At 45.5% G+C, this 67,315-nt stretch overlaps 1 protein-coding gene across 1 annotated transcript; it reads right to left on the bottom strand.

Annotated features, from left to right (window-relative positions):
- Nucleotides 1-10,130: 10,130 nt before the first annotated feature.
- Nucleotides 10,131-35,829, bottom strand: CEP57L1 (centrosomal protein 57 like 1). The gene is made up of 11 exons (XM_044290736.1): nt 35,754-35,829; nt 22,863-23,043; nt 22,544-22,720; nt 21,381-21,502; nt 20,996-21,094; nt 18,078-18,155; nt 16,026-16,118; nt 14,416-14,496; nt 14,094-14,329; nt 11,824-11,968; nt 10,131-10,505 (listed from the first exon to the last, which is right to left on the bottom strand). Exons 2-11 carry the CDS (start codon nt 23,035-23,037, stop codon nt 10,251-10,253), a joined length of 1,461 nt encoding a protein of 486 aa, XP_044146671.1. The 5' UTR covers nt 23,038-23,043; nt 35,754-35,829; the 3' UTR covers nt 10,131-10,250.
- Between the last annotated feature and the right edge of the window lie 31,486 nt (nt 35,830-67,315).

Here is a 67,315-nt window from a genome sequence, read left to right as displayed (position 1 = left end):
CTAATCATCTGCAAAAATGGACTCTCTGCTTTATATTCTCCAGACCAGAGGATCTGACTCGGTTCTTGGAAACTACCACTCTCTCTCTGCCGAACTGGCTGGATGTCCCTATTCTCATGCCTCCGACAGCTGTCCCTCCCATGCGCCCCATTGACAGGTCTCCACGCAGACTCTCTCCAGGAATACAGTCCTCTGACTAGGAGTTACACATGGAGATTGCATCGGCAACCGTGGACTGTGGCTGATTATTTTCGTTTTAAATCAAGATGTCCCCTCTAGAAAAGATCCCAGTTAAACTGGGAACTTCATCACTCACAATCAGAGTGGGGAATTATCTGCCTCCCCTCTCGTCTTAATGGAATCTATCCTCATAGGTCTTGACATCCCCCAGGGGTCTCATACTGTTACGTTATATCTGGCCCAGGAAATGGATAGCAACTTTATATGCTCTTCCACTCAGTGGTGTACACACAATCCATGGGGCCCCGGTGCAAAACTCATCCATGGGGCCCCCTCCCCGTGAACCCCCCCAACCCACCGCCACCCCCTTCCCCACTACCTCCCCTACCATTCACCCAACATGCCTCCCAACAGTACCGCTTTGTGCGGGACAGGCCGATTTTGGATGGCAATCCTACTGTCCTGCCAAGCTCTACCTCTGCGTGATTTGCCAGGGGCAAGAGTTGTGAGGTATGTACATTATATGTCATTATAAGCACGCAGAATGGTATAAGTTATACATCTTCTTGTATGTAGTAATATGGACCAGGCTGGTATAACCTTGGTATCTCCTGTATATAATTATATATGTACAGCTAGTATAAGTTATATATCTTGTATATAGTGATATGGACCATGCTGGTATAACCTGGGTATCTCCTGTAAATAATTATATATGTACAGCTGGTATAAGTTATACATCTTCTTGTATATAGGGATATGGAGCATGCTGGTATAACCTAGGTATCTCCTTATATGATTATATACCGTATGTACAGCTGGTATAAGTTATACATCTTAATATACCAGAAGATGTATAACTTATACCAGGCCAGCTCACATATAATAATATACATAACATACCAAGGCCAAAGAGTAACTATTACCTGGGCTGGCTCAGGCTGAAAGCTGCTGAATTGACCTGCTGAAAGTCAGTGGCAACTGGCAAGGCTGAATGCTGGAGGCTGGCTGGGCTCAGTGTGGGCTCTGGCTGGCTGAATGAGTGCTGCTCCTGGGCCTGGCTCAGGCTGTCAGTCAGTGAGAGAGAGAGAGAACAAGGCGAGGTGGGGTGAGTGACTGTAGTATAGAGTCAGACTACTGGGCAAGTGGGCAGTTGCAGACTAGCAGTGACTCCCGCGCTCCTCTGTTCCCAACTTCCTGCCGGACATGCTGCGCTGACATCACGTAAGCACGCAGTGTGATCCGGATATGCTGCCAGGCCATGCCGCCTGCCATTGGTACTTAAAGTGACCATGCCTGAGCCGGACCGCAGTCCCATCATCCATAACAACAAAAAAGGGGGACTTCTGGCCGGCCGTCCTGGCCTTGCGCCGGACCAGGAGTCTAAAAACCGGACGTCTGGCCACCCTAAGAGCAGCAGTGGCAGAGAGACTGAGGCCAGCAGAAGCCATTTCAGTCAGATTAGAGCCAAAGCTGCAGAGTGGCTGTAATCTGACTAAAATGGCTGCTGCTGGCCTCGGTGAGTCTCTCTGCCACTGCAGAGAGACCTCATATCAGCCAACTCAGTCCCCATCAGACCTCAGATCAGCCCACTCAGCCCCCCATCAGACCCTCAATCATCCCACTCAGCCCCCATCAGACTTCAGATCAGCCCCCCAATTAGCCCACTCAGCCCCCCATCAGACCCCCAATCAGCCCGCTCAACCCCCATCAGACTTCAGATCAGCCCACTCAGCCCCCCAATCATCCCGCTCAGCCCCCATCAGACCTCAGATCAGGCCACTCAGCCCCCATCAGACCTCAGATCAGCCCAAAGACCCCCACTCATCTCTCATCAGACCTCATATCAGCCCAAAGACCCCCACTCAGCCCCCATCAGACCTTAGATCAGCCCAAAAAACCCCACTCAGCCCCAATCAGACCTCAGATCAGCCCAAAGACCCCCAGTTAGCCCCCATCAGACCTCAGATCAGCCCAAAGACCCCCACTCAGCCCCCATCAGACCTCAGATCAGCCCAAAAACCCCTAGTCAGCCCCATCAGACGTCAGATCAGCCCAAAGACCCCCATCAGACCCCCACTCAGCCCCCATAAGACCTCAGATCAGCTCAAAGACCCCCATCACCATCAGATCCCCAGTCAGCCCCCATCAGAACTCAGATCAGCCCAAAGACCCCCAGTCAGCCCCCATCAGACCTCAGATCAGCCCAAAGACCCCCATCATCCGCCCACTCAGCCCCCACCGGCTCAGATCAATCAGCGGAAGCCCACAGAGTGATCCCCTTCCCCAGGCCCCAACATACTTACCTGTTCTGCGCCACGGCTACTCTTCCTCCGGCAGAAGTCGCGCTCCTCTGTCTTCCCAGCCGCACTACGTCCTGACACTGTACGCGCTCAGGACAGTGAAGCGCCGGCCGGGGAGGGTAAGTATATTAAAGGGACGGGCCGCACGGAAACGAGGAGCACTGGGCCCCGGGTACAGCACTACTGCAGGGCAGAGTCAGGGGTCCACAGGCGGCCAGGCCCCCTGGAGTGCCGGGCCCGGTCGCAACTGCGACCCCTGTATGTACGCCAGTGCTTCCACTCCCCACATAGCAACGCAACTCTTGGTCGGCTCGTCTGTGGGCTCGCCGAGATTTGCTAAGTGGTGTTTATTCCACAAGTTTTGGTTACTGTTATTTTACCTGCTCTGGATTAGCTGGATTGGGTATTTGGCTTACAAAGCTACCCTATAGTGTTCTTCTAAGTTTACTTTTGTGTGTCATCTTCCCCGTTCTCTCTTTTTTTTTTTCCTTTACCCCCTTTCCCTCTTTTTTTTTTTTTAGAAGCATGTCTGCCATCAACTTGCATCTATCAACACCAATGGGCTGAACACACCAGAGAAAAGGTCCTCCATTCTCCGGCTTCTTTGGAGTAAGAAGGTACAAATTGCATTTGTACAGGAAACACACTTCCGCAAGGGAGCGTTACCCCTTTTCAGATCACCCAGGTACCCAGACTCCTACCATAGTTGCTACTCAGTATAGCAGTCAAGGGGAGTAAGCATACTAATCTCTAGAACCACTCCCTGGGAATTGGTAGATACCCAGACAGATGACAATGGTAGATATCTATTCACAAAGGGCCGTCTAGCGGGACAACTACCTACTCGAGCCAATGTATGCCTTCCCAATACCAATCAATACAAGGCTCTAGCAGGAATCCTATCAAGACTAGACGGTTTTGCAGAGGGGGTTCTCTTGGTCAGGGGAGACTTAAACGTTGCTATGGACCCTTTGGTGGATGTTTCTAGAGGGGCCTCGCACCTGGCCTACTCTTATCTCCATCATGTCAAACATTTATTACACTCCCACCAGTTGGTAGATGTATGGAGGGTGGTCAACCCGTATGTTCGAGACTACAGGGAGTGCAGAATTATTAGGCAAATGAGTATTTTGACCACATCATCCTCTTTATGGATGTTGTCTTACTCCAAGCTGTATAGGCTCGAAAGCCTACTACCAATTAAGCATATTAGGTGATGTGCATCTCTGTAATGAGAAGGGGTGTGGTCTAATGACATCAAAACCCTATATCAGGTGTGCATAATTATTAGGCAACTTCCTTTCCTTTGGCAAAATGGGTCAAAAGAAGGACTTGACAGGCTCAGAAAAGTCAAAAATAGTGAGATATCTTGCAGAGGGATTCAGCACTCTTAAAATTGCAAAGCTTCTGAAGCGTGATCATCGAACAATCAAGCGTTTCATTCAAAATAGTCAACAGGGTCGCAAGAAGCGTGTGGAAAAACCAAGGTGCAAAATAACTGCCCATGAACTGAGAAAAGTCAAGCGTGCAGCTGCCAAGATGCCACTTGCCACCAGTTTGGCCATATTTCAGAGGTGCAACATCACTGGAGTGCCCAAAAGCACAAGGTGTGCAATACTCAGAGACATGGCCAAGGTAAGAAAGGCTGAAAGACGACCACCACTGAACAAGACACACAAGCTGAAACGTCAAGACTGGGCCAAGAAATATCTCAAGACTGATTTTTCTAAGGTTTTATGGACTGATGAAATGAGAGTGAGTCTTGATGGGCCAGATGGATGGGCCCGTGGCTGGATTGGTAAAGGGCAGAGAGCTCCAGTCCGACTCAGACGCCAGCAAGGTGGAGGTGTAGTACTGGTTTGGGCTGGTATCATCAAAGATGAGTTTGTGGGGCCTTTTCGGGTTGAGGATGGAGTCAAGCTCAACTCCCAGTCCTACTGCCAGTTTCTGGAAGACACCTTCTTCAAGCAGTGGTACAGGAAGAAGTCTGCATCCTTCAAGAAAAACATGATTTTCATGCAGGACAATGCTCCATCACACGCGTCCAAGTACTCCACAGCGTGGCTGGCAAGAAAGGGTATAAAAGAAGAAAATCTAATGACATGGCCTCCTTGTTCACCTGATCTGAACCCCATTGAGAACCTGTGGTCCATCATCAAATGTGAGATTTACAAGGAGGGAAAACAGTACACCTCTCTGAACAGTGTCTGGGAGGCTGTGGTTGCTGCTGCACGCAATGTTGATGGTGAACAGATCAAAACACTGACAGAATCCATGGATGGCAGGCTTTTGAGTGTCCTTGCAAAGAAAGGTGGCTATATTGGTCACTGATTTGTTTTTGTTTTGTTTTTGAATGTCAGAAATGTATATTTGTGAATGTTGAGATGTTATATTGGTTTCACTGGTAAAAATAAATAATTGAAATGGGTATATATTTGTTTTTTGTTAAGTTGCCTAATAATTATGCACAGTAATAGTCACCTGCACACACAGATATCCCCCTAAAATAGCTAAAACTAAAAACAAACTAAAAACTACTTCCAAAAATATTCAGCTTTGATATTAATGAGTTTTTTGGGTTCATTGAGAACATGGTTGTTGTTCAATAATACAATTAATCCTCAAAAATACAACTTGCCTAATAATTCTGCACTCCCTGTATACTCATTATTCTACTGCAAGAGAAGTATACTCTAGGTTAGACTATTTCCTGATATGGCATTCAGCGGTGTCCCTCCTTGCTTTCTCCCCAATCGATTCTATGACATTCTCTGATCACTCTATGCTCCATGCTTCTCTGAGATTCCCCCTGCCAGGACCTAAGTCCTGGCAATTGAATGAGTCCTTGATACAGGACTTTGTAGTCTTTCAGGATATCCATAAAGTTCTCTCTTGTTACTTTGAGGAAAACCGGGTGGATAACGCATCTCCCTATTCAGTTTGGGCTGCTCACAAATGTGTGGTCAGCATCAAGCATGGAGCCAGGCAAAGAAAAGAGAGAGCAGAGGAAATTTCTCAACTTTTGGCAGAGGTCTCTCGTCTAGAGCTAAATAATCTCATGCCCAGACCATCTAGCAGCCTTCTTGATAGCTCGAGGGAAGCTTAAGAAAAAAATTTGATATACGCACCAAAACTCTACTAATCAGGGGTAGATGACATTTTTTCGAATACGGTAACATGTAGTAGGACTCTTGCTCGGTCATTGCGGAAACAGAGAGCTAGAAACTACGTCCCACTGATTAAAATTTGATGTTCACAATCACTAGGCCTCTGACCTCTTTCCAGAACCTGATCACTGAATTTAATACATACCAGACTATGACCAATCTAAATTAAAAAAATCTGAGGCTTTAAATATTTCGCTGACTAGCTCGCTGGAATCTCATCTAGCGACCTCTTTCCCATTCCGATGGACAGCTGGAGCGGTCAAATATTTGGGAACATGGATTCCAAGAGACCTGAGAGAAATCTACAGAAATCTAATTACACCCCTCTGTTAGGTCGGATACGGGGAGACCTTAATAAATGGGAAACGGCATGTACACATGGTTTGGCCGTCTGTTAGAATTATTTCAGACACTCCCAATAAAACTACCCCCAGCTTGTTTGTTACAATACATCGTGACCTCTTTAAATTTATCTAGGCAGGTAGGAGCCCGAGGCTGGCCCCCTCTCTGCTTCATGTCCCGAAGGAGCGAGGGGGCCTAGGGATTCCAGATCTCCGAAAATACCATGCCGCTACCATGCTTCAGCGTGTAATGGACTGGTGTCGCCATGCTCCTTTTAAGCAATGGGTAACCATCGAACAGCGGTGTTCCCGGACCCCTCTCGCGCTCTTGCATTGGGCAATAGTGCGGACTCCGACCGCACTCTCTGCCCACCCCACCATATGCCCTACCCTACTCCAATTCCACAAATACACTGATGTGAGCACGTTATCACCCACACCTTCATTATTTCCTGTCCTTGGTCACCCAGAATTCCTAGTCAGTTGCTCTTCAGGACCGTTCATGCAATGGCGTTTGAGTGGTAAATGTCGGGCTCCCTTCTTTAGAACTACAGGGAGATGGCTCACATACTCCGAACTACAGAATCTGTCAGATCCTTGTGCCCTGGGACAATGGATAGCTAGACAAATATCTAATTTCCTCTCCTCGGTCCCTTTGTCCCCGGGTTTCAACAGGCCTCTTACTCCTTTTGAAAAGGTGTGCGTCGGCTCAGGTGTATACCAACACTCTTTGTCCAAGGTCTATAAGGCGTTGGTAATGCCCCATCCGGACTTCTGCCCTCCATATATTGACAAATAGAGCTCTGATCTTGGAGTAGACATTACCTCTGACCAATGGCCAAAACTATATCATTTTACGCATAAATCATCCATTGCCAGTAAACGCCAGGAAGCAAGTTACAAAATACTGTCCAGATGGTACTATGTTCCGACTCGTCTTCAGAAAATGTTTCCCTCAGTATCTCCATTGTGAGATGTGAGTCGGCGCAGGGCACCTTAATCCATATATTTTGCCACTGCAGTAAAATCAGACAATTCTGGGAGTCAGTACATAAGACCATAGCCTCAATCTTCTCCTTTCTAATACCAAAGACCCCGGGCTTCTTTTTGTTACTCCTCTCGGACCTACCCAGCCGCTTGCTTAATAAATCAATCTTACGTCACCAAGTCAGAGCAGCTAGAGCCTGCATCCCATGGAAATCACCATCCCCACTCTCCATGGACCTTAGGATCAACAAGGTGGAAGATATCCGGAGAATGGAGGAACTGACTGCTCTCCTGAAAAACTCCCACGAGGCATGTGTCTCGTCATGGACCTCATGGTTTGTGTTCCAGAACAATACCTAGCTCTTTTAGCCTAATGGAGACCTCCTTTATCATAAAAAAATATATATATTTTCTGTTTTCGTGTTACAGTCCGTATCTCCCCTAATGATACTCTGATTTTCCTTTGTTTATGATGTGTTGCACTTAAAATATATGTGTTTTTATAATGATTGTTCTTATTCGGTCTCGCATGAACATCCTTAGGATCTTTTCGCTTAGGACCCTTTCACACGGGCGAGTATTCCGTGCGGGTGCAATGCGCGAGTTGAACTCATTGCAGCCGCACTGAATCCTGACCCATTCATTTCTATGGGGCTGTGCACACGAGCGGTAATTTTCACGCATCACTTGTGCGTTGCGTGAAAATCGCAGCATGCTCCTCTTTGTGCGTTTTTCACGTAACGCAGGCCCCATAGAAATGAATGGGGTTGCGTGAAAATCGCAAGCATCCGCAAGCAAGTGCGGATGCGGTGCGATTTTCACGCACAGTTGCTAGGTGACGATCGGGATGGGGACCCGATCATTATTATTTCCCCTTATAACATGGTTATAAGGGAAAATAATAGCATTCTGAATACAGAATGCATAGTAAAATAGGGCTGGAGGGGTTAATTTTTTTTTTTAACTCAACTTAATCCACTTGTTCGCGCAGCCAGCATCTCTTCTGTCTTCATCTGTGAGCAATAGGACCTTTGATGACGTCACTACGCTCATCACATGATCCATCACCATGGTGATGGATCATGTGATGGACCATGTGATGAACGCAGTGTCATCAAAGGTCCTATTGCTCACAGATGAAGACAGAAGAGAAGCTGGGCTGCGCGAACAAGTGGATTAAGGTGAGTTATAAAATTATTATTATTTTTTTAACCCCTCCAGCCCTATTTTACTATGCATTCTGTATTCAGAATGCTATTATTTTCCCTTATAACCATGTTATAAGGGGAAATAATACAATCTACACTACAACTAACCCAAACCTGAACTTCTGTGAAGAAGTTCGGGTCTGGGTACCACAGTCGGTTTTTTATCACGTGCGTGCAAAACACATTGCACCCGCGCAATAAAAAACTGAACATCGGAACGCAATCGCAGTCAAAACTGACTGCAATTGCGTTCCTACACGCGCGGGTTTTCCGCAATTCACCGGGACGCATCCGGACCTAATCCGGACACGCCCATGTGAAAAAGGCCTTAGACTTCCTTGGAATTGCTATGCTTTATTGTACTGACCTACACAGTCAGGCCTTGTCTTGTAGACCGAGCATAATTGCGCTATTTTTGATATGCCAAAGACTGCACTCCACACATTTCTGTGATTGACATGTTTTATTATGATGTTGCTTGTACTTGCCTTTTCCAAGTTCTCTTAAATAAAGAATTAAAAAAAAAAAAAAAAAAAAAAAAACAACAATAGCCACTATGTGCTAGAATTGCATTGATCTTTGTTAGCATGCCGGTATATCCATGCAAGAGCAGGAGGTTTCATATAGCAGCCAGGATTTGACAGTTTACAGGAACTCCATGGCAAAATGGGATTTGAAAAATCGGCTGTAAATGTAAGGCGCTATGTAGGCTCAGGAGCCGAGCTGGTACCACTCACAGAGGGTGTCAGCAGTATATTACTTAAAGATGTTTTCCAAGTGTTTTATAATGATGACCTATCCTCAATATGTGATGGTTGTGGGTCTGACTCCTGTAACCCTCGTACGACAACATCTGGAGTGTTGGAAATGTTCCCGAGTGGTAAGATTATCACAGCCTTTTTGATAGTCACTCCTTACGCTTGTCTATTTCGCCTCCCTTGAAAGGTGCCATTGTCACAATATAATCAAAATTATTCACTTCTCCTGTCAATGGTTTACATGTTATGGCTGATCAGTGTAGACTGAAAAAGTGCAACAAGCTGGGAGGTAGCCTCAGTGAGGACTCATGTAGGGGGCTGGAAGTTTAGAAAAACTGTGACAGGAGGTCCGGTGACGGTTAGAATATAACAATAGAAAGGGGGAGGGAGCAATATGTAGGAAAGAGAAGGCGTTTTATAAGATGGGTAGTGTATGTCAATGTTACCTAAGGAGATGAGTTTCACACTCTCTCATTCTTGTATTTTCCAGGATGATGTTGGGTTTAGAATGTGGGATTGAGAACCTTATCACACTCGAGTTGAAGGTTCATCAGTGACAGTCAGCATACCATTGGCCTAATGAGTTTGTGACTCATCATAAATTAAGCACATCTACGGCAGTCTGTGCACTTGGCCTAAGGCTGGGTTCACACTTGAGCGTTGCGCAAACGCGCGTTTTACGCGCGTTTTTGACGCGCATTTTTATGCGCGTTTTTGTAATAGTAAACGCGCGTTTGACGCGCGTTTGTGTGATTCACTACAGTGTCCTATGGCCACAAACGCCCCAAAAGTCGCTCATGTACTTTTTGGAGCGTCGGGCGTTTTACAGCGCGATCGTACGCGCTGTAAAACGCCCAAGTGTGAACCATTCCCATAGGGAATCATTGGTTTCTCCTTGTTGAGCGTTTTACAGCGCGTAGGAACGCGCTGTAAAACGCTCAGGTGTGAACCCAGCCTAAAAAACGACTCCAGCCCCTGTTAGGCCTGTGTCAGGATGTAAATGTTTCCCAGTGGCACGGCTGGTCAAAAATGGGACTTGCAACCATTTTCATCAATAAAAATGATCACAAGTCCCATAATAAATGACCCCCACTAAGTAATTTAACCAGAAAAAAACCTCATTATAAAAAAGAAGAAAAAAAACATGCGGGCTTGAAATTATCAGCGAGACTGATTTACACAAAATTACAAATCTTTATTTAAAATATTAAAATTACATAGACATCCAAAATCACTTGGAATAAATATACGTAAGAATGTAAACCTTATATAAACACACACAGAAAGCCGTGAAAACGTAAAGAAGTCATTTCTCCCACATGATGTCATCTTTCTTTAGCGTCATCTGAATCTTCTGCACATTTTTCAACAGTTGGAGGGCAGCCTTGCTGTTAGGAGCGCTGTTTGACACAGTTTCTTCCCTTTTCCTTGGAGTGGCTGGAATTTCTTTTCTTCTGGGGGTAGCTGGCATATCTGCTCTGCCAGCCTCTTCTGCAACTGCTCGTCTGGCGTTAGAAGAGAGTTTCTTCATTGACCGAGCTGCTTTCTTAAGTCTTACAACCTGAAAGAACAAAGGGATTTTTATTAAAGAGAAAGCAATAGTGATGACACCAATGGTAGTTTCCTACATAAGTGATGGAAAACTGTGCAACTGCAATGAGGGATTTGTGTTTTGCCTTCCTCTAGGTCCAACAGCTAGACCAGAGAAAAGTTAAACACGTAGGACATGTGTCTCTTTGTAACAAAAGTAAGTATGAATATGTAAAGGGTTTTTCTGGGTTCACAATAAATGATGTTCCACATAAATGGGACAAGCAGCTATAAGTTGTACACCAGTTCTTAAGAAGATGGCATGCAGTATACACATACAGGAGGGCTTTTCAAACAGCTGACTGGCAGGGGTGCAAGGAGTCAGACCTCTACTGATCCAATATTGCTGGCCCATTCAAAGGAGGGGGTCATCAATATTGTAAACCTAGAAAACCCTTTTATAAATTAATAAATTTAATATTCACGATGGGACTTTCTGTACCTTTAAATTATATAAAAAGAGATTCCAATAAGTTTCCATCAAGGAAGAATTTCCAATAAGGCTTGTACCTACGGGCAGCTCTGCTTCAAGACTACAAACAGAAGTGGGCTATAACTGCTCCTGGTGGGAGAGACCACATAGCAGCATCAAGGCAGTGGAGTATACAATAGCATATATCCATGCAAGAGCAGCATGTTTCATATAGCAGCCAGGATTTGACGGCTCACAGGAACTCCATGGCAAAAAGGGATTTGAAAAATCTGCTGTAGATGTTAGGAGCTGTGTAGGCTCAGGAGCCAAGCTCGTAGCACGCACAGAGGGTATCAGCTGTATATTACTTAAAGATTTCCGAGTGTTTTATACTGATGACCTATCCTCAGTATGTGATGGGTCCGACTCCTGGCACCCTTGCCGATCAGCTGTTTGATGAGGCCGCAGTGCTTCGGTGAGCACTGCGGCCTCATCACTGCTTACTAAGCACAGTGCTTAGTACTGCGGCTTGGGCCCTTTCACTTGAATGGGACTGAGCTGCATGTAGGCTATGTGACCAATCAATGTGATGTCACTGGCCTAGGAAGAGGCCTCAGCCCTTACCAGAGTGCCGAAACCTCTTCAAACAGTTGAATGGCAGGATTTCCGGGAGTTAGACTTCCACATACTAATGACCTATGATGAGGACAGGTCATCAAAATAAAACTATCGGAAATCCCCTTTAGGACACACTGCTGCTACGGCTATAATGGGAAATGGCTGGATCAGAGTTAACCCCTTAGATGCCACAATCAATAGGTTTCGTGGCAGCTAAGTGCTAAGACGCCCCCCAGGCGCTATATAGTTTATTGCTCACATTTGCTTGATGTCTTTTTAGCTTGAGTATTTGGTCACTTTTAGTTTCCATTTGTTTGACAAGGCAATCCATTTCACGCTCTAAGTCTTCACGTAAATCATTGTCCTTCGTGTCATTTATCTGTTTCAGCAGATCTTGATGGTCCCTTAAGAAAAACATACAAAGACAGAATTTATCTTCCCACTGTGACACATTACATTTCAGATTTTATTAAAGGGGTTTTCCGAGATTTTAATACTGATGACCTATCCTTGGGATAGGTCATCAGTCTCTGATAGGTGGTGGCTGGACCCCCAATGATCAGATGTTTGAGCGGAACGGCCTTCTCTCAGTTTTCCCTAGGGCAGTGACAATACATTCACCGGTCACATGGCCAGACGCAGCACAGCCCCAATACCGAATGGCGAACATTTTACAGACTAAGTGCCCAACCTGCAACCCAAAACCCACTTATTTATCGCAAAGTGCCAACACGGCAATTTAACCCGAATACTACAGTCCGATATAGTATATCTTTCATGTACTTTATCATTTCGCTATAATAGCCTGCCTACATTCAATGTGCTGCCTGTGCTGTTCATAGTGCTCCCTGCACTGATGAATGATAGGAAAAGTCTAAGGTATATTGGTACACCATAGACTTTTTCTAGGGTGCGGGTGCCTACAGAGGGCCCTGAGTGCCGCCTCTGACACACTGTGCCATAGGTTCGCCACCAGTGCCCTATACAATGTACGGCGCTGCGTTTGGTAAGCAGAAAGAAGGCCGAGGCGCTCAATGGAGCACTGGTGCCTTCTCAAACAGCTGATTGGCAGGGATCCCAGGTGTCGGTCCCCCCTGTTCCCCGATCAGATACTGATGACCTATCCTGAGGCTAGGTCTTCAGTATTAAAATATTGGAAAACCCTTTTAACTATTCTACCATCATTAATTGCAAACACTGTATTATTTAGGATAGCACTTAAGCACAATTTACCCAGGGCTTTGTAGTTCATAAAACCTACTGAGTCAGGCAAAATAATAGGAGACAGGGAACACTGAAAAATAAGAGAAAAATCAGATGTCACCTGTTGAAAGCTGTGTGACAACAAGCACTGTAATGGCTGCCATCAGTGGTTGACTCTTAGTATCTGTTCTCTGTATAGATGAATATAACATTACAAGATTTTGGACAAAATTTATATATTTATTTTAAGGAAATACTCTGCTCCTTTAGTCACCAAGGACTTATGTAATACGTCATGGCTTTAAATGCTTGCTGAAGCTAGAATATTAGGGCTAGTGCTTTGTAAAGCCAATATAGCTTTCAACTGATGCTAGTATTCTAGGTGCACCATTTGATGGCGCAGCACTAGTTTAAGGTCGGGGAGCAGGATGAGACATGTTACTTCCCAGCTCTTTGTGTCAAAGGGAGGTGAAGCTGCAAGTGACAAAGAAGAAAGATAATGGCTTGCTATGGTCATCTCTCCTCTTTTACTGTACAAAGAAGATATGACCTTCCCGATTGCGACACTGGGGGAGCAGATTATTTTTTTTTTACTTAAAGGGGTTATCCAAGAGTAAGACAGACCTCCCAGAGTGGCCAACCAGCAGTGGAGATCACACACTTACCTGTCCCCCTCCGCCAGGTACAGTGTCTGGCGCTCCTGGGCCAGCTCTTTCTCTCACTGCCGGGCTGAAATCACCATCCATCGACCGACACGTGACTGCTGCAGCCAGTCACAGGCTGCAGCGGTGACATGCTCCCGTTGTGTCACGTGACCATTCGTTGTGTTTGATGACCAAAAGAACCCCAATATGGAAACATTTGTACGAAAATTCCAAAAATGATTTTTAGCTACAAATACATACATTAGGTGGGAAAAAAGTTCCCAAGAGGTGTCAATAGCCTTTTCCCATAAATTCCTTTCAAATAAAGGGGTTCTCAGGGATTTAATAAGTGATGACCATCCTTAGATAAGTCCACAATATCAGATTGGCAGGGGTCGGATATGCTGCTGATCAGCTGTTTGGGAGAAGCTCTGGTGCTAGAAACAGGTGCCAGAACTAGCTCTGTGCACTGTGTAATGGACGGACCTGGTTACTACATCGCTGCTCCTAGTCATTTCAGTGAGCTCTGTCTACTACACCATGGACTTAGCAGTGTAGTTCTGGTGCACAAGCTAATCCCGAACAGCTGATCAGGGGACTGCAGGGTGTCAAGACTCCTGATGATCTGATATTGATGACCTATTCTATGGAGAACCCTTTTAACAGTCCGGTGGGTACTCACAAACTCATTTGTTCTAGCTCTCCTTGAAGATCCAGCAGTAAATCAGTCAGACTGTCTCCAGTAGAGTGTAGAGCATAATTTATTGAAGTTCTGGTGGCTCCTAGACTTCTAGAACATGGCTTCCGTCCTACAGACCTTGAGCGTTGATGGGCAACTGCTGGGCTCTCACTTCGATGCTTCATCATGTGAAGAACACTCTGAACATTTGCACTGAGAGAATGGCTTGTACTGGTAGACTTTAAAAGAGAACGAGTTATATGTTATAAACAGAAAGCAAAAAATCTACTTGGTTAAACCAAAAAACACCAGTTCATACACTCACTTTTCCAGCTACAAATGGTAAGGCTCCTGCCTTCACAGAAATCTTCGGTTCAGAAGTACCATTTTGCCTTGCAGCAGGTTTCTTCAACACAAAATAAGAATTTCATATGTAACAGTGGATTCATTCAGTGAGTTCTGGCAGTTCTGGCATGTCTGCAACACCCACAATTTTTCTTACAACTCACTGTTGTGCTGTTCTTCTGTTTTTCCTCATAGAAATTAACAAATAAATTGATAATGCATTTCTAGTTGCCAGTGTGTCCCTACACATTCGGAGATCGACCAATCAGCGCTGACAGCGTCAGAATGTGTAAGGACACGTCCCTTTCTAATCTGTCAATTTACAGTACTAGTAATAATCCAGGAGTAATAACAAAAGAACGGCACCACGGAGAACTCTAAGGAAGGATGCTGCACGTGTGGAATGCAACTATTTACTAAAGCAACCATGCCAGGGATGATGGTCCTTTTTTAATTCAAAGTAATTTTAGGTGAAAACTGTCAAATGGTGTTCAAAGGAAGACCTAAGATCACATGATATATGTGATCTTAGTACGCAGGATGCCACAGGAAATCCGATAAGAAGGGTGAACATTTAATATACAGGATGCACACCTTGGGGAGGCAGCCCAGGAGGTATCCTAGGACAATGCTTCACGAAAAACTAAGTAATACACAGTACAAAATGAATTCCACAGGAACCATATAAGCAGGAGTGCACAGCCTACGTCCCAGGGGCCACATGCAATGAAACTATCAGCAATACCATTTAGTTGAGCCCCAATTACCTGGTAACAGACTGCTCACATGCTTCCCCCCCATCATGAGGGACAGATATTTACTTATGTGCTGGGTGGCCATCTCTGGGAACCCCATAAATTGGAAGAGTAGGGGTCTACTTACTCCTGTGTGTCACTCCAAAAAAAAGGACATGAGGTGATCATGAATGTGCCTATCTTCATTGTAGTTTATGTTTCAGTAAACCACAATGAACAAAGCCATATGTATGCGTGGCCTACTCCATTCTGGAGTGTGCAAAAGACAATTAAACACCTTGGGCATATCATCTGAATAGGGTGTGGGATGGCGCAAAATGCAAGCGACTAGATGCTCACCTTCCATGGTTGTGCTAACAATCAGAATCCCAGCTGCTGTGTAACCCCCTGGATAAAGATTTACATGAACAAGATGAGGTAAGTGGGGACCACGCCACTGGTACTGAGAGGTCCTCAAATGAAGTTCACCCAGATTGGAAGCTTTATTAGTACTATGTGTTTCAGCACTCAACCAGTGTCTCATGAGGCCAAGTCATTAGGATTATGGCCTGATGGAAGATACTGTTTCATGGGAATTATGTAGTGTGAAAAGCGGACAAGGGGACCCAACAGATGGGAGTTCTGGAGGCTGATCAGCACCTTTCACTTAAGGCATATACTTTTGATACACCATAGATATCTTATATGGTAATACCGTTTAAAATTTTATTGCTGCCCTTGGGATTTGATCGAGTTGGACAATGCAGCCCTGGGACCAGAAAAGGTTGTGCATAACTGATGTAAAGACACCTCTGGCAGCGCTTCCTAATATAAGGCATGCTGAAAACGTACTTACCTGCAATGGTTTCTTTTTTTTAACATTCCTTTGGGCAGTATTTTCAGCAGATGCTGATAGAGGTAGTGTGCTTACTTCAGAGCCAGTCTCCAGCTATAAAATAGGAAATTCTTGTTATACCATGAAAAGAAAAAATCAATCATTCAAAAAAAATAATACAATTCCCACGATTCATACTGGACATTCAGTTTGTTTGTCTTGCCCATAGCTTGCAATTCCTTGCTACAGCATCACCTGAACACTGCATTTTTACAGAAATTATACCATTTTATCTGTTCTCATAGACTTGACTGTTCCACCAGGCAAAGATTCTTTATCACATCAGTCCTAGAAACATTCTGGATGATACCATTTTATTTTCATGGAAGCAGACAAATATTCACTAGAGAGAACAGCATGGTGTCTCTGCTATTTTGAAGGTTCCTGGTCATAAATGCTAATCCTTTCCTGTTACTTTATATCAATAGAACATGGACGAACACAAACACACAATAATTATCCAGGGAAATTTTCACCCTGGCCCTAAGTTTCTAGACCTGGATGATTATCACTCATGCATAGATGCTGCATCTAAGACTGAATTAAGAAGGCTAGTCCAATTTCCATCTGCAAAACATTTGGATGTCTCGGACAGAAAACAGACCAGAATGGTGGATGGTGTGAGTATCCGTTGGTCTGTGCGCAAAAACGTGTGGGAAATGCACCATTTTCTTTAATAGTTCCATGTGCTATGCAGGTGCAGTCCGGATAACACACGGACGGATAAGGGTACATTTAGACGTCCGTAGAGCATTTGCATATCCGCAATCCACCTGGCCGGCAGCCCCATAGAACTGCCTATTCTTGTCCGCAATTGCAGACAAGAATAGGACATGTTCTATTTTGTTCCGGAGCCGCGGACCGAAAGATCGGGGGCGCGCTCCGGAAATGTGGAGAGCACATAGTGTGCATTCCGCATCCATTCCGTCCCCATAGAGAATGAATGGGTCCGCACCCATTCCGAAATTTGCAGAACGGATGCGGACCCATTATACGGACGAGTGAATGGAGCCTAACACTGTTGTCTGCATCACACCTAAAGCGGTTAATGACCGTAACTATGCCAAGACAATTCCTTTCTAGGGGTGGCTGCAACAACAAAAAACGGGTCTACGTTTCCAGTGCTATAAGCATTCAAACTTTAGAGATGCATAATTAGCTATGCCGTACATAGAAGAATTTGATTATTTAGGGAACAAATTACCTTAAATAAGTATTCCTTAAAGCAAAATTCTGATGTGGTCATCAAGGTCCAAATCAACTATTTCATTGTGGAGGTGGCTAGAGCATCAGGAGCTGTTGACTCCCATCCCTGCTGATGAACCCCCGTAAAGGGTTTTTCCAGGAGTTGGATATTTTTGACCTATCCTCAGGATAGATCGCCAATATCAGATCGGCAGGGGTCTGACTCTGGCACCCTGCCAATCAGCCGTTTGATGAGGTTGCGGCACTCTCGTGAGCTTACAACGGACAGCGGCTGTGCTTGGTATTGCAGATCAGCCCATTTTACTTGAATAGGACTGAGAAGCGCCTCCTAGGTGATGTGATCAATGAACGCAACGTCACAGGCCTAGGAGGAGGGTTGTTGAGTGCCGCGGCCTCTTCAAAACAGCTGATTGCTGGGGGAACCAGGAGTCGGACCCCCACTGATATGATATTGATAACCTAACCTGAGGATAGGTCATCAATAACCAACTCCCAGAAAACCCCTTTAAATGCAATAACAGCCATGGCATTCAAGCGGTTTCACAGAGAGGGGAGGTTAGCTGCACTGTGGGGGGCCCAGGTGACCAAGTGGATACCAAAACGTCCACGTGCATCAGCTGTATGAAAGTGGCCTTAGGCTCTGCATCAGAATCACTCGTGCTGCCTTAGTAGATTCTCCAGTGCACTTTTGCAGAGTACTGAGAGTTTAATATGGAACTACCGACACTGACAAAACCGTTTGATGTTTTTCTCTTCACGGTTGGCATGGATAGACACTATTCTTGGTGTCCGACACTGGAAACTAACCTGGAATACTTTGTCCTGCATCAGTTTTCGATGCTGTTCCTCGGTATACAATTTCTCCTCTAGCTCATGAATTTTGCCCTGATGGGATAAAATACAGGTAGTTTCATGCATCAAACTCTACATAAAGCAACATTTAATCTTTTAAAGTTCTAAAATGTTATTTCCGCTAGTGAGAGGAAAAAAGACAGAGTAACTACATGCATAACTGAAAACTCGGCATTTGGTGGAGGACAAGTCTTCTATACCTAGCATATTAGGTTCTTACTGGGCATACATATAAGATCAAAGTTCACCAATCCTGCTGATGTGCGTGAAGCGCCACACCAATTTTAGGGTAAATGCACACGATCAGGATTGCGTGCGGATTTTCCACACGGAAAATCCGCACCGTAGATCATGTACATTGTATTCTATGAGAATTTGAAATTCTCATGCACAGGATGCAGATTTTTTTCCACGTGGATTTAAAAATCCGCAGCATGTCAATTTTGTTTTTCCTGACCGGATTTTCTCCATTCTCGTCAATGGGAAGAGTAAAATCCGCACCAATTGATGCATGGATTTCCTGCGAACACCTGCGAACTTCAGTGCTGATTGTCAGCACATAAATCCTGAACGTGTGCAATTACCCTGACAGTACATTCCTATATTAGCTACTAGTATCTAAGGCTACATATACTAACAGCTAGCACTTTAATATTTTGGTCCTTTTTTTAAATGTATTTCTTTATTTCATAATATCACAATAACACAGAATAAATAATCAGTATACAAATACAATCATATTTACCCCTCCAAAACCCACAAACCCATTCCAGCCTTTAGAGAGAGGGAAAGAATAAAACTTTTTTTTTTAAATAATCCTAAAGCCAAACGGTATATCCTTCAAGGGGAAAAATTCTATTTAATCAATATACAAAGCCATCTCAATTTCCACTTATTAAAACCGAGCGCTTGGATCTCAGGAGGCGTCCGAAACAGGAGAGGCGAGTTATCTGAGGTCTGAAATATTTATTATATATATATATATATATATATATATATATATATCTATATATATATATATATATATATATATGTGAGATGGTGACAGAGGCAAGAAGGGGTGGATAGTGCAGTCCACACCCCTATTCCACCACAGGTGAAACCAGCTGGAGGTGCTCGGGCTGGCATAAAGCACCTCCCAGGGTGTCAGTCTAGTGGAAGGAGATTCATTGTGCAACAGGGTCCTGCTGGAGGCTCTGCATTAGTCGTCTCAGCCGGGCTGGCTGAGAGACCACAGGGCTAGGTGCTAGCCGGCGCATTGGGGGATGCCGTGACGCCAGGTCCACGAGGCCGGAGTCGGAGGGACTACTGGGCCACACTCTCCCATAAAGGTACTGGATTTGTGAGACAGTGTGTGAACAGGGCTCTGTACAGCCAGGCGACTGAGACACTGGGCTGGGAAAGCTGCTTGTAGTTACCGTGTACGAACGGTGCTTTGAGTAAGGTAGGAAGATACCTTGTTTAGTTAGAGCCCAGCCGGGCAGGTGTTTATTTTGCTGAGGTGCCAAATAAAAGCGATATTTTGCAGAGAACACAGAGATTAATCTCCTGTTGATCACTTCTCTTTTAGCTAGTGGCTGTCGGAGGGTGGTACTTAGCCAAGGTGACAGGGCTTAAAAAAAGTGTTTTTGCTACTGTAGATATGGCGTAGCAGGGAGGCTTCTACTACAGCCAGTTGTCTCACAATCAGACACAGTAAGTAGGACACTCAAACAGTTACAAAATGGGGCCTCCCAGTTTTGAAATATGGGTGGGGGAAGTGGGTGTGGATAGCTACGTTCATGAGCTTCATTCCAGATTTATCACTGAGACTTTAAAAAGTTGCTAAAAAAGTCGCAATCTCTTTCCAATAGGAGGGTGAAGTAGGAAAACTGGAGCACTTTTCATTTATTTTTTTTACACAAAAGTGTTAGATTTAAAGGAGTATTCCGGTTATAACAAGCTATGCCCTATACACAGGATAGGGGATAACAATCAGATCGGTGCGGGTCCTAATTCTGGGACCTCTGTCGATCACAAGAATGGTTGCTCCATACTCTGTAGAGCTCCCTTGAAATGGATGGAGCGGCTGGTTGGAAAATCACTTTTCTGACCAGCTGCTCTGTCCATTCAGGGTGGCTCCACAGGGTACGGGGCACCCGTTCTTGTGATCAGTGGGGTTCCCAGTGGTAGGACCCCAATCGATCTGATAGTTATCCCCTATCCTGTGGATTGGGTATAATTTATAACTGTAATACCCCTTTAAGCATAAGACAAATTTACCAAACATGTGACATTTGATAAAAGTGGTATAAAGTATGCCAGTAACGCAGACTAAAGCAAAACTGACTTCAAATATCCCCTTATAATAAATTCCCCCCATAGAGAAGATGTCTTTATTTATTTCTAAGTTTTAATTGTGCTAGGAGACAAAATTAAACCAAAGAAAAAAAAGCTGTATGTCCAGCTCTGTTCACACCTGCATCTCAGGCTCCATTAGAAGCCTCCATTGCAAATTCTGCTGCTTTTGATGGGAAAATAGTGCTGTATGTAGCGCTATTTTTTTCCTGTCCAAACGACGGACACCTAGATGAAAGCTGATGGACCACTTTTATAAGTCAATAGGATGTTTTTACTGGGCAGAGCCATTCTGCTCATACTACAGTGGGCGCCTAGATATTTGCTTGAGGACAGCGTCACTATTACATCATATATGTTACTATATTCATCAGTAGTGAAACTCAGTTGTTTGGATAAAGTATGGAGCCCCTCTAAATGTACACTGCTAACCATTAACTTACTTAATGGGGTATCTAAGCCACATTCTGATGTCCATCCCTCGTTCACAAATAAGGTAACATAAAACAGTAAGATATTTCCCGATGATGTCTTACCTCTGCAAGATGCTGAGTGGCCGTGAGTCGGAGACATTCTCTCTCTAATAACTCAAGCTTTTCCAACTTGTCCTGTATATTATCTTGTTTTAGAAATGCCTATGGAAATATTGAGGAAGACCATTTCAATGTAATTGTTGTCATCTCTGCAGAGCAAATATGTCTAAGGTAGTAAAAGTACCTGCACAGAACAGGTCTAATTTACTTGATTACTGTTGATTATAATTACAGTGCATGAATAAGAAGTTAGTCTCAGCACAGGAGACATCCTGGGAGCCACGTAGGACACACGTTTCTTACATTAACCCCTCCATTCTCTCTGTACTGACCTATTTTCTCAATAAATAGATGTATGATCTATAACTGATGGAACATGCCAAAGTACCTGTTGATCCAAAATGGTGTTCTTATCCACTTCTGCATGCAGAACCATTTTCCTCATGTAGCATAGCTGCTTCTCGAGAAGTAAGCAACGTTCCTCAGCCGCATTTAGCTGGGTAATTACATCTAATATTGTGGGGAGAAACATTAGCAAATATTTAGGAAGACTCCATGTATAGAGCACACAGCACATTTCATGACTGAATGTATTCTTTACAAGCGGCCAGGTCCTAGTGTGCAATCTGTACAAACAACCCCCAACAGTCTCTTACCAGGAGTCCTCAAATGTGGAAGGTGCCCCCCCCCCCAACCCTCAAATGCAACCTCTGCACCCTTACAGCTATTGCAATATCCCTACCTCATAATGTAAATGTATACTTCGATTATATGCCAATTTGGAACATTTTCAATGTGTCATGAGATAATAAAATGCACAAGAAGTGCAAATGCATGCTATCTAGCTACATTCTACTGAATATTTTACCTACGTGCTCCAATCGTAAATTAAAGCTTCTAGGCCCCAATGCTAAACCTGCAACAGAACCCCCACACCCATCATGTGCCCAGGGGCATACACAAGGAGCTGATTATATGCTTCAAACCACCCCTTTGCACCCGTCTTAACTTTATCCATGTCCAAAGCCAATGCTCCCTGCTTGGAACCTCTTGTAGGGTGCAGGTCACTTCAGGTCTGCGGCCTACGAGGCATCAGAAACTTGATGCAAGCTGGCGCTGGTGCCGTAATGTCATTGCACCTGCCTGTGCTGCTGACACAAGAGGCCTGTTGCCCGAGCTACGGGGTAAGATGACTATTCATTTATTGCTGCGTAAAGGCAGTAAGGGGGCACAATTATTGTTTGAAGGGCACTAAATGGACACCATTACTTTGTGGAGGCACTATTACTGTGTAGGGGCATTAAAAAGTTTATCCAGGTTTCTAATATTGATGGTGTGTCCTCAGGATCCATCAATCATTAGATAAGAATGTCCTATTATTTTCAAGGTGGCTGTCCTGAGTACAGTCATTCATGAGAAGCCTGAGATAGCACGCCAGCCTTGTTGACCTTCTTGCACTCTTTTATTAAAAGCCACTCAGACTAACTGTGGAATAAAAACGAATACATTTTATTCTCACGAAACATCTCAATTACTAAATGCAAAGCTTACCATTTTTTGGCCTAACGGTTTCATGCTGAGCAGAGTCAGTCTTCTCACTGCTGAACCAAACCTTCTTATATTCTGCTGTCTCCAAGGGTAAGCTTGTGAAGTGGTTCTGAGCTTTAGATTTCTCTAGTTCTAGCCGTGAAATCTTCTCTTGAAGAGTCTTCAGTGCAGACACAAGAGCTGTGTGTTAAAATGTCTCATCATAAAAAGTAGAACCCATGAAAAACAACAAGTTGAAGGACTAAAGATAAACTGCTTTTTTTTTTTTTAATCTTGCACGTTATCAATGTATAAGAATTATGGCTGTGAATTCTTATTTTACCTGTGCTATTTGGAGCTTCTAGAATATCATATGAATGAGGACTGTGGTGCTTCAAAGCAGACGATAGTAGCTTTCTTGAAGATGAAGACTTGGACTCAAGTAGGTCTGCAATGGGAATAGACTCAGGAGGGTAGCAAAAGCTGGCCAGGTAACTATCCTTCATCACAGAGTCCATGTTGGGCTACAAGAAATATTAGAACATACATATAAACATTAAAGGGGTATTCCAGGAATGCCTTATTTTTAAATGGCTCCCCCCATACTTATCTGCTCCTTGTTGCTTGGTCCCAGCTCCCCTGTCATTGGCTGCAGGGGGGCACATGACCTCTCCATGCTGGAAGTATACATGCAGGGACCGAAGCGGTCAGGACACCCAGGGAGCCGGAAACAAGAAGCAGGGAGCAGGTGCTGGAAGTATGCTAACTATGACAGGCCCGGCGGGTGGGGTTATTTAAAAAGCATGTCAGTGTGGGACAACCCCTTTAAATGGCAACTATTCACACACTGCAGATATGGTCTGTATTTAGCATCTTTATTTGCAAGCCAAAACGGTGACTGGATCCTTGAAGATACACATTGAAAAGAGTGACCCTATCTGGGGATAGGTATACGATAATGTAAATATTCAAAATCGCCACCCTCGGCAGATTACCAAACTTGCCCCAGATATCTAAATTAAATGTATAAAGCCTAAAAATTTACGTTAAATGAACTGTCTAAAAAAACATGGAGCACTGTGAGCAACCTAAGCACTAGTGCAAAATAATAATGTTTGTGTCTGGCTACTGGACTATGGTGTGCACAAACCCACCCAATCCTACCGTTTGCCTAAAGTCCTATAGTCAGTTGTATTCACTGACACTAATGTACCAAGCGCTAGACCTCTAAAACCTATTAGCTGCCTAACCTATTTAACCATGAAGAGTCACTTACATTTCAAAAAACCTTTGATATCTCATAGAGACAGCAAAAGTTTAAATTGGTGGGGGTCTAAGTACTGAGCCCCCCTCCGATGCCCAGTACAAGGGGAGAGAAGCATGCACATGGCGCGCTCTGTCTCTCTCCTTGCTGCAGGAGAAGGGCTCAATACAAGGGTGTTGCCTGGGTGGCACAAATTATTTTCAAAAAGCCACTAATTCATGGAGTTTTTATTCATTTAAAAATCATGCACACCTTACCAGTCTCCCACCCCTGCTGCTTTTGATGCCTCTCTGGTCTCTTCACATGAAGGAAATGCATGCTCAGCCAGTCAGTCGTTCATGCCAATGGGCATTTTCTGCGCGTTGCAAGGGACCAGGAAGCATAGACCAGCGGGATCTGGAGAAGCATCGGAACGGCGGCAGCAGGGGATCATGGTGAAGGTTTCAATATTTTGCACCATTCTGTGGCTTTTTATTGATGCCAAATACTGTCCCAAACTGCAATTTGTCACTAAGGTTTTTGGAGCGACACTGAAGTAGACACCACTTTAAACTATATAAAGATGTTGCCAAAGCTAAGGCTTGTTATCTGATATCTATGGCCATAGATATCAGATAGCTATTGACTGAAGGCTTGTTCGAATAAAAAGATCAGGCATGTTGAAATCCATCTGCCTGATCCTTCTTTCTCCCGACATCTAATGTCGAAGGAGAGTTGACACATACATACTCAAACTTCACACATTAATTAACATTATAATGTGTATGGCCATCTTAACACTGCTACAATAAAAAAAAGCTGAAGATCTCAGTGGAAAAGGTTTGGAATAAAACTCTGAAACAAACTGCACTGTTAAGATATTTCGTATAAAAACGCCCAAAGCATTAATCCCCAGTTCACATTTTGTAATACTGATCTGGAGTTAGAATAACGTGTCTCCCACGGGTACAATACTGATGACCTATCCTCAGGACTTTGGGACCCCCCAATCAGCTGTTTCAAACCAGCACTGAGGCCTCCTCGCAGAAGATTGCACAGTGCCAATCACTGCGTAGTGGCTGTGCTTGGTATTGCAGCCTAGGCCCATTCACTTGAATGGAACTCTGCACATAGGTCATGTGAAGCTAAGGAATATGATGACACTGGCTAAGGCCTCATGCACACAAACGTATTTTTTTCCGTGTCCATTCCGTATACTGAACCATTCATTTCAATGGGTCCACAACAAAATTTTGCAGACCGCAGAATACATACGATCGTGTGCATGAGGCCTAAGGAAGACGCAGATTGGCAGAGGGTGGCGGGGATTCAATAGGTAATTAATAGCATGCTCCTGAAAAACCCATTTAAATGATATATCAACAAATCCATGAACCCAAGAGTGAAAATATAAGAAGAACATATCTGCTCCCTGTTTCCATTCCTCGTGCTATGACTCATTTGAATCTCACTTCATCACTTAAGGAAGGGTGACTTCACATTTCCAGGAGAAAGGAACAATTTTAAATTGTGTCATTGATTCTATTTTTAAAAGGTTTCAGATATATATATTTTTTTTGCAGTATTTTAGTTCGCCTTTATCATGAAATTCAACAGCCATGCCATCTGTTTAAATGATCTAAAGCTTGCCGAAATTAGCATATTCTGCCACAGAACACAGGCAGTAATTAAAACTAGCCTACGACAGATGGCACAAGGATATCCTTCAAAACAAGGTTACGTCATATGTTGCCCATGTGAAAGTGAATAAGCACATTTCTCAGTATTAATAAAAAGAACTCCCTTTTGTAGACTCAGACCTTAGGAAAAAGGGACTCTATAAATAGCCGTACATCAGAATAGCTGATGCCAGGACATAAAGTAAGCTACTCTTCTTGTGACTCCATATTTCTTTTATTCCCCATGCACACGACCATATTATGGGTTTGTTTGGTATGGAACAATAATAGGGCACCTATAGAGGAGCATGGGGCTACTGCTGTGTGCTGTAGATCATGCACAGGTGCCACATACGTGTGGGCATAGTACGGGTGGTGCACAGAGCGTTACATTTTTATGCTAAAATACTTTTATGTTCATTACTGTAAACTACAGGGGGCATTTCCACAATGTGCCAGGTGTGTATTTCCAGAAAATATATGGTATTGTGAGATAACACATAATTTTATTCTATGATTCAGGTTTTGTGTTTGTCAAAAATGTGAAAAATGTCCAAGCAGCAGAGAGGTAAAGGTGTATATATTTATACACATATATATCACATATACACACACACATTGGAAAGGATAACTATATTTGGGAAAATTATACAATTGAAAGGAGGCTCTAGTACAGGGATCATCAACGTCCGACACTCCAGCTGTACAGGCATTGCAACTCCCAGAATTCTCATTTAACTTCTATGGGAGTTGCAGCTTCACAGTAGTTGGAGTGCTGAAGGTTGCTGACCCCCTGCTACCTCGTTGGGCCGCCTTCGTGTAATGAAGTTGTCACTTGTGTCTGGATGGTGTACAACGAAACTGTGGGAACTGCTCGTGTTTGTTGGCCGGATCAAACAATCCTCTATGCCGGTGGTCTGCCTGGGCTCTCCAAAGCCTGTTTGCTGTGCATGCGTGCCCTCATGTAACACCTACTAAAAGCTAGGTCAAAACGACCATCCTGTGTCTTTCAGTCCAAAGATGTTCGCCCTCTCAAAGTTAACTGGGCAAACTGGCTTTAAGTGCATCACACAGTCATATCTAGCTGTCAAAGTTCTGTTATCAAGAGGTGAACTACCCAAAAGTAGCCTATGAGAGTCTTGTGGCAAGACCCAATGTCTAATCAGTCCACACATCTGTCAGAAACATGTCAGTTTTGCAGCAATCCAACATTTCTACTTGGGTGTGTCATTTTTTGGTCAATAAAGTGTAGATATTTATATAGTAAGAATTCTTTCAGAAATAGAAGTGTTATTAGTGTATTTTATCATTTAACAAAATGCAAAGTAAATGAAGAAAAGATTAAGATAAATCAAATCAATATTGGGTGTGACCACCCTTCACCTTCAAAGGTACTTTTCTTCTAGGTACACTTGCACACAGTTTTTGAAGAAATGTGGCAGGGAGGTTATTTCAAACATTTTAGAGAACTAACCACAGGTCTTCTTTTGACCCGTGATGAGCGGATTGGGGCTTCGATCTGAATCTCAGGATAAATTCGATTTGCCATGAAGCCAAATTTCCTTGTGCTTCGCGGTAACGAATCGATTTAAACTGAAATAGTGTAAAAAACTAAAAAATAATACTATTTACCTGAACTATTTGCTCACAACGGGCCGGCTGCCACCATCTTGCTTGAGGATCTCAACCAAAATCCTGTGCGCTGTGACGTGTGACATCACCATGCCGCCTGACGTGATGATGTCATCTCCGGCTGTGCAAGATTTCGTGCCAGACCTTCAAGCAAGATGGCAGTGGCCGCGGTCCGCAGTGGCAGCGATCAAATAGTTCAGGTAAATAGTATTTTATTATAAATTCTTTTTTACACCATTTCAGTTTAATTAAATAAAGTATTATTTAAAAAAATAAAATACATTTACACTCTCTTATTTACAGTGCCTCGAAACAGTTTTCACCCCCCCTTGACTTTTTTCGTGTTTTGGTGCCTCACAAGCTGGAATTAACATGGATTGTTTGACCATTTGCATTATTTAATTTACAGAACATGCCCACAACTTTGAAGATGTATTTTTTTATTTTGTTTTTTATTGTGAAGCAAACAAATAGGACAAAATAACAGAGAAAGGCCTCTTTCCCACGTGCGTGTGCGCCCCGTTGTCGTATTGTGGACCGCATTTGCGGATCCGCAATACACGGGTGCCGTTCCGTGGGCATTCCGCATCACAGATGAGGACCTACTCACTTCAATGGGTCCGCAAAAACGGAGATGCGGAATGGAACCCCTGTTATTATCCATATTGATTCCTTTGCTGGCTGGATTCATGGTGGCTGGGACCATGGGAGCGCACATAGGCTAGTGCTTTTTCCTATATTGTGCAAGCACGACCACCACTGATGAAGATTGCAGGGTGGTCTGTAACCATGGAAACGAGCAGGGTGTAATGTGATGGAAAAATGAATCCAGACAGTAAAGGAAGCAATATGGATAATCACATATTAGTAAGTGCCTTGTATTAACTTTCTCTGATAAATGGCACTTACTGAAGAGAGACAACCCCCTTTATGTAATTTGTCTGGAAGCAGATTTTTTTTGTAAAATTTGGTGAAGCAGCCAAATCAAATTTTTTAATACTCCGCTCATCACTAGTTCCAAGCATCTCCTGCCATTTTCTGTATCTTCCACCTAAATAAGAACCAGTCGTAATGATATGGCCCCCACAGACAGCCCTGATCTCAACATCACATGAGTGTGTCTGGGATTACATGAAGAGACAGAAGGATTTGAGAAAGCCTACATGCACAGAAGGTCTGTAGTTTGTTCTCCAAGATGTTTGGAACACTCTCCTAATTCTTTCAAAAACTGTGGGGGAGATTTATCAAACTGGTGTAACTGGGACAAAAACTTACAGTACCTTCCTCTCAAAGGCAGCATCAGAGTCCAGATGCAACCTGTAGTGTTTTAAGGAAGTATAGGGCGAAGACCATGTGGCCGCTCTGCAAATCTGAAATAAGGAAGCCTCCGCCCTCTCTGCCCAAGTAGTAGCTACTGCCCTAGTTGAGTGGGCCCCAAACCCCTCCGGAATGGGTAGACCTCTCGCCGAATAGGTACAAGATATGGCACACTTCCATAGCCTCGATTGCAAGATGGGTTACATCTTGCAATCGAGGCTATGGAAGCTTTCTTTCCCTTACCAGATCCCTGAAGCTGGATCAGGGGATTTTAATTTATTCTCCAATCCTTAGTGGATTCCAGGTAAGCGATTAAACATCTTCTAACGTCTAGACCTGGCATGTTCAACCTGCGGCTCTCCAGCTGTTGCAAAACTACAACTCCCATCATTCCCACACAGCCTACAGCTATCAGCCTACATGGTGGGAGGTGTAGTTTTACAACAGCTGGAGGGCCGCAGGTTGAGCATCCCTGGTCTAGACAATGAAAATTTTGTTCTCTAGAATTATTGGGATTAACACAAAAAGAAGGTAGAATTATGTCCTGGTTTCTATGGAAGTCAGAAACTACCTTAGGCAAGAAAAAAGGTAAAGACCTTAAAATGACTTTATCTTCCAATATATTTGTATACGGAGGGAAGGCTGAAAGAGCCTGGATCTCAGAAACTCGCCTAGCAGATGTAATAGCTAACAAAAAAAGTCATTTGTAAAGTGAGCATCTTGATTGGTATCTCCTTAATAGGTTCAAATGGGGAATGAGTCAAGGCAGTTAATACTACATAAAAATCCCATGGGGGACCAAATCTTAAAGGGTTTGTCAGAGTTATTTTTTTTGTTCTATGTTCCTAACTAGGCAAATGTAACAGCTTTCCAATTAACCCACTTTATCTCCAGTGGCTGGTTTCTCAGATTTCACTGAGGGTCACATGACCTGTGATATCAGCTTCTCTCCCTGCTCTGATAATGTTCGTTTGCAAGCCTGTAAACGAGACATCACTGTGCTGGCCACGCCCCCTTCACTGCTGGCTGTCTGCTCTATCCTAGGATTCTTAACCCCTTCAGCTGCAAAGACTGGCTAGCTGCAGCAGACAGTGAGGAGACAATTCTGGGCACAGGAGCTAACAAACTACAGAGAGCATTGCACAAGAAGGTAGGGGAAAGATCCTGTGTGTATTAGCAGTGTCATTATACAGCTGGGACTTCTAGTTCTACACTTACAAGTTGATGCTGATTCTCTCAGCAGGCAGACATATCACTCAGGGCAGCTCTTGTATCCACTCCCTTAGCAGTTTCATTATACAGCTGGGACTTGTAGTTCTACACTTACAACATGCTGCTGATTCTCCCAGAAGGCAGACATGTCACTCAAGGCAGCTCTTGTAGCCACTTCCTTAGCAGAGCAGGGGGAGGGGCAGAGATAGTTTTTATTGCATGTAAACAAAGGGCCAGAAAAGAACCAGGGAAATATATATATAACAGGGCTCGACAAATCCCATTTAGTCCTGGCGCTTGGGTATTTGTCAGCCCGTTTTCAAAGGTGCCCGGGCGATGGGTGAGGAGCGCCGTTCTGTCCGGAGGCAGCACCGTTTGAAACAGCTCCGTCACAGCACACAATAGCAGAGCCGCTGGCAGCAGGGAGGGGAGGGACTCGGGAGGAGTGTAATCTGATCCTAGAGTGGAAGCTGCTTCTGCCAACCCCTCCCCTCCCCGCCCACCAACCAATCAGAGCTGAGGCAAGGCAAGCACTAGCAGCTAAGGGCTCTCACACTTGTACGCCCCAATTATTCCACCAGACAAGAACATTTTGGGGAGTCATATCCTCTGTGCGGCAGTTTCCCATAGGAACCAGTCAGCCTGCAGCTCAAGAACATGAACGGGTCCGATTGGTTGCCAAGGGCAACTGCTAACCGTCCTCTTCTACCTGCTGCAGTAAGCGCCTCACACGCCGCCATCTGGAGCTGTCGCTGGCTCTCCTCGTGTCCCGGTGTGAGCGCGGAAGCCCGGACTTGAGCGCTGCGGAGGAGGGAGAGGAAAGTAGACACCGCAGGTCCGGCACACACTGGGCCATCCTTCGTTATCACCTCCTGGCCATTCACCTTACTCCCAAGGCAGCATAACCACCCTGACCACAGCGTCCCCTGCAGGCAGGCGCTTACAGATATCCCTCAGTATTTCCCGCCGCTGGCGCTGTGATGCCGGGAGTACCAGCGATTCCAGGCGGCACAGGAAGAATTTCAGTCCGAAGTGAATAGTCCGGTTGTGGGGAGGCTGCGGCCGGTCTCGGCCCGGTTTCTCCCCCGCAGTGGTTGTCATGTTTCAGGGTTCCATGCTGCGAGGTCCCCTGTTTAAAGAGGCAGAGCAGCGGAGTCTTGTCGCCATTTTGCAATTCTAAGTCGCATTGACGACCATTTCGGTCGCCATCTGGAGCCCTGAGTAGGGTCGGCGCGGACCGTATCTCCTGTTTCAGACATTCTCAGAAGGAGGAATCCTGCACAGCACTGTGTGCAATGTGGTTGGATGGCTGCTGTCCCCCACTGCCCATTTATATACTGTGCGCCAGGCACTCTCCCCTGCTAATGCAGGCTCCAGCCACGTGTCCCCAGTTTGATCCGGCGTGGGCCTGTGCTGCAGCCGTCATGACACCGCTCCGACGTTCCTACTGCGCATGCCCACGCCCAGCACATAGATGCCGCAGCCCTCTTTGAAAGTCCTCCACACTGTGATCAAACTGGAGCTGCCCGGCACGGCCACAGTGGCTCCAAACATGGGGAAACTGGGAGGAGAGGTGGAGGGACAGCAGGCTCGACGAGTGTCTCCCGAAAGAGTCTTACACCGCTATAGGAAAGGTCACCCACGGACTAAAAACCTGGACCCTCCACAGCCATCTTGGTGTGAACTTCTTCAGAGGTAGGTTCCCCAGGATCTCTAGATCAGTGTTTCCCAACCTGTGTGCCTCCAGCTGTTGCAAAACTACAACTCCCAGCATGCCCGGACAGCATTTGGCTGTGCAGGCATGCTGGGAGTTGTAGTTTTGTAACAGCTGGAGGCACACTGGTTGGGAAACACTGCTCTAGATAACCTGAACTGAGGTGTGGTGGGGGTGTGAACTTTTTATATCCTCAGGTTTCCTGTCCTGGATGGGTGCTGTCATGGGTGAGGGGAAATATGGATGCCGTTAAAAGGTGGTCATCCCAAATAGGGATTTGATTTAGATTTTTTTTTTGTTCATTCACTTTGCACTTTGTTAACTGATACATTTAAAGTATTAAAGGGGTTTTCTGAGACTTTAATACTGATGACCTATCCAGTTGGGGTCCCACACCCGGATCACCTGCTGATCAGCTGTTTAAAAAGGCAGCGGCGCTCTCAGTAACCCCGCGGCCTACTCCAGTTTTTCTTAGATCACGTCATGTTCATTGGTCACATTGCCTGGGTGCAGCTCAGCCTGACTGAAGTAAATGGGGCGGACTACAATACCAAGCACAGCCGCTATACAATGTACAGCACTGTGCTGGGTAAGCTGAGAGAAGGATGCGGAACTCCCACGCTTGAAGGTGCCTTCTCAAAGAGCTGAATGGCGGGGGTCCTGGGTGTTGGACCCCCCACTGATCAGATACTGATGACCGATCCAGAGGAGAGGTCATCAGTATTAAAGTATCGGAAAACCCTTTTAATACTAAATTAGTATTCTTACTTTGTAGCATTTTTTTGTGTGTTTTCTATGTTTTTAAGACTAGGGGCATCTTTGCACCCATATTTTTATTACTATTTATTTGCTTCCAAAATGCCAAATTATGCAAACCTTATTCAACAACATCGTACGGTACTTTGCTGTTGAATGTCATTGTGGATTCTGCAGCTGAAATTCTGGAGCAAATAAAATGCGATGTGGTGACTCACCCTTCACTGAACTATTCTACAGATTAATGGCTCATGCACACGAACGTGTGCAGCCCATGCCATGCAAATTACAGTCCCCAATGCACGGGCACTGTTCGCGTGGCCTGCGCGACTCATTCACGTTATTATTTTTTTTGCAGTGCGGAGGCACGAACCAAAATGCCATGGAAGCGCTCTGTAGTGCTTCTGTGGCCATCTGTTCCTAATCTTCTGGGTTGCAGACCCATTTTGTTTGCGGGCATCACACGTTCATGTGCATGAGTCCTAATTCTATACCTAATCTGAAAGATGATAAGATGGACATACAGTAGTGCCACTATTTCTTACCAGGACCACGTTCGCTCAACAAGGAGCAGAAAAAGAAACAAAAGCGCACTGCTCTATCTATAAAATTATTTATTAAAAACATACCTAAAACACGATAAATAAAAGGCTATGCGTTTCAGTGGCGGCTCGCCACCTTCATCAGGCTGCTATTTCTTACCACTGCTCCACTGGTAATTGGCTATTTCCCAAGGTTAAAGGGGTTTTCAGTTGTTTTTTTTTTAACTAATGTAATAAACTATCCTCTGGATAGGTCAGTAGTATCTGATCGGTGGGGGTCCAGCACCTGGGACTGCTGCCGATCTGCTGTTTGAGAAGGCACCGGTGCTCATAGGAGCGTTGCGACCTTCTTGCAGCTTAGCCTAGCCCAGTGACGTCACATTCAAGTGAATGGGACTGAGCTTTATACCAAGCACAGCCGCTATCCAATGTATGGCACTGTGTTTGGTAAGTTGCAAGTGAGCGCTGTGGCTTCCTCAAACAGCTGATCGGCGGGGGTTAAAAAAAAGTCAGAAAACCCCTTTAATTTACTATACAGTGTTATCAAAGCCAACAGGCCTGTTCATTCTGTTTGACTGGGAAACCATCCAGTTCTTCCTGACTATCTGCAGATCTTGCCAGTGCCAGTTCTTGTAGGAGTGCTTTCCACAGCATCGCAGCCCGAGACTGGAGAAGCTCTAATGGAGCAGAAGATTTAAAGAGGCATCCCCACAAAAGAATCTCTTAACGCATCAATCAGGGGTAACCAGAATGCACTGAATTACGAAGAGCCTGACAGAGAAACTACGCTCCATGGCCACGGCACGTGGACTCTCCCACCATTCTATCTAGTTCACAGAGCAATGTCAGCCCTAAGAAATGAAAACATACATGCTGACAGAAGCGTTTTAAAAATATATGGGGTTATCAAACTGGTATAAATTAGAACTGGCTTAGTTGCCCATAGCAACCAATACGATTCCTCCTTTCATTTTCCAAAGGAGCTGTCAACAGTAAAAGAAGGAATCTGATTGGTTGCTATGGGCAACTAAGCCAGTTCTGCTTTACATCAGTTTAATAAATGACCCCAATACTGAAGAAGCTCCCCCCTTCCACTGGTTGCAACATTCGTTTCTTGGCACACCTAAAAGCATCAGATTACCATGACCAATGGCATAAAGGGAATGATCACGGACATAACTCTAGTACTCTATATGGTAAATGATGAATGTGCAAGATTTCAGTACATGGATCCATGGTCAAATATACGTACTTCTAACTATTTAGAAGATGTTTTATAAAAAGAAAAAAAAAGAGAGTTCAATCCAATTACTGCCTCATGTGACTCCAGGGTCAGATTTTCCCAGATTGGCTTAGTTGTCCATAGCAACCAATCAGATTAATCCTTACAATTTCCATAAGAGCACTGAAAAATGAAAGGTGAACCAGTTTTGATAAATCTTCCCCTGAAAGTTCAGCTTTTGGAAAGATTTAGGCGAGCTTTACCAGCAAAATCGTGTGGCCATTCGCTGCTATAGGTGGGCAGAGTTTCAGCCGCATGCAGCATTAGGGGTGGGTAATTCCTGCCTTAGGTTACCAGAGTTTCCTTTAGTCCTTTACCAGGCCGCAAGCTGAAGCCATGATCACATGACTACTGAGAAGCACTGTCATTGGCTACTTGGGAGTCAAGTGGAGGAATTCCAGGGCGGCTCATGGAAAAGTTCAACTGTTGTCACATTGCTGCTTCATATACAGCCCTGGGCAAGGATTTAAACTGACAAACTGCTAGGCAAAGCCTTCCTCCTAGCAGTGTTCCCAGGTCAGTGACATCACCGGGCTCACTGCTAGGTGGAAACCTCAGCCTAGGATGCCCATCAGAAGCATGGTACGTCACCGGATCTGAAGAAGAAGCTCTTGCCCTGTGCTATACAGTGCAGGGCAAGGGGGAGTATCGGGGCATGAAATGCTCCACTTATAGGGGCTGAATGGGTGAAGAAGGCGTTATGTCCGAGTTCAGCTCTGAACACAGACAAGCCCTTTAAAGGGGTTATTCGGGAGCACAATATTGATGTTCTATCCTCAGCATAGATCATCAGTATCTGATTGGTGGTGGTCGGACTCCCAGCACCCCCACCAATCAGCTGTTTGAAGAGGCCTCTGTGCTCCATGAGCGCTGCGGCCTCTTCCTGGGCCTGTGACGTCACGTTCATCGGTTCGTTCAGATGGCCTAGGTGCAGCCCAGTCCCAATCAAGTGAATGGGGCTGAGCTCTGATTCCAAGCACAGTCGCTATATAATGTACAGCATTGTACTTGGTAAGCTGCGAGGAGACCACAGCTCAAACAGCTGATCAGCGGCTGTGCCAGGAGCGGGATCCCCACCAATCGGATACTGATGACCTATCCCGAGGATGGCCATCAATACTGTACCCCCAGAAAGCCCCTTACGCATCTGGGAAGCACCATGCACATGCTACAGAAACAATCCCATTCACATGGAAAGGATTTTTCAGTTGCAAAATTTTCGGCAATAAATCTGCTGTGTGTGAGCCACACGTGTCCTCCTCAGACAGATCATGGATCTATTGAATCCAGGAGGCATGTTTAGGAATTAGGAGTAAACAAGCACTACTTATGTCTATTTTATGGATCGAACGCGCCCATTGAAGTCTGATCGGTGGGGGTCCGATCACTGGGGGCCCTGTGTCTCCCCATATGAATGGAGTGGCAGTCAAGAGTCTGTGCTCCATTCATCTCCAAGAGACACCTGCCATATTTCTAGTGACAGTACTGGTGCTGAAGTGTGCTAGAGTTGTCAGGGCTATAAATAGGCGATTACAGCTACTGTCTGATGTCTGCTGTGTGTGAACAGGGCCAATGGTTGCTCCACCTTGGAAGGGGATTATGGCACACTGCCATGCATCACATCGGTGGCACTCCATGGGCGTTATTGTCTGCCTCCTCCAATATTCCACCTGGTTTTGTCCCCGTGAATCAGGTGTTCGAATCCCCCAATGCACAAATGTCATCCCAGGCACTAGCCACCATCGTCACGCTTCACATTCTATTGCTATGCTCGTCACACGGCACCGTCCTCTGCTTTCCCTATACCTGACCGCACATAGCCAGCATCGTATCCGTGCATATAACGGAGGAGCGTACCTGAGTCCCGGGCGCTGAGGTCTGCAACGGCTCTGTACAGAGTATACAGAACGCTAGGGGCGGGGCTTGTCGTAACCTAGCACACACACAATCCCGCCCACCTTCTTAGTCATTTGACAGCGGTTAGAACGTAGACCAATGGAATTGCAGTTCTGATGTAATCTTATCTGTGCGTATGATAGATATTCGCTGATTGGTTAAGAGGACACATGGCCGTTTAGCGTCAGTGATTTCATTGGTGGGATGGGAAGAGAGCGAAGGTTAAATACCAGTCGCCAGCAAGCAGCGCTCTGGTCGGTGTAGAGGGGGCGTTGTGCTGTTGCTCACACATAAACGGAGAACATTTCAGGACGGTTTCCGCCATGCCCTCTTGGGTAGTACAGTGGTCTTCAGCTTTCTGGCAGGGTGTTCTGGGACTTGTAGTCTGGGTTCTATAGATTTAGAAGCCTGGCTTGTGTAGCAAGTGGGCCCCAATGCAAAGTCGTTGGCAGGGCCCCCACTTATGCTTCATTGATGGTACTGGTCTCCTTGTTTGGATTACAGAGACCTGAGTAGTGGGCCCCTTCAGGTTCTTGGACCCAGGTGCAACCATCACAGATCTGGTGGGGCAGTCCTGGATTTTGGCTGCTGGTATCCAAGTCCAACTGTATTGAAGTCTGCAGGTTTTTATTTTTTCCTTGACATATATGTATTTTGTTTTAATGGAGCCATTTTAGGGTATTGCTACATTAAAAATAAAATTGGGGTGAAAAATGCAGTTGCATTATTGCTTTTAAGAATTTGTTTTATTTAAGGTTAAAGGGAACCTGTCACCCAAAAATCGTCTATCAAGCTGGTTACAGTACCTTATAGTGCTGTGTCCTCGTTTCTCGATGCACTTTTTCTTCGTTTGGCCGCATGTCTGCTCATTCCGAAATCGTAGTTATATTCAGCTGCTGCCCCGTGCTGCAAGTCAGGCTTGAAGTCACGGGGGCAGCGGCCTCGGCGTCTTCCATGGCCCTCTCCCCGCCCCCTGCCTCTGTGACTGACACCCGAACATCCGAATCCGGGACCGCGCTCAACGGCCGCATGCGCAGTAAAGGGCGGCAGGAGCGCGGTCCCGGCTGCCGCGCGTACTACGCGCCGTCTTACTTTCGCCGCACTGCGCATGCGCCCGACATCCTGTATCAAACGCGCCCGCGCCCAGATGCCGGGCGCGGGCGCGTTTGATACAGGATGTCGGGCGCATGCGCAGTGCGGCGAAAGTAAGACGGCGCATAGTACGCGCGGCAGCCGGGACCGCGCTCCTGCCGCCCTTTACTGCGCATGCGGCCGTTGAGCGCGGTCCCGGATTCGGATGTTCGGGTGTCAGTCACAGAGGCAGGGGGCGGGGAGAGGGCCATGGAAGACGCCGAGGCCGCTGCCCCCGTGACTTCAAGCCTGACTTGCAGCACGGGGCAGCAGCTGAATATAACTACGATTTCGGAATGAGCAGACATGCGGCCAAACGAAGAAAAAGTGCATCGAGAAACGAGGACACAGCACTATAAGGTACTGTAACCAGCTTGATAGACGATTTTTGGGTGACAGGTTCCCTTTAAGTTGGTATGGTTATGTATATTGTTTTTCTGTAAAAAATTTAAAAAGCACTTGTGATACATTTAATAATTTATCTGGTGATCTAGATGATAGATCATCAGTAGTAAAGTCTCTTGGAAATTCCCTTTAACCTATGAATTGACTACTTTTTTTTTTTTTTTTTTTTTTTTACCATTTACAATGTTTTATACAGTCCTGATCAAAAGTTTAAGACCAGTTGAAAAATGGCAAAAAATCATATTTTACATTGTTGGATCTTAACAAGGTTCCAAGTAGAGCTTCAACTTGCTGAACTGCATAAGCAGGGTGTCTCACAGCGCGCCATCGCTGCTGAGGTGGGACGCAGTAAGACAGTCATTTGGAATTTCTTAAATGATCCTGAGGGTTATGGAACAAAACGGTCAAGTGGAAGACCCAAAAATATTTCATCAGCACTGAGCCGGAGGATACAATTGGCTGTCCGTCAAGACACTGGACAATCCTCGACCCAAATTAAGGCCCTTACTGGTGCTGACTGCAGCCCCATAACCATCAGACGGCATCTGAGACTGGAGGGCTTCAAAAACAAAAAACGTCTTCAAAGACCTTGTCTCCTTGAACGCCACAGAACTGCTCGTTTGGACTTTACAAGAGAGCACCAAACATGGGACATTCAAAGCTGGAAGAAAGTTTTCTCTGATGAGAAAAAAATTTAACCTTGATGGTTTCCAACAAGCAGATCCCACCTGAGATGTTTTCTACGCGCCACATTGGAGGGGGCGCCATAATGGTCTGGGGTGCTTTTTCCTTCAGTGGAACAATGGAGCTTCAGGAAGTGCAGGGGCGTCAAACGGCCGCTGGCTATGTCCAGATGTTGCAGAGAGCATTCCTCATGACTGAGGGCCCTCGTCTGTGTGGTAACGACTGGGTTTTTCAACAGGACAACGCTACAGTACACAATGCCCGCAGGACAAGGGACTTCATCCAGGAGAATAACATCACTCTTTCGGCCCATCCTGCGTGTTCCCCTGATCTAAATCCAATTGAGAACCTTTGGGGATGGATGGCCAAGGGAAGTTTACAAAAATGGACAACAGTTCCAGACAGTAGATGGCCTTCGTGCAGCCGTCTTCACCACTTGGAGAAATGTTCCCACTCACCTCATGGAAAAGAAACTATTGCATCAAGCATGCCGAAACGAATTTTGAAAGTGATAAACAATAACGGCGGCGCTACTCATTACGGAGTTCATGTTTGGAAGTTGGATTTCCTTTTTTTTTTTTTTTTTTTTTTTTGGGGGGGGGGGGGGGGTGGTGTTTTGTTTTTTTGGTGTGGTCCTAAACTTGTTTCAGTTTATTCGTTTTCATTAAATTGCTAAAAAAAATTGTCTCGCTCCCATTTCTTCTTGTTGCATGTTGAAGCTCTACTTGGAACCTTGTTAAGATCCAGCCATGCTAAATATGATTTTTTTTCTTTTTTTTTTTTTTTGCCATTTTTCAAGTGGTCTTAAACTTTTGATCAGGACTGTATATAGGGCTCATGCATACAACTGTTGGCTGTTTTGTGGTCCACATTTAGCGGAATGGAGCAGCTGGCCCTTAATAGAACAGTACTATCCTTGCCCATAATGCAGACAATAATGGGACATGTTCTGTAATTTGCGGCCCCAATTGAATGGGTCTGCATTTGATCCGCAAAAGATGCAGACCAAAAATATGTTCGTGTGCATGAGCCCTTATTAATCTTGCCTCAGGGCTCATGCACGCAAACGTATTTTTGGTCTGCATCCGATCTGGCACTCCGCGTGCCAGACCGCAAAACCGCCAATAGTCGTGTGCTTTTTGCCCTCGTGTTGTATTCCAATGCAGCCCTAGAGACATTTGTTAGGCTACTTTCACGCTCGCGTTTGGTGTGGATCCGTCATGGATCTGCACAAACTCATCCATTCAGCTAATACAACCGCATGCATCCGTTCAGAACGGATCTGTTTGTATTATCTTTAACATAGCCAAAACTGATCTGTCTTGAACACCTTTGAAAGTCAATGGGGGACAGATCAGTTTTCTCAGTTTCGTCAGACGGAGATAAAAAAAACGCTGCAAGCAGCGTTTTGGTGGTCGCCTCCAAAGCGTAACGGAGCCAAACTGATGAATTCTGAGTGGATCCTTTTTTCATTCAGAATGCATTAAGGCCAAAACTGATCCATTTTGGACCGCTTGTGAGAGCCCTGAACGGATCTCCCAAACGGAAACTAAAACGCCAGTGTCCGTGTGCAAAAAAAAAAGGTGAGAAAAATAAATGCCAGATCCGTTTTGCCGGATGACACCGGAAAGACGGATCCGGCATTTCAATGCATTTTTTCTGATTAGTCTTGCTAATGCCATCAGTTGGCATCAGTTGATCCGGCGACGTGTATCAAAGTAACCTACGGACACGGATGCCAATCTTGTGTGCATCAGTGTTCTTTCACGGACCCATTGACCGTCAAAAAAATAGGACAGGTCATATTTTTTTGACGGACAGGACACACTGATCACGGTCTCGGCTGCAAAACTGTGCATTTTCCGATTTTTCCACGGACCCATTGAAAGTCAATGGGTCCGCGAAAAAAAACGGAAAACGGCCACGGATGCACACAACAGTTGTGTGCATGAGGCCTAAGTCAGATATAAGTATGAACTAAGAAATAGTGGGGGCAGCTAGGGGAACTAGACAGGGATGTCCGCTCTCCCCCCTGCTATTTGCTATAGCCATTAAACCTCTAGCGGCAGCGGTACGTAAATCTCCGGATAATAAGGGCTTTCAATATGGACAGGTACATAATAAAATAGCGTTATATGCAGGCGACACTCTCTTATTCTTGGGAGATACGGCGGCCACTATGTCTCTTATAGACCGGTTTGGCAGACTTTCGGGCCCTACTATTAATTTGCAAAAATCAGCATTGATGCCTATGGATGGATACGGTCATAGCTAATAATATTCCCTGTGTGAATAACATTAAGTACTTAGGAATTCATATATCTCCTAGGCTAATGGACTTTGAGGATTTGAACCTATGTCCATTGCTGGGGAAATGTAGAGTGAAGGCTAGAGCATGGTGTAAGCCAGGCATGCTCAACCTACAGCCCTCCAGCTGTTGCAAAACTACAACTCCCAGCATGCCTGAACAGCCTACAGCTATCAGCCTATAGCAGGGCATTGTGGGAGTTGTAGTTTTAGAACAGCTGGAGGGCCGCAGGTTGAGCATGCCTGGTGTAGGCGAATATTCCTTTCAGTGGTGGGTAGAGTTAATCTCCTCAAGATGGTAATGATTCCGCAACTGTTGTATATACTTCATAACGCACCGGTTTGGCTGCCCTTAGATAGATTTTATAGAATTAACGCTATATTCAGAGAATTAATATGGAGAGAAGGTCCGCCTAGGATAAAATTGGAAACGGCGGGTGGGTTGGCGGTACCAAACCCTTGGATATATTATTTAGCAGTGCAATGTCAGCATTCTAAAGGGTGGAAGGACTATACAATGGTGGATATGACTAGTCAGCTCTTACAGTATAAAATAGGGAGAGATCTTATGTGGATACTGGAGGGAGTGGGGATCCATTGTCTGGAAGGAAATGTTCCTTTAATAGGACTTATGAATAAAGTGTGGACCAAGGTTAAGCAGCTGAGCGGTGTCCTGGGTATCAGTCAATTAGATCCGTTATGGAGCAACCCTCTTTTACCGGAGTTTCAATCTCTCCCAGAAATACAGGAACGGAAGAATAAGGGGATCCTTAGGATAGGTGATCTTTTAGAAAATTGAGTATTTAGATCCTTCACAGATATATACAGGAGAAATTCCAGATCCCTCGTACTAGATTCTTTCAGTATCTTCAGTTGCGACATGCGTACTACAATTAAAAAAGGCACCAATATTATTACGTTAGAGACGGCCCAAAAATGAATGCTCACTGGTGGTGAAAAGAGAGGCCTGATATATACCCATTACTACTGGACAAGTTTTTAGGGTCTCATCTGTTGAGAGATATCACAGGATCAATGGGAAGATATTTTAGAAGCAGTCCCACTGATGTGAAGCACAGTAGCTTTTCTCCTGCATTTGCGAGAAGTGGTTTTCATACTGTCCGCTGAGTATTTTTCTTGGCCTGGCTGCATTTTAATCCAATAAGGACAATAACTGTGGTGGTATCAGTGATAGTGACATTATTCACACATAATGAGAATTCAGTGCACTTAAAGGGTTTCTACCACTTGAATATCACATATTTGGTGTTCAGACACTAGCGATCTGCTAGTGTCTGTTCTTGCCTACAAGCTAATTATCACATTAATCCGGCCTGCCGATATCTCAAAAAAAGCACTTTTATCTTTATGCAAATGAGCCTCTAGGTGCTATGCAGGCGTTTTTCATAGCACCTAGAGGCTCCGTCTACCTTGCAGTTTGCCGCCCTGCGCCTCGCTCCAGCACGCCCATCTCTGCCTGTAATCGATCCTCCCCCTGCTTCAGCCTTCAGAAATCTCGCGCCTGCGCCGTCCGTCGCGGCATTCGGAGGCATTCGGCGCAGGCGCAGTCCATGTCTGATCGCTCCGTGCTCAGACATTTCCACTGCGCCTGCGCCGATGTCATCGGCGCAGGCGCAGTGGAAATGTCTGAGCACGGAGCGGTCAGACATTGACTGCGCCTGCGCCGAATGCCTCCGAATGCCGCGACGGACGGCGCAGGCGCGAGATTTCGGAAGGCTGAAGCAGGGGGAGGATCGATTACAGGCAGAGATGGGCGTGCTGGAGCGAGGCGCAGGGCGGCAAACTGCAAGGTAGACGGAGCCTCTAGGTGCTATGAAAAACGCCTGCATAGCACCTAGAGGCTCATTTGCATAAAGATAAAAGTGCTTTTTTTGAGGTATCGGCAGGCCGGATTAATGTGATAATTAGCTTGTAGGCAAGAACAGACACTAGCGGATCGCTAGTGTCTGAACACCAAATATGTGATATTCAAGTGGTAGAAACCCTTTAATCAGTAAGGACGTGTAAATGAAGGCAATCGCTGCGGGTACAGAGCGCCCTCTGCTGATTTCTTTCTTTAAATACATGCTAAATAATTGCCTGTTTCCATGTACATGCAGCATGTTCCCAGGGTGTGTTAGAGAAGTGCATAACCACAGGCTCTAGTTTATAGTCTAAATCAGACCTGGACAGATCAAATGACACTTTCTTAAGACGCAGTTTGGCAGGTTTACTCAGCCTGTGAAAAATCTAAGGAGCCATTCAAATAAAACTGCACTGGTGATTTGTAATTGATACATTGTTTACTTAAAAATCCATTTAAAAAAAAAGGAACAAAATTACCATCATTTTTTTTGTCACATTGGTGACCATTTTGGTCATCTTTTGGGGCCCTGACCCAGTCAAAGCATGGCACCTTTACAAAGTCTGCAGTGTCCTCCCCCATTCAGTAATGTTTACAGAAGGGCCCCTGACCCCCCCCCCCCCCAATTCTAAAAGAAGTACTTTTTACTTTCTCCTGTGACTGCAGCAGAGCCCCTCCTCTCTCAGTAGTCAAGCAGTCGCCTTTTCCATCTTGTCTAATGCTGACCTCCTGCAGTGCGCCCTCTTCTGGTCAGTAGCTGCATGCAGCTTACTCCTGGCAGTAGTCAAATCGAATATAGCCAGCACCTGCTAGTTACCTGGCGTTGCCCGGAAGGAGCCTGCTCCACGTAGATCAATGAAAAATGCAGCAAGCCGCCAATATGTTGCGAATATTAATCTTCTTTATTGCTCAGTAGAGTAGGTTATTTCAAAATAACGCGTTTCGGCAAATAGCCTTCATCAACAGATACATCTCAAATTCACAGTGACTCTTTTATATATGCACAAAAATTAACCAACCGATTTCTTGGTTTCACTATAGCATGGGAACATAGGCGTGCGCACGGGGTGTGCCTGGGCACACCCTAATCACACCTCCGTGCCCAGCCTCCTGCACTGCCGCTTGAGCCCCGGCTGTCCCGCACAGCCACAATGATATCTTCAGACTGCTCCCATGCTCCGTGTCCCAGCGGCTGGCTGCGTAACGTCACTCACTCCGACGTCACGCGCCTGCTCCGCCTGCTTCATTAATAAAGTGGGAGGAGCAGGCGCGCACGGCGTGACGAAGTGATGTCACGTTACGCTGCCGCCTGCCCAATGATTGTGGATTACTAGCTGGAGTCTACCAGTAAGTAGTTTATTACAACACTTTGCTTGCATAAGACCCCGGCGACCTCCACCCCTGGGGGTCACTGTCAGGGACACTGTTATAGGGGGGGGGGGGGGGGGAGATCTGTGGATGATGATACATATATAGCACAAGATGCTGCTATATATGTGTCATCCACAGATCCCCCTGGCCCCACATAACAGTGTCATCCACAGACCACAGACCCCCCCGCATCTGTGTCAGATTCCTCATAGATACCCCCATAACAGTTCCTTCCACAAATATCTTCTTAATAGACTGTTAAGGGGATATCTGTGGTCTGTGGATAGCACTGTTATGGAGGCATCTGTGTGGAATATGACACTGTTATGGGGGGGGATCTGTGGATGACCCTGTTTTGGGGGGGGGATCTGTGTATGATACTATTATGGGGGGGGATCTGTGGATGATGCACTGTTGATAACAGTGCGTCATCCACAGATGCCCCCATAACCGTGCGTCATCCGCAGATGCCCCCATAACCGTGCGTCATCCGCAGATGCCCCCATAACCGTGCGTCATCCGCAGATGCCCCCATAACCGTGCGTCATCCGCAGATGCCCCCATAACCGTGCGTCATCCGCAGATGCCCCCATAACCGTGCGTCATCCGCAGATGCCCCCATAACCGTGCGTCATCCGCAGATGCCCCCATAACCGTGCGTCATCCGCAGATGCCCCCCTAACCGTGCGTCATCCGCAGATGCCCCCCTAACCGTGCGTCATCCGCAGATGCCCCCCTAACCGTGCGTCATCCGCAGATGCCCCCCTAACCGTGCGTCATCCGCAGATGCCCCCCTAACCGTGCGTCATCCGCAGATGCCCCCCTAACCGTGCGTCATCCGCAGATGCCCCCCTAACCGTGCGTCATCCGCAGATGCCCCCCTAACCGTGCGTCATCCGCAGATGCCCCCCTAACCGTGCGTCATCCGCAGATGCCCCCCTAACCGTGCGTCATCCGCAGATGCCCCCCTAACCGTGCGTCATCCGCAGATGCCCCCCTAACCGTGCGTCATCCGCAGATGCCCCCCTAACCGTGCGTCATCCGCAGATGCCCCCCTAACCGTGCGTCATCCGCAGATGCCCCCCTAACCGTGCGTCATCCGCAGATGCCCCCCTAACCGTGCGTCATCCGCAGATGCCCCCCTAACCGTGCGTCATCCGCAGATGCCCCCCTAACCGTGCGTCATCCGCAGATGCCCCCCTAACCGTGCGTCATCCGCAGATGCCCCCCTAACCGTGCGTCATCCGCAGATGCCCCCCTAACCGTGCGTCATCCGCAGATGCCCCCCTAACCGTGCGTCATCCGCAGATGCCCCCCTAACCGTGCGTCATCCGCAGATGCCCCCCTAACCGTGCGTCATCCGCAGATGCCCCCCTAACCGTGCGTCATCCGCAGATGCCCCCCTAACCGTGCGTCATCCGCAGATGCCCCCCTAACCGTGCGTCATCCGCAGATGCCCCCCTAACCGTGCGTCATCCGCAGATGCCCCCCTAACCGTGCGTCATCCGCAGATGCCCCCCTAAACGTGCGTCATCCGCAGATGCCCCCCTAACCGTGCGTCATCCGCAGATGCCCCCCTAACCGTGCGTCATCCGCAGATGCCCCCCTAACCGTGCGTCATCCGCAGATGCCCCCCTAACCGTGCGTCATCCGCAGATGCCCCCCTAACCGTGCGTCATCCGCAGATGCCCCCCTAACCGTGCGTCATCCGCAGATGCCCCCCTAACCGTGCGTCATCCGCAGATGCCCCCCTAACCGTGCGTCATCCGCAGGTCCCCCACAACAGTGCGTCATCCGCAGGTCCCCCACAACAGTGCGTCATCCGCAGATCCCCCACAACAGTGCGTCATCCGCAGATCCCCCACAACAGTGCGTCATTTACAGATCCCCAATAGCTGTGTCATCCACAGATCCCTCATAACAGTGTGTCATCCACAGATCCCCCATAACAGTGCGTCATCCACAGATCCCCCATAACAGTGCGTCATCCACAGATCCCCCATAACAGTGCGTCATCCACAGATCCCCCATAAGTGTGTCATCCACAGATCCCCCATAAGTGTGTCATCCACAGATCCCCCATAACAGTGCGTCATCCACAGATCCCCCATAACAGTGCGTCATCCACAGATCCCCCATAACAGTGCGTCATCCACAGATCCCCCATAACAGTGCGTCATCCACAGATCCCCATAACAGTGCGTCATCCACAGATCCCTCATAACAGTGCGTCATCCACAGATCCCTCATAACAGTGCGTCATCCACAGATCCCCCATAACAGTGCGTCATCCACAGATCCCCCATAACAGTGCGTCATCCACAGATCCCCCATAACAGTGCGTCATCCACAGATCCCCCATAACAGTGCGCCTGCGCACTGAGGAGAGACAGAAAGGAGGGGAAAGAATCTGCGGAAGCAAGCAGAGGACGGCACAGCAGACGACTGAACAGCTTCTTTTGTAAGTAAATTGTTTTATTTTTTTGTCTTTTATTATATTCTGGCTTTTGTTTAAAGGGACAGTAAAAAAATGTTTTTTGTTTTGTTTTTTGTTATGTATGATGATTTTTGATAATAAGTAAATGTAGTGGTGCTATAATGTGGACCCCAGGCCACTCTGATGTCCTGCAGGCTGGGCTGGCGCTGTGGCAGCATACGGTTGGTCAGGCAGCAGAAAGGCTCTGGGGCTGTCATTGTGTGCTCTGGAACTTTTCCCTTCACAGCCACTGCTATCTCTCTCTCGTACAGTGCAGACTCTGCAGGAGGCATTCCATTTGCTCTCCGTCCTAATAGAAGTCTATGGGAATCAAAACGGATCCATCTGGTTCCCGTTATGCAAGACGGAAAACAAAGTCCTGTCGACAGGATAACAGCATAACGGGACCCAGACGGATTGGTTATGCTTTCTCATAAACTTCTATTAGGACAGAGCAAAACGGAATGCCTCTTAAAGGTTTCCGTTTTGCATTCCATCTGGCCATTCTATTATATATTATGTTTGAAACGGAACCTATAACTGAATGGCATAACGCAGATGTAAACCCACCCTTAGGAATAGATTGTTTCTCAATACTCAAGCGTAGCGAGGAAGAAAGGAAAACTCTTGAAAGCTTGTCTTTTAAGTAGTAGGTTAGTACAATAAAAATTGACACACTGTTATGGAGGATCTGTGGATACAATATAGATAGATAGATACATACATACATACATACATACATACATACATACACACACTCGCGCGCGTCGTGTGTGTTTGTGCTTTAGGGTGCACACCCTAATGTAATAGGCTGCGCACGCCTATGCATGGGAACACACATAACAGAAGAATTTTCACAATTTCGAAAATAGCAGATCAGCGAGACGATAATGTCTACAATAAAGGAAAAGAAAGAAATTATTCGAATCAAGCAGTACGAAAACATACTCAGTCTCATAACCTTACAACCTCATAATCGCGATTTAGACCTTTGGGATACAATGTATCAAGCGGATGTATCCAAAATGCCTCTCTACGAAGTAAACGTTTTTTTATATCGCCTTCTATCCTTGGTCTCACAACTTGCTCCAAAACCTGAAACCTTAACTGAGATATGGAATGTTTACATTTATCAAAGTGGTAAGGCAACGGTAGTAATACATTTTATAGTCCTAATTGTGGACTTATGCTTGCATATCCTTTCCCTCACCGTTTGCATAATTTCGCCCACATGGGCATTTGATCAAATAGATCACATTTTTTGACTCACAGGTAATAAAAACTTCAATTTTGAAGGCCTTTCCTGTATGAGGATGATATACCTCAAAACCCTTAATAATATGAGAACATTGAAGAAAATGCAGGCACGGAAATGTGCCTTTCTTTATTGTCCTCAATGTGCTCTGTCTCAGTGTTTCCTTTTTACTCCCTAAGTCTGGCTGGACTAGTTTATCTCCCAGGCTGGGGTTCTTTTTATTACAAATCAATGGTGTATTTTTAAATTCCTCCACATCTAGGTACGCTTTAGTTAAAATACTCTGTTTCCTCACCACACCACCTATACTCGCATTATAGGGATAATATTTATGTATAAACGCTATGCGTTGTTGTTCACTACCTCCAGTATCCTTAGATGGGGAAACAGTTCTAGCTTCCTCTAAAATGGACCTCGGGTACCCCCTTTCACTGAATCTAACCACCATTTCCTGCAATCTGTGGTCCCGCATAAGTGGCTCAGAAACAATTCTTTTTATTCTCTGAAACTGTGACTTTGGTATTGCTTTCTTCAGTGAGGGTGGGTGTGCACTAGTGAAATGTAAAATGCTGTTCCTGTCCATCTCTTTCCTGAACAAATCAGTTGAGAGATGGCCATACTCATCCTTCATTACCACAGTATCCAAAAAGCTCTACTTCTGCTTATCACAGGTAATAGTAAATCTGAGACCATCACAGACCCTGCTCAAATATTCGCTCACGTGGCCCCGCCCACGCACAAAAAATATTGTCTATAAATCTTTTCCAAATAAGTATGTTTTCTTGGTAATACATATTACTATAAACAAAGGACTCCTCAAAAGCTGACATAAACGCAGTTGCGTAGGGCGGGGCCACATTCGATCCCATCGCGGTTCCCCGTCGATGCAAATAATTTGCATCCTCAAACATAAAGTAATTGTTTTACAACACCAAATGTAGCATATGCAAAAAGAATTCCTGTTGTATCATTGGGTAGTCACTAGTTAATAATATACCAGCCACCGCCTGAATCCCTTTCTCATGATCAATTGATGTGCAGAGACTCACCACATCAATTGTCACTAAACACGACTAAAAATGTATTACTACCGTTGCCTTACCACTTTGATAAATGTAAACATTCCATATCTCAGTTAAGGTTTTAGGTTTTGGAGCAAGTTGTGAGACCAAGGAGAGAAGGTGATATAAAAAAACGTTTACTTCGTAGAGAGGCATTTTGGATACATCCGCTTGATACATTGTATCCCAAAGATCTAAATCGCGATTATGAGGTTGTAAGGTTATGAGACTGAGTATGTTTTCGTACTGCTTGATTCAAATAATTTCTTTCTTTTCCTTTATTGTGGACATTATCGTCTCGCTGATCTGCTATTTTCGATATTGTGAAAATTCTTCTGTTATGTGTGTTCCCATGCTGTAGGGAAACCAAGAAATTGGTTGGTTAATTTTTGTTCCTGCCCATAAGGGGGTGGATGATGTCATCATAAGGGGCTGGATGATGTCACTTTGATTAATTGATGTGTATATATGAGTCACTGTGAATGTGAGATGTATCTGTTGATGAAGGCTATATGCCGAAACGCGTTATTTTGAAATAATCTACTCTACTGAGCAATAAAGAAGATTAATATTCGCAACATATTGGCGGCTTGCTGAATTTTTCATTGATCTACTCCTGGCAGTAGCCATCCCTCAGATTCATCCATAGTGCTCTCATCTGAGTGCTGCTTTGTGCTCTCTTTGCCCTGCAGAAGTGGTCAGTGATGGCCTCGCTGGTGGAAGATGGGCTTCGATGCTGTCATTTATAGGTATGCTCCTTGCATTTGGCTATGGATGGAAGCATCTAGGGTCAGTGTGCATGAAGGACGAGAAGCTTGATCATGTTTATAAAGCCCCCATAATGGTCTGATGACAGCATAAACTGGTGACAAGGACCCTGAACAAAACTCTAGGTCACTTGTATTGCCCCAGTTATATTGTTAAAACCCACTATTGAAAAGCTCCAGCGCTAGCCCAACGGTGTAGTCCCCTCGATGCAATGCAGGAGTCCCCATATTTATAGGCGTCACCCTCCCCGTAGCTGTTTGCCAACTTTCTCCCTATACACAGGAGCACCCACAGGTCATGAATATCAGGACTCCAGCCCTCAGTTCATGCCAGATCTGCTCATTATTGATTATAACCCCTTCCCCCTGTATACATTTTACCCCTTAGTGACCAAGTGATTTATTTCATTTTTTTTTTCTTTGCATACCAAGAGCTACAACTTTTTAATTTTTCCTTTGATGTGGCCATACGACGGCTTTTTTTTTTTATTTTTTTTTTTTTGCTGGAAAATTTTTAATGGCACTATTTTCGAGTACATATAACTCATTGATTAACTTTGATTAACTCTTTTTGAGGAGGAAGTAAATAAAATAGCAATAACGTCATCAACTTTTCATGTTGTAAATTTTGACATCATAAATAACATAACTTTATTCTTTAGTTTTCTTATTTTATTATAACTCTTGCACAATAAAACCCCTTAAAAAAAAAAAAGGGATTTTGCATCGCCTCATCCCAAGACCCATAACTTTTTAATTTGAATGTCTATGTAACTGTGTGAGGGCTTGACTATTGTAGGATGACTTGTAATTTTGATTGGTATCCTTTGGGGTACAAAAGATTTTTTTGATTTTTTTTGTGGTGGGTATACAAAAACGGTTAAATGACCGTATTTTTCGCCCTATAAGACTGTATTTTTTCTCCCTATAAGACCGTATTTTTCGCACCGGCGAATAAGACGCAGCTTGGTTTTAGAGGAGGACAATAAGAAAAAAATATTTTTCATTAGACCTCTGGTCAGACTACCAATTGGACCCCCAATGTTTATCAGACCTCAGCTGACAGCCCCAATCAGACCCCCAATGTTAATAAGACCCCAATAAGACTTCAGATCAGACCCCCAATCAGATCTTAGCTCAGACCTCAATGTGAATGACCCCCAATCAGACTTCAGATAACAGTCCCATGCCTCTCATCAGCCCCCATGCCTCTCATCAGCCCCCATATGTCTCTCATTAGCCCCCATTGCCCCTCTCATCTGCCCCCAGCAGCATTATATCAGCCTCCATTGCCTCTCACCAGCCCCCAGCCAAGTTATATCAGCCACCAGAAGCCTCATATGGAATAAAATTAAAAAAAACACTTACCTTTCCTGCTTCAGACACCACCGCTCTGCTCCTCCAGCGCGATCCTCTTCATCCTGCCACCGGCTGTGCTGTGAACTGGCGCGCACAGCGTGAGGTCACGGAGCGCCAGCAGACAGCAGAGGACCAGGAAGCAGTGAAGGCTCTGTTCTCCTGGTCCTCCAGTACTAATAAGCGCTTCCATAATGAAAACGCTCATTAGTATTTGCCCCAAATACGGTGCATAATAATTGTATAGTTCAGGTCATTACAGATGCAACAATACCAAATATGTGGAGGGGTTTTTCATTTTAAAGCATTTTTCATGGGATGAAAAAGGTGTTTGGCTTTTAACTTCGAGATTTTTCAAAATAAAACTTTATTTACACTTTATTATACTTTTTTTTATTTTACACTCTTTATTAGTCCCAAAAGGGCACTTTGACTTGCTATACTTCAATCGCGTCCATAATACACTACTACTTTTTCAGTGCAGTGTATTTTGCTGTCAGAAGGATACTGATAGGCACTATTAGACTGTGCCATTGGCACTGCCTAATAGGGCATATACACATTGGACCCCCGGCTGCAGCGTACAGACATCAGCAGCCGCAATGTCATTCACAGTGGTGCTGATGCCTGACGGAAAGAGACCCCTCCCTCTGAAACCACATAGATGCCACAGCCACTATTGAACACAGCATCTAAGGGGTTAAATGGCCGGGATGAAAGCTTCTGCTGATCCAGGCTGTTAGATCAGGAGCTCAGCTCAGCATGGGTTACCTGTGCAGTTTTTATTCAAGGCTCCTATAAAAAGGTGGCGGCTTAGATTAAGGCCCCGTAAAGGGGTTATCCCATGATTCATGTAAAAAATGAAAATCGTAATTATCTAGTACATGTCAAGCTTTTTCTAACAAAGAACCTGACCTATACTTCACATGTATCCAGAGAGCTCCCCGTTTATTACTCCAATTGCTCTGCTAGATTTATATCAACCTGGCAGCTGAAGGGGAGTGTCCTTTCTCAGGGGGCGTGTCTTTCTTCTGTAGCTCTCTCCCTATCACAGCTCAGGAGGCAGTTGAAGAATGAAACTGAGCATGTGCGGCCATCTCAGTGAGCAGGTCAAAGAAATAAGAAACAGACAAACAGTAGGTGATGCTATACAGATATATTTTATTGAATAACTTAAATAGTGGCTATACAACATTTTTAATTACATGCAATTACAAACGTATTCAGCTCCAGGTGCTAGTATGAAAAAGGTTGAATATTATTCGTGAGACAGCCCCTTTAATTACCGCTGTAAAAAAAGCGTTAAGAAAATTACTGGGTCAATACTAGTAAGCATCCCAATATTTTTTTCCAGGGTCTCTTTCGCCAGTTTATGCTGCTCTCAGATAGAGATTCATAAACCTGATGACAGATTCCCTTTAAAAAATAATTGTAGGAAAGGCCGGGACCTAGACATCAGTGATTTCCATCAGTTATTGTGAACCAAAACCAGGTGTGGGTCAAAACCACAGAACAGGTGCAGACCTTATCTCTGAGTAGGCTTCACGCCTGGTTTTGGCTCACAATAACTGATGGAAATAACTGTCTATCAGGACCTGAGGGCCAGGAAACTGGCATCAAAATGCTTTTCTCTTGTGGGAGAGGCTCCAGATTTACCAGACTTTATCTGTAAACTGCTCAAATCTATATCTAGCTCATATATTCCACAGATTTGATTTTCTGGACCAGAAGATGCAGCAGATTTATTAAAAAGCCTGGAGTTATCCCATGACTAATATAAAAAATGAAAATCAGACATCATATAGCATATGACAACCTCTTTCTAACAAAGCTAGGACCTGCCCTGTACCTCACATGGGTCCAGAGATCTCCCCAGTCATTGCTCCAATTGTTCTGCTAGATTTATTTGGCGTGTGCACTTTCTCCAGGACGTGTCCTTCTGCTGCAGCTAGCAGGAGTTGAAGGATGGAACTGAGCATGTGCCTCCTCAGTGAGCAAACAGCAGGTGGCGCCATACAGATAGATTTCATTGCATAAATCAGTAGCTGTAATGAATTTTAAATTGCATGCAATTAAAAAAGTATTAAGATCCAGGTGTGGGTTGAAAAATGTAGAATATTTTTGTGGGACAGCCCCTTTAATACATTTGGTGCCTCTTACTTTTTTGCACTTCTTATGGAGGTTTTAGGCTGGATTCACAATGCATTTAGCCGTCTGCTGGAGCGGTATTATGTTTAAATACTTGGAACTGTATCAAATGTATACCACGATGGGTCCATTCGCTTCAATGAGACCATGAAGGCTTCATCTTTGGACTACATTTGACCTGCATTCCGCTGATTTCCGTCTTGTTTGCCAGGCAAGATAACGTGGTTGACTTCTCTGTGTCCTCTTTTCTGTGTGTATACCTCTAGCAGCCTGTCATCTGATTTCTTGTGTGGGGGGGGGGGGGGGGGTCTGGTTTCTGCTGGGGATTTAGGGTAACCCAATATATCAGCTGGCATGCAGTAGGATGGCATAGCAGTATTGTTGAGATGTGTACGAGGTGCACGTATTTTTAGGTCTTGTGTCTTGTATCGTCTGTAACTGTTTCCATTCCTTACAGGAGAACTTCATGGAAAAATCCTACTGCTTCTTGTTACTTGAGCCCTGTGAGGAGCGATTGCATAAATACCTAGAAAGACAGCCTCCTTTTCTTACTCCCTCTCCGGAGGATACAAAATGTCCTGCATATCAGAGTGTCATCTTAAGTTACACGAGCAGAATTTGTTTACATCTGTGACTGTAACAAAACCCCAGCCGTTTCTAGGAAAAAAAAAAAAAACTGCCGACACTAAAAGCTGTTGTCTCCAAGAAGTATGCTTTCTTGGCCAACCTCAAACTATTCCAGTGGTTTGGACGCTGCCAAATAGAGGCAAGGGCCAAAGCCACTGGTATTTTACCAGCTGGGTGTTATTCTTGAACCTCTTGCCGTTTGCATTGGATTCATATGAAATGTGGTGTTACCTGACGTGCAAAATAATCATTCACTTACAGAGCGGATTGCGGGGTAACTGTAGACCGAGTCTGGAGTTTTATTAAAGGGGTATTCCAGTTATATCAAGTTATCCCCTATCCACAGGATATGGGCTCATGCACACGACCGTATGCCCTCCGAGACATACGGTCCGTGAGTGGGCCATATGTCCCAGAGCAGCATACATCGTGCACACGGGAACGCACAGCATCATAGGTTACTGTGATGCAGTGCGCATCGGGCAGCCCGCGGGGTTATTGTCCTGCACTTATAACATCAGTGGCGTACCGCCCATAGAGGCAGACCACGCCATTGCTATGGGGCCCGCGGCACTGTGGGGCCCGGAGCACAGAGAAGGCCCCACCCTCACTTTTTGGCCCCGCCCACTCATGACATGCGGCTATAGCGCTGTGCGGCTGCTTTTATTCTCAGCCTGAGCCAACTATTCTTCCCCCGCCGGCGCCGAACGGAGTTTGACCAGATCCTGACCTCCTCCTGGACCTGACCTGATCCTGACTGCTGTCTGCTGCGGAATCAGACAGGATCAAACCAGCCTGCAACCAGCCTGGCCAATCAGCACATGGCAACTCTGTTGAGGCAGCTGCTGATTGGCCAGTGGCAGTGTGCGCAAGAGAGGCGGGAGAATCGGTTCGCCGTCGCCAGTGTGCCTGAGGAGAAGAAGAAGCACCCTGTCCCGCCTGGCCTGAACCGTTCGTCCCGTCCTGAAGGCTGCCGTGTCACTGCCTGGCCCTAGCTGCCTGAGAGTGAGACTAGGTATGATAATGTTGTCAAACTTGTCAGATACTCAGATTGTCAGACTCAGACACTGACAGCCTGACAGGCCAGGCAGCAAGAGAGATGAGGGGTGGGGAGGGGGACAGCCAGGATAGGGTGGGACATGCTTCAATCCCACTCCAGTGAGTCCTGTTGTCCTCTATGAGCCCCAAAATGCCCATGGGGGAGAAGTAGGAAGAAAGCACACTCCTGAGATTTTTGGGGGGCATTAGGGGTTGGGGGGGCTCATAGAGGACAGTGTCCTACTGTGTCCTACACCTACTCCTTCCTAACAACCCCCCCCCCGGGCATTTTGGAGGGCATTAGGCGGGGTTGGATGGATATTAACCCCTCTAACTCCTTGCTGCTAATGCTGAGTGTGCACATAGCCACCAAATGGAATTTCACCAACCAGCCAAACCCCCCCCCCCCCCCCCCCCCCACACAAACACAAACACATGCGCATATGTGCACACTCAGTAGCAAGGAGTTAAAGGGGTTTGGGGTAAGGGAAGTGATGACAAAATGGCGCTGGTAGCAAAGGGGTTAAAATGTGGGGGATGGCTTACGTCCGGCTTTAGCACAGTTGACAGAGGCAGGAGGAGTGATGTGTATGCGCTCCTGCCCTGCACTCGCTCAGTTGTGTGGCATACATATTGCGCCCTGTGTCCACTGTCCTGTGCCCACTCTGCTAAAGCCTGGCAAGTGACATGCCCATTGTATGAAAAGATAAAAATGTTTATCCCTAACAGTTTCTGTAGGTCATGTATAAATTTATTTAATGGGGGTGTGGCATGGGAGGAGCCAGGTCAGGAAGTGGGAGGGGCCATGGTGGGTAGTTGGCGGGGTTAAGGGGCCCAATTCAGATTTCTGCTATGGGGCCCAGTGATTTCTATGTACGCCCCTGTATAACATCATATGAGTGCAGGACAATAACACGATGTATGCCGCTTTGGGACACATATGGCCCGCTCACGGACCATATGTCTCGGAGAGCATATGGTCATGAGCATGAGCCCTAAGGTTACATTCACACGACCGTATGTGTTTTGCAGTCCGCAAAAAGAAAAAAACGGATGATATCCGTATGCCATCTGTTTTTTCTTTGCTGATCCATTGTAACAATGCCTAAAACAGACAAGAATAGGACATGTTCTAATTTTTGGGCGAGGCTACGGAACAGACATACTGATGCGGACAGCACACGATGTGCTGTCCACATTTTTTGTGGACCCGTTGAAATAAATGGGTCTGCATCCTATCCGCCAAAAAAACTGAACAGACGCGGAAACAAACAACGGTCTTGTGCATGTAGCCTAAGAGAAACCCTGCATACTGTGAGTCCCCCCCCCCCTCCCTGAAATGAATGGAGTGGTAGATCGAGCATGTGCACTTCTGAGCCATTCATCCCTATGGGACTGACACAGATTTGATCTTCTGGATAGGTCATCAGTAGCTGATTGGTTAGGGTCTCAGGTGTCAGACCCCCACCAATCAGCAGTTTGTGAATGCATCGGTGTTTGCACTAGCTTTCTCTAGACAATGTGATGTCACGTTCATCGGTCATGTAGCCTAGGCGCAGCTGAGCCCCATTTAAGTGAATGGGGCTGGGCTGTGATACCAAGCACAGCCGCTATAAAGTGTACGGTGCAGGGAGAAGGCTACTGCGAGCACTGGTACCATCTCAAACTGCTGATCGGCAGGAGTTGGACCCGCATCGATAAGATACTAATAACCTATCCAGAGTGTGCTTCCAGGCCTGTGCCGGAAAAGATAGGACATGTCCTATCTTTGGCCGCATCTTGCAGATCATGGCGTCATTAAAGTCAATGGTTCCGCACCGCAATGCAGGGGGCACACAGGCCTCTTTTGCTGATCCACGGTTTACGGTCTGCAAAATGGATACGATTGTGTGAATGCAGCCTAAGGCCTCATGCACACGGCCGTTGTTTGGGTCCGCATCCGAGCCGCCGTTTTGGCGGCTCGGATGCGGACCCATTCATTTCAATCGAGCCGCAAAAGATGCGGACAGCACTCCGTGTGCTGTCCGCATCCGTGGCACCGCAAAAAAAATATAACATGTCCCATTCTTGTCCGCGATAGAATAGGCATTTATATTGCCGGTGCCCGTTCCGTTCCGCAAATTGCGGAAGGCAACACGGACGCCTTCCGTTTTTTGCGGATCCGCGGTTTGCGTACCGCAAAAAACGGCACGGTCGTGTGCATGTAGCCTTATCCTGAGATCTGCTATGAGGTGGTATAAGGAGAAGGAGGCTTCTGGCTTATTAGGGCAATGTGTGAAAGGCATCATGAACATACAATATTGGTGGTATGGTCTTTGCGATCACCGGACACGGGTAAGGCTACTTTCACACTTGCGCTTGATCGGATCCGTTCTGAACGGATCCGATCATATTAATGCAGACGGAGGCTCTGTTCAGTACGGATCCATCTGCATTAATAACTTAGAAAAATTTCTAAGTGCGAAAGTAGCCTGAGCGGATCCGTTCAGACTTTCAATGTAAAGTCAATGGGGGACGGATCCGCTTGAAGATTGAGCCATATGGTGTCATCTTCAAGCGGATCCGTTCCCATTGACTTACATTGTAAGTCTGGACGGATCCGCACGGAGGCGAGCGGAGCGGAGGCTGAACGCCGCCAGACTGATGCAGTCTGAGCGGATCCGCATCCATTCAGACTGCATCAGGGCTGGACGGAAGCGTTCTGCTCCGCTCGTGAGCTCCTTCAAACGGAGCTCACGAGCGGACAGCAGAACGCTCGTGTGAAAGTAGCCTTATATAACCACTTTGCATTATTATTACTTCCTTTCTCAACTCTGTACATTAGACTTATGCTAAGCAAAATCTGTCTATCTATCTACCTACCTATCTAATATCTATTTATCTATCTATCTAATTATCTATCTATCTATCTATCTAATATCTATCTATCTGAGGTATGGGTTCATTACCACGTGATGCAGTATCAATACTCTATAATTTCTGTGACCTCTGATGTCTGCATTCTTCTTTCATGGGAACTCTACCTTAGGACAAGCACAGAGAACATGCCTGTAATGTAAGCAAGCACTCTGTGTGACCACACGTTAATGTGCTCTGAAAACAGCCGTGCGGAGGCTGCAGCATTATCACCGCATTGTGGCAAGATAAGGGAGAACTAGTGATCTGAGAAGCCGCAGATACAGGCTGTCCACAACAGCTAATCACATTGTAACTTGCCAAGGTCGATTTCTGCGTTGGAACATCTGAGGAAAGGAGCAGGTGATCCTTAAAGGGGTTGCCCAAGTTATTTTTATTGATGACCTATCCTTGATTAGCTGGTTGAAGAGAAGGGGCGCGCCGTGCCAGCTCGCCGTCACAACAGCAGCTGTGAGCAGGTGTAACTACAAGAAGCCATCCCATTCACGTCTATGGGACTGCTCGTTCCTACACTTGAATAGGAACAAGGATAGGTCGTCAATAAAAATAACTTGAACAACCCCTTTAAGGTAGATTTACACAGTCTGATATTCAGGCAGATTATCAGGAATGAACACTTGTTCCCAACAATCTGCCTGTGTAAATGTGCTGCCGATCACCTGATGAAGAAGTGAAATGCTGGTTCATCGGATGATCCTTTGGTTCATGCAGGGACACCGATCATCATTTCTGACAATCGGCTGTGACATTGGGACGTATAAACCCGCGTTTATTCCTAAAGTCAAATCATGTGCAATATATGCAAAATATGCACTGTAACTGTACTGACCATGAGGTTTTATTCTGTTCTGACATTGCAGTTACAATACAGCCTCATCCTGTAGCCACATAAAAGGGAGTCTGTCACCAGGAAATTCACTGTTAAACCAGACACAACGGCCCGGATTTACTAATATCCATGCATCTAGACACTGTCGTAAACTACCACAAAATGTAGCACAACGTGACGCAATTCAGCGCATCTAACTTTTGAGAAAGCCCCTGCACCTTAAATGCTAAGGGGTGTGGCTTAGCAAAAAGGGATGGGGCCTACAATGTGCCAAAATTGCTATAGGGTTAGACTAAAGTGTCTATCCCTGCATCACATTCATCATCCAGCCTGAGCTGCTGTGATAAATCTGGTGAAAGTTTATGCCAACTACAAGTTTACTAAATCTAGTTCAGTGCCTTGTCGGGCTAGCTCACCGGAATGTAAGGAATAGTGCTGAGCAAAGCGGGTTTGGACTGCTCTGTCTGAACCTGATTCGTTCCTAAACTTAGTTCATAATATATAATAATAATATATCATAATATATAATTGGCTCCGCTGAGGCAATCTTCTTATCACCACCAGTAACGCGAGACTTGTTTAGTCTCATGCCTGGGCCGTTACAGTTAGTTTCTGCGCCTGGATTAACGTTTAAAAATCCAAATCCAAACTTGGGTTTGTGGTTTGCGTCACGGTCACGGTGTGTTGCTCCCGGGCCGCCTCTTGCTTTCTCTGCAGTGCTGAAAACATCATCTATCAAAGAGAGGACATGTGACCGCTGCAGCCAATCACAGACCACAGTGGTGACCTGCTCCCCCTGCGTCACAACAACCGGTCATGTGACACAAGGGAAGAAGGTCACCACTGTGGACTGTGATTGGCTGCAGAGGTCACATGTCCTCCCGCCGACAGATGTTTTCAGCTCTGTAGAGAGAGGAAGAGCCGGTCCGGGAGCAACAGACACCGAACCCAGTGACGGGGACCAGGTAAGTATGATCACCACCAAGGGTCAGCCACTATGGAAGGTTTGTATTAGTTTTGGCTAACCCCTCTAATAACCTATAAGCACAGAAGTCCTCATCATTCTCTAGGGCGGTTTCACATTATTTTTGTTGGCTTTTGTGTTTTTTATGGACCAAAAACCTCTCTTACCAAGTGCTACATGTTAGCTATTAGGAAATTATAAAAGACCCTACAAACACTGCATAGTGGTGTTTATAAGGTGATCTCTGAGCATTTGTTGACCCTTTGGTGTGGCATTTATTCAAGTGTTTTGCCATAAAATTTCTCTATAGGAAAAAAATTCAAGTATAATTCAGGTAGGTGTACCTGTCCCCGGGTAGTTACAGCACCTATTGGTTGGCTTACTTTGAGCCATGCCCCTTGTTGGACAAATCGTACAAAGGCCCAGATTCACTAATCCTATAGATGGCATAAAATTAGGGCTCATGCACACGACCGTATGGCTTTTTCAGTGTTTTACGGTCCGTTTTTTACGGATCCGTTGTTCCGTTTTTTGTTTCCTTTCTGTTTTTTTCTGGTCCGTTTTTCCATATGCCATATACAGTATACAGTAAATACATAGAAAAAATTGGTCTGGGCATAACATTTTCAATAGAAGGTTCCGCAAAAACGGAACAGATACGGAAGACATACGGATGCATTTCCGTATGTGTTTCATTTTTTTGCGGACCCATTGACTTGAATGGAGCCAAGCACCGTGATTTGCGGACAAGAATAGGACATGTTCTATCTTTTCACGGTACAGAAATACGGAAATACTGAAACGGAATGCACACGGAGACACGTCAGTTTTTTTTTTTTGCTGAACCATTGAAATGAATGGTTCAGTATATGTACCGCTTACTGAACTAAAAAAAACGGCCAGTATACTGAACGCAAAATACTGTCGTGTGCATGAGCCCTCAGACAGGTTGTCTAAACCTGCACCAGATTTATTGCTGGAGCAGGGATAGACACTTTTCTCTGACTCTAGATCAACTATTGGTTGGCTTACTGTCAGACAGATTTTTGCGCCAGAATTGAGGCACAATTTTGGTGAGTCATAGACCGCAACCTTTCCTGTAAAGCCCCACTCCTTTCCGCTAAGCCCGCCCCCTTGTCAAACATGTTGGAAAATAGTGTAGAAACTCTAGATGCACCAAATTGTACCATTTTGGGGGCCACTTTTTAGACAGATTGTTGGTGCAGACACATTAGTAACTCTGGACCACAGTGTATGTCTTTAAAGAAAATTAAGGCCACATTTACACATCAGTTTCCATCAGTTTTTGGCATAAACTGTGCCAATAAGGCCTCTTTCACACAATCGTATGGCTTTGAGTTCTGTTTTTCATGGATCCGTTGTTCTGTTTTTTTGTTATCGTTGTGTTTCTGTTCCGTTTTTCCGTATGCCATATACAGTATACAGTAAATACATAAAAAAATTTGGTCTGGGCATAACATTTTCAATAGAAGGTTCCGCAAAAACTGAACGGATACGGAAGACATACGGATGCATTTCCGTATGTGTTCCTTTTTTTTGCGGACCCATTGACTTGAATGGAGCCACGGAACGTGATTTGCGGGCAATAATAGGACATGTTCTATCTTTCAACGGAACAGAAAAACTGAAATACGGAAATGGAATGCATACGGAGTGCATTCCGTTTTTCTTTTTGCGGAACCATTGAAATGAATGGTTCTGTATACGGACCATATACAGAACGCAAAAAACGGCCCGTAAACGGAAAAAAAAAACGGTTGTGTGAAAGAGGCCTAAAAGTCACAAATGATGATGTGGCAAAATTAAAAAAATTTCCAATCACTCACCAATGAAACAAGTGTCCGTGGTCTCCAAGGAGACGTAGTCACATTTAGGCAAGAGGCCTGAATGTAACGCAAATCTCTCCAAGCAGCTCCTTTTCTTAGGCCTGTTTCACACTTGCGTTGTTGTTTTCCAGTATAGAGATCCGGCAGAGGATCTTAAAACTGGGGAAAAAAATGGTTCCGTTTAGTCCTAGGCATTCTGAACAGACAGAAATCCTTTCAGGATGGCTTCCGTTCTGTCAGCATTCCGTTTTATGACCAGACAAAAAAAACGCTGCAAGCTGCAGTTTTATGTCACAGATCAGTCAATGGTGATGAACCCTAGCAAAAACATATCCTTCACCCATTGACTTTCAATGTATTTAGTGACGGGTCCGTTTTGATTTCACACAACCGCATTCTAACGGAACGGATGCATCCTGATGTGTAAAATCCAAATGGATCCGTTTAATACCGGTTTTGAGACCCTCTCCTGTTTGACGCCGTGCACTCCTGCTCTCGGCAGGAATCCAGGCCACGGTTCCACAGACCGCTCACGGCCGTGAAAAACGGCTGTGTGCATTCGGCCTAATAAGCAGGGTGAAATTCTTGCTGTTCACATTTTGTACAAATAAGTGACTACATTTGCAGCGACCACATGGGGGAGACTCTTCACATCAAGTAATTCTTCATCCAAACAATGATGACTTCTCCACCCACAGGTCTAAATCGCAGCAGATGCTGTTCCCCTCTTATCGGACTACTTTCCTGTTGTCAGTGACTGTTTTCAGGCTGATACCTGGTGATGTGCTCATTATGTCCACTTACCTTGAACTTCATTTTACTCCTGACGTCCTTCCTGACCTGACATTCCCAGCAGTAGCTGACCATCTCACATTGATTTCTGTTGTATGATTAAAAGATATCTTATATTGCAGGCTTCACTATTGGTACCATCCAAAGTACTACAGTACTGTAACATATTGACCGCTGTCATCAAAAAAAATATAAAATAGAATAGCCAGCCCTACAGTCATTCAGACTGGCTACACATGTTCAGTGACATCGGGCGAATGATGAACAATCTTTCTGGGAAAGTTCTTTAAAAAAAGAAAAAAAAAGGAAAAATAGGGGGTTTGTGGACGAAAGATGTTTCGACCAACTATTGGGTGAAGGTGTCAAGCGTGGCCGATGTCTTTTTGGATGACGACAGTGTGGCACTGATTGGCTAAAATGATCATTTGTTTCACCTGACATACATTCATTTTGGTTGAAATTGTTCATGAACGGGCACTTTTATATGGACATACTCGCTTGAATGGCTTTATAGTCGCTATTGCCTCTCTAAGAGGAGGAAGACCTGAAACCAGCACCTCAGGGGTGACGTATGACACAGCACAGATCTAGGTTATTGGCACTGTTGTATTGCGAATAAGCACAGTATAATCTAGTCTTGAGCTTCTAACCTTTATACATTTGGTTGAATTTTATCAACTAAGCCGACGTAAATCTCATTTTGGCAGTAGTTTTTATACACATGCCAGGGGGGGGGGGGGGCCCGCACTGGCCACCAATGCTTTTAATACTGGGAAGGAATGGGGGGCCCCGCACTGGCCACCAATGCTTTTAATACTAGGGAGGGGGGGGGGGGGGGCGCACTGGCCACCAATGCTTTTAATACGAGGGAGGGGGCCGCACTGGCCACCAATGCTTTTAATACTGGGAAGGAAGGGGGGGGGGGCCGCACTGGCCACCAATGCTTTTAATACTGGGAAGGAAGGGGGGGGCCCCGCACTGGCCACCAATGCTTTTAATACTGGGGAGGGAGGGGGGGGGCCGCACTGGCCACCAATGCTTTTAATACTGGGGAGGGAGGGGGGTCTGGCCCCTGCTGCCTGGCAGCATCTGATCAGGGGGCTGAGATCCGCACAATTAACCCCTCAGGTGCGGCAAGCTGCGTTTGGGTGTCCGCCTCCTGAGCGGAATGGAGGCGGAACGGAGCCAAACTGATGCATTCTGATGCAACGAATCCTTATCCATTCAGAATGCATTGGGGATGAACGGATCCGTTCGGGGCCGCTTGTGAGAGCCCTCAAACGGATCTCACAAGCGGAACCCCAAACACAAGTGTGAAAGTAGCCTAACCCAGTCATTTTGCTAAAATCTTGTATTGAACAGCTTCAGTGCATAATGATGAGTCCTGAATATCCATAAGCTCCTGATTTTCTCTGCCCCCTGCTGCTAAGGCCGCATGCACACGACCGTGGTGTGTTTTGCGGTCCGCAAAACACAGGTGGTGTCCATGCGCGTTCCGCAATTTGTGGAACGGCACGGACAGCCTTCAATATAAATGCCTATTCTTGTCCGCAAAGCACGGGCCGCGGAACGGTGCAACGGATGCGGACAGTGCACCGAGTGCTGTCCGCATCTTTTGTGGCCCCATTGAAGTGAATGGGTCCACACCCGAGCCGCAAAAACTGCAGCTCGGATGTGGACCCAAAAAACGGTCGTGTGCATGAGGCCTAATTCAATTAGAAAAAACTGTCGATCAGAGACAGGGGTGGAGAAAGCCAGAAGCTCATGACTATCAGGACTCATTGGCATGCGCTGGAACTATTAGAGCCTAGCAGCATAAAACTGCTGACAGATTCCCTTTAAAGATGCATCACATTTAGGCACCATTCACCGACCGTATTTTTACCGATCTGCATTTTTTGCAGATCAGACGCGTCCCTTTCATTTCAGCGGGGCTTACAAAAAATGTGGCCAGCACACTGTACGCTGTTCGCATCCATATGTCCGTCCTGCAGCCCTGCAAAAAAGATGTCCGTTTTGCGGACAAGAATAGCCATTGTTACAATGAGTTTGCAAAAAATAACAAAAAACGGATGCAACACGGAGGATTTTGTGGATCCGCATTCTCCAGACTGCAAAATACATACCGTTGTATAAATGCACCCTCAACAAAGTGCAACATTGGTTAAAAGTAGGCCAACGCTGACGGAAGAAGAACTTTATTCAAATACTTCCAACATGGTAAATTCCCCCATTATGTAATATTGTCAGCTCTCCTATCTGACAACCCGGTTATTAAACCTGTCCACTCTGTGTCCCTGAAAGTTATTTCTCCTCTGCTTATTCTATAAAGCCGCTGGTGTACTTGGGCCCCACACAAATGTGTTTTTTCCTGTGTTGTGCTCTGTGGCCACAGGCGTTATGTAGGGCTTCTTCAGCTTTTCTATCTCTTTTACACCTGTTCAGACTTGTTTTTGTTAGTATAAGAGCAAAAAAAGGCAGAAAAAACTGATTTAGGTTTCTGTGGCTTTATTTTTGTAAATCTTTTTTTAAGGAAAGCAGAGTCTGGGTAGGACACAAAGTGCAGGCCAAGTGCAGAATGTTTTGCAAGACAGTGAAGTACTTATATACATGAAACATCTAGCGACTGAAAAACAAGTTGTAGGGGAGGTGGAGTAGATGTGGGTAAAGCACCGCATTCTTGTAGTATTTCACCTCGAGGAGACACTGCCTTGTTTTTCATTGGAGTATCTATGTGCCTTAGCTCTCATGATTTACAAGAGCAAATAAAATATCCGATCATTGTGCCAAGCGGTCATACTTTCTACCATGTGATTGAAAAAAACAGTTCTTAATTATTTAACTTTGTAATGCCTTAGGTATACCCCGCCAGAGCAATTTTCAAATGACTGCATCCTTATTTGTTTGTCTAGCAAATTGTTTTTCACCTTTTTTCATGATAATAGATGGCTGTTAGGGTGCATTCACATCACCGTTTAGCTTTCTGTTCTTCTGATCCGTCAGAAGAAGAGAGAGAGAGGGGGAAAAAAACAGGATCTTGTAAAAAACAGATCCTGTTGCATCAGTTATGCATATGATTGCATAGGATCATTTTTTTTTTTAAAGGATCCAGTAAAAAAACGGATCCTGTTGCATCAGGTCTCTTGCACACGACTGTATGGCTTTTTCAGTGTTTTGCAGTCCATTTTAAACATATCCTTTTTTTGTTTCAGAAGTGTTCCCATTTCCGCTTCCGTTCCGTTTTGCCGTTCCGTATTTCCATTTGGTTTCCGTTTTTTTGAGGATCGCAAACAGAAACCGAAGCATGGCATATACAGTATACAGTAATTACATAGAAAAATTTGGCTAGGACTTCCGGTTCTGGCGCCAGCATGAAAGGCAGCACACACTAGCAGGTGCGCACACGAAGCACCACAACGATAATCATCCCCGTCATACCGACTGCCCAGATAAACAAGCAGCCGGGAAAATACTATTAAGTGATTGACCTATGGTCTATGGACCGATTTGTGATTCCTATGGGGAGCAGAACGATAACTGCGATTACAGAAAAAGCGTCAACGGAGAACAAGATGGCGGCGCAATCAGAGCCAACTGAAAAAACACACCCTCCGGTAATACCAGAAGCGGGTTGCTCCAACACAACGGTAGAGGGGGAGAAGTCAAGTATCGACTATAAACACCTAGCTTTGGAAGTTGCGACCCGCATTCTGCCCGATCTTCAGGAGGCACTTTCTTCTATGGTCTCCCAATCTTTTGCAGCTCTCCAGTCAGAAGTAACTCAACACAATACCCGCTTTGATGAACTGGAAAACAGAGTGACGGCAGTCGAAGTTGAAAACGAGGTAATCAAAAATTATCTCTCTCCAGCAATAATTGAGGACGCCAAGTTATGGAACAAGATCAACGATCTTGAAAATCGCTCCAGGAGGAGCAATGTCCGTATCGTGGGCCTGCCAGAACAAATCCCAGCAAAAGCGCTAATAACGTAAAGTATGTAAAGTAGAATTACCAAAGGCCCTAGTATTAGTGGCTCGTTGTAAAGTTGAAAGAGCTCATAGAGTGGGTCAAGGCATACCGCCAGACATCAGCGGCAAGCAAACCAGACCACGCTCAATTCCGGAACAAGGTACTAGACCCTGCCAGGTAATTGTTATATACTTGGACTACTCTGACAAAGCCGCCATATTAAAGGCCTACAAACATTAGGGTGGAGGAGTGATGTTAAGGGGTCAGCGCGTCCTCATATTCGGAGACTTCTCTGCTTATGTATCAAGATGCAGACGGGCTTTTACCCCCATATGTTCTACATTATTCAAAAACCTGATACGCTTCTCTCTGCTGTTTCCCGCCATTTTGAAGGTCTATTTCCCAGATGGGTCGACGACGACATTTGGCTCCCCAAAGAAAGCGCGTCGTAACCTGATTGACCTCCGTCAAAGATACAAATCGCTACCGGCGCTCACCTACACAGAGAGAACCTCAGCACCTAAGCCTCAGAGGAAAGCCGTGAAAGATCCAACCAGCGAACTGTTTCCAGCAAACCAAGATGGGAAATCCGCCACCGCAGTTTCGCATGACGCAGGCTGACTGCCTAACCAAGCTTCCCATAGTAGGATGAGTATTTCACCGCCCAGTCCATACCTGGAGTGGTAATGTTACTATGATCAGTGTTGATTATGTTTTGGTTTGGTACCGTTTTGGTTTGAACGCATCATGGCAGCCATGCAGAGATTGATCAATGTCATAGCCCGCCAGTGAGAAAATCTAGACACCGATACACCTATATGTCTTAAATACAAATACTAATGTAAACGTGCACTAAGATGTGGTTATGGTTGTAAATGTTTAATACCGTTCTAGACTACTTCCATCATGGTGGTCAGGCAGCCATAACAGTAGAAACAACGCTCCGGTGGATAAACTCAGTACACAAAAGGCCTATCTAATTTAACATAGTATATAAGGCCGAAAAGACATTTGTCCATCCAGTTCGGCCTGTTATCCTGCAAGTTGATCCAGAGGAAGGCAAAAAACCACCTGTGAGGTAAAAGCCAATTTTCCCTACTTAAGGGCAAAAAAATTCCTCCCCGACTCCAATTGGGCAATCAGAATAACTCCCTAGATCAACGACCCCAGAAATATTACACTCCAGAAATACATCCAGGCCCCTCTTGAACTCTTTTAGTGAACTCACCATCACCACCTCCTCAGGTAGAGAGTTCCATAGTCTCGCTGCTCTTACCGTAAAGAATCCTCGTCTATGTTTGTGTACAAACCTTCTTTCCTCCAGACGCAGAGGATGTCCCCTCGTCACAGTCACAGTCCTGGGAATGAATAGATGATGGGATAGATCTCTGTACTGTCCCCTGATATATTTATATATATAGTAATTAGATCTCCCCTCAATCGTCTTTTTTCTAAAGTGAATAACCCTAATGTTGATAATCTTTCAGGGTACTGTAGTTGCCCCATTCCAGTTATTACTTTAGTTGCCCTCTTCTGAACCCTGTCCAGCTCTGCTATGTCTGCCTTGTTCACAGGAACCCAGAACTGTACACAGTACTCCATGTTTGGTCTGACTAGTGATTTGTAAAGTGGTAGGACTATGTTCTTATCACAGGCATCTATGCAATTGATTGCATTGATGCAACCCATTATCTTATTGGCCTTGGCAGCAGCTGC

This window comes from Bufo gargarizans, chromosome 4, assembly GCF_014858855.1.
Source record: "Bufo gargarizans isolate SCDJY-AF-19 chromosome 4, ASM1485885v1, whole genome shotgun sequence".
In the NCBI taxonomy this organism is placed as follows: domain Eukaryota; kingdom Metazoa; phylum Chordata; class Amphibia; order Anura; family Bufonidae; genus Bufo; species Bufo gargarizans.
This window is presented reverse-complemented; position numbering and strand designations above follow the sequence as displayed.

What these genes read in the sequence shown, in the direction of transcription:
- CEP57L1 (XM_044290736.1), bottom strand. Translation starts at nt 23,037, where the DNA reads ATGGACTCTGTGATGAAGGATAGTTACCTGGCCAGCTTTTGCTACCCT. An exon ending in AGAAGCTCCAAATAGCACAG is followed by an intron (nt 22,721 to 22,862) that starts GTAAAATAAGAA and finishes TTTAACACACAG; the next exon opens with CTCTTGTGTCTGCACTGAAG. An exon ending in TAAAAAGACATCAAGCAAAT is followed by an intron (nt 10,506 to 11,823) that starts GTGAGCAATAAA and finishes TTGTTCTTTCAG; the next exon opens with GTTGTAAGACTTAAGAAAGC.